Source organism: Talpa europaea, assembly GCF_964194135.1.
Source record: "Talpa europaea genome assembly, chromosome: 4".
Lineage (NCBI taxonomy): Eukaryota > Metazoa > Chordata > Mammalia > Eulipotyphla > Talpidae > Talpa > Talpa europaea.
The window spans coordinates 22,448,809-22,509,756 of record NC_140070.1 but is presented as its reverse complement, the minus strand read 5'-3'; the positions used below and the strand labels follow the sequence as shown (position 1 = coordinate 22,509,756).

Here is a 60,948-nt window from a genome sequence, read left to right as displayed (position 1 = left end):
GAAGGCAGGAGGTAAAACCCAGGGGGCATCATTGAATCCTAATCTGGAGCACCCTTGAAGACCTTACTGGGAAACCTCTGTTTTTATTGGTTTTCTGGCAAATGGTTATAAAGGCATAACAGAGGCATAAAGCTAGAGCATAATATTTGTTCCACTTATGAGACCTGGATTTGCCCAAAGTTCCTAGCCCAGGGCATCAAAGAGTTAGAGGCCAGGTCAGTGCATGGGAAATAAGGTGCAGAGAGATGTAGTAACATGGCCAAGGTCGAGGGCTAAGGAACTGAGTGTTCAAGGGCAGAAAGCCGGGAAAGGAAGGGAAGCTGCTCCAGACTGAAGGAGCAACAGGCTGTCTCTCTCTAGTCCCTGAGGCAGCCCCCCAACATGTCCACCTCACATCTGTTTCCATCCCTGTTACCTGTGTGGACATCGAGGCACATTCACACATTCATACACACAGCACGAAGAAAGATAAAGAAAGCCCTAAAATCTATCCTGGATGAATCCTGGCTCAGCCTCTTACTAAATATGTGATCTGAGCTCTGACCCTCAATTTACTTGTCTGTCAAATGGAGTTGCTTGATGCCTGCCTTGCCTCTCTTCAGGAGTGAAATACACAAACCCATAGTCTGCATTGATCAAGCCAGCAGAAAAATCTGGGAGGTCAGGCACATGATCCTGTGGAGAATACACCAGTCCCTGCATGCAGCCCTGGGCAGGGTCCATTTCTCTTTCAGTTTGGTGAATGATGGAAGCTCATGGAAAACAGCAGACAAAGTAACCCCAGGGGTAGGGAAGTTTCCCTGTGACCAGCCATGCCAATGCTGGAAACCAAAACCCACTGGAGTCTAAACCTCATAGGCACAGCCGAGGCAGAAGGGGTGATGAGCACAAGGCGAGCGGTGGTGGACATGCCCTCCAGGGCCACTTCCAACATGTCCCTCCAGCGGCACAGGGCATCCTACAGTGGAACACAGCCATCATCCTCCTTGGGTAGCCCCTCAGCCTCTGGGACCAATGTCGTGTGTAGCCTTGTCTGAGCACTCAGGGTCTATGTAGGGGTGGCACTGAGTGGGTGCACAAGTAGCCTGGGCACCCGCTTGACCCTCCAGGCCTGGGCATCAGCAGTGTCTTCCTGCATGGCCGTGGAGCTCAGACCTGGCCACTGCTCCTATTCCAGGTCTGGAGAAAGGCCTCCTTGCTGTTGCAGACCTTGGGGCTTGCCTGGTGGAATACATAGCCAGAGAGCACGCCCTCGAGCAAGTCAGCCAACTGGAGGCTCAGCTGCGGATGCACCTCAGAACTGGAGGCTCAGCTGCGGATGCACCTGGAGAGCAAGGGGTGCCCTCAGCCTCCTGGCCAGCAGCTGCCAGCAGGTGAGTGCCTAAGACGTCCTGAAGGCTGTGCGAAGGCCAGGCCAGGAGTGGTGGGGGGGTCATCAGCAAGTAATCCTGCTGAGGCAGGGCAGGGGAGGGAGTGGTGTGAGGCCAAAAACCTCTTCACTTTCATGCTAAAAATCCTAATGACAACAATCACAACTATGACCACCAGCTGCCTTCACAGGGTTAATAGGCGCCAGGCCCTTGCTAATCGCTCCACATGCACTTTCCTCTCTAACATTGAAAACAATGTTATGAGACAGCCCATTCGTTGATGGAACTTTTTCAGATAAATACAGATGAGAAAACTAAGGCATACCCATGTTAATTTGCCCAAGATCACTCAGTAAAGGGAGGGAACTGAGATTTAAATCTGAATTCTTCTGACTTTATTTGTAATTTTCAAAAGCTTGTGTTTGTTCCACTCCCCCAGACTGCCTCTGGAGCCTTTGTGTTAAGAAAGGGTTTTTATAGCCATCACAAATTGATTACCATGCTGCATAAGGTGCTGCATAAGAAGCAATGAATAAATGGAGGTATGTCCCTGTATCCATCCCCAGCAGCACAGTCCAGTAGAAATATGAGCCACATAAGGTCATTTCCACATTTCAGTTACCCACAGTAAAAAAGCAAAAACCAAAAGAAGGAAGTAAAATTATTAGTAGTTTACCCTTTTTTTTAAGATTTATTTTTATTTACTTAGGCATATAAGAACTGGGGTATAGGCCAGAGGAATGGGTGGTGAGAGGGTTCACCAGAGACAGAACAGGCATATCCACTGAAATACACTGCTGAGGGGAGCAGCAGTCGAGACAGGAGAGATCTGCTGCACCATGTGGGTCAGCTCCCTGGCTGGTCAGGGATCGAACTCATGCTGCAGTGGCTGGCGATAGCTTGATAGTACTGAGACTTCAACCCTTGCACCACCACAGAGGTGCCCAGTGTATCTTATTTAAGTCAATATATTTTCAATGTTATTCCAACATGTCAGCAATATAAAAAATAACCATAATAGTTTACATTGAAGGAGAGCTTGCTGCAATGATGCAAATGTCCTATAGATGCATTGTCTAGTCAGGCCATCACTAGCCACATCTGGCTATTGAGCCACCTGCAATATGGCTAAGATTGAAGAATTCAAATTTTTATTTTTATTTAAAATAAAATATTTAAATAGCTGGGTGTGGTTAGTGGCTGTCTTACTGAACTGGGCAGTACATGGGTTTCATCTCTCCCTTGCTTGGTCAGGAGCTGCTCTCCAGGGTGATTTCTGTAAAGAGCCAAACTCATCCATCATGTCTGGCCTGCAGCCTGCGGTTCTAACACTGGGACGCCAGCCAGCACTGCGCATCTCATCTGGTCTCTCTGTGGGTGGCTGACTTCTCTTCTGGCCACCACACCCCACCCCACAATTGCTAGCCTCAGGATTCCTCTGAATTCAATCTACATCTAACGTAGCCTGTAACTGCCAGCTCAGAACCCTTGGTCCTTGACCTGCAGTGCCAACCAGCCAAAAGAGGTCATTCTCATTAGCAGATGGGGGCCTGGTGATACAGAGCTTCCAATTTGCCCTCTGCCTCCCGCCCCCCAACTTCACCTGAAGATGCTTCCCCTTCATTGTCAGTACCAGCTAACAGCCCAGGACACAAGACACACAACCTATCGTCTCAGCCCCTCCCACCCACTAGATGCTATTCTGCTGGCATCAGTTGGATTGCTGCATCTTCCAGCAGTCCATAGACTTTAGAGCTGGGAAAACAAAGACAATCATCCCTCCAGGATTCTTTCCAAGGTCCTGACTCCAAATAGTGTGTCCTGTGAACCACCAGAACATCCCTAGAGGCTCTAATCTGTCATCATCTGCCAGCAATTTCTTGCACTCAGGTACCACACAGACTTTTCATGAGAAGTTGGGCATGCCAATTTCTAGGTCAAAAAGTTTGATCACAAAACATAGTGCAAGCACAACAGAGGCTGACTTAGCCTGGCTCCAGCTCACTGCAAAGACTCAGTCACCTTACCCAACTTCATCGAGCTTCAGCTTCCTTATCTGAAAAATGGGAGTAATAATCTGTGGATTCTCCAGCAGATCCATAGATAAATCAGCTGTATGGTTCCTGCCAGCAGGTAAACTAGAGCTGAGCACATCACACACACAGCTGCAAAGATCAGAATCCCAAAGGGGGTCATTCCTCTTAAGTGACTATAAGTGAGTCCCAGGTATGAACAGAGTTGTCTTTTTCTTCTTTTCAAAATATGCATATGAAGATGCAGTTAAACCAACCTCTAAAATGGAGTTATTTCCACATCACAGACCAGCCTGGCTGTATTTTTTTTTTTAGATTTATTTCTTTATACAAGAATTGGGATACAGGTCAGAGGCATGGGAAGGTGAGAGAATTCACCAGAGATAGAGCGGGGAGCAGAACAGGCAGATGGACCAAAGACACTGCTGAGGGGAGCAGCGAGCAAGGCAGGAGAGGTCTGCTGCGCCATGAGGGTCACCTCCCTGGCCAGCGGGGAACTGAACCTGTGCTGCAGAGGCTGCGGACATCTCCACAGAGTGGCGCTCAACCCACTGCGCCACTGGGGAGGCCACCAGCCTGACTGTATTAATCTCCGTGCATTAAATATGACAAAATACGTGTGATTTGAGAAATCTCATGATTTTTCAAAACGCACATGATTTTTCTTTTACTGCTATTGCAAAAGCGACCCACATCCCCCATACCCCCCTCCCAGTCTCAACATTGGCTATGGGGTGACTTCAGATACCTGCTCTCATTTCTGGTTTCCTCCACCCCTCCACTAGAATGATCTTTTGGACATGGGGGATCCATATTATGCTCGTGAGCCCTGGAAGAACTGGTGTCACAGCAGCCTCAATTTCATGGGCATTTGACTCTCAGTCCCACAGGGTCCCCTGCTCGGGAGCCACGGTGGGGGTTTAAAACTCTGCAGCCACCATCTTGAAATTCTTAATACACTTATGTTTGAATTTGGGTTTTGTTAAGTGCGGTCCAGTGGGACAATGGCCCATGTATCAGGGACATGGAGCCCTGGATCCATGGGAGGGGTGGTTAGTGCTCCGCCCACAGGAGCCAGGTGCCTCCCGGCCTCTCCCCCAGCAGGGCCTGGTCACATGGATAGGGAGGGTTGGGTGCCAGTTGACCCTACCCAGAGCAGGCAGTACCATGATGCATTGAGGGGAAAGCAGGGCAAGGATAGAGGACTTCTGCAGGGCAGAGTGGAGTTAGGAGCCTCTTGCCTATCCTCGATCCAGGACAGAATGGCACTGAGGTTTCGATAATCTTGGGGTGGGCTGTCCTCCAAGGGATAGGGTGGCCAGTCTGTGAGAAAAGGAAAGAGTTGACTTGACTTCCCCTTCCCTGGACAAAACATGGCACATCAGTCCAGGGACTGCTGGGAAAGGTAGCCTAGTTGCTGATGGACCACACAACACCCCAAACCATGGGGTGGGGCTCCTGGTACCTGATGGTCTACCTTGCTCCTTGAGTATTCCTGTGCCCAAAGCCAACAAGATTAAATAACAAAAATTACCAAGACAGGTCAAGAGCAAAGCCATGGAAGAAAGGATAAAGTTTTATGTCAGTACCTCTAAAGGCAAGTCTCCCCCTTACTTTTTGAACAAGGAGCTCCACAGTTTCATTTCACACTGGGACCCACAAATTACATAATAGTGCTGCTTGGGGTTAACAGACATGAAGTTCCTTTTTTCAGCTGCAAACCTCTCTCCCCGCTTCTCACTCCTTAGTTGTGTGAGAACCTCTCAGCCACTTCTGCTAAGCTGTAAAAACAGAGCAGAAAACTCCCAGTGGGTGGCCACAGAGACCAAGGGGGACTGGGGCACCTACCCATGGCTCGGGCAGAAGGTGGTCCTTCCCTCTGAGGCTTTGCTGACTTTTCTTGCCAAGTGAGTGATGCTGATAATAAGCTCTGGCAGCAACATCGGGCCCTTTCATCCTCAAATAGGCCAAATGCAAGCTTGGAATTAGGCAGCCTCCCTGCCTGGCAGCTGCAGATAAAAAGACCGTGGGGCCAGAGGAGGTGCAGCCACAGAGGCCGAGTCTCAAAGCAACAGGGGCAAAGGGAGGCCAGGGCCAGGGAGATGCTGCCTGGGGAAGAAAGAGGAACGTGGAGGTTTAAGCTTCCACCAAAATTAACCGTCTCCATGGGGGAAACAGCAGTTTACACACCTCTAACAGCAAGGGCTGCCGGCTGGAGGAAAGGAGAAATCAAAATTACTGAAAGGCAAAGGGATTAGAATTTAAAATGGACCGGATTTGAATATTTTTCCTGCTGCTCACAGTCCCTCTTTCTGTAGCTTGCAGGGACAGAACCAATACTCTGGGGATCTGCCTATTTAGGGAAACCGCTGGGAACTGGGCAATCTAGAGCAAGGCCAGTTTTCTCTCCCCACAGAAACTGTGGTCCTCGAAGGCTCTGGAAAACAGAAACAAGAACTAATCCCACCTCCACTAAATGAAAAGAAAATCAGCCAGGTCACTGTTCATGATTCCCAACCCGGTGCCCCTGAAAGAAGGGAGAAAACCAAGCACTATTCTAGAATCTGCCAAAGCCTGAATACATTTACCCGAGACAAACCACTCAATCTACTTAATAAATGCAGTTTGTTTCATCAGAGCAGGCCAGTTAAGAGTTACTCTGCAAGGAACACTATCATTAAACATGTAACTACACAAAGAATATATATCTAGGAGAATTCCTCTTAGAAAGATTGATGTAGAAGATTGGAAAAAATATTTTGATTGGAGGTACGAAGTTGGAAGCAAGGGTCTTGGTTAAGTAACATAGGCGCTCATAAAACTGCTTTCTGAGAATGATGGTTTTTGATTTCCTGGGGATTCTTGTTTTGCCAAGAGAGTATATCTGGAAGGAAGCAAAAGAAGAGAGGAGAGAATCTGAGTCCATCACCCTGCCCAAAAATTGTGATCACACACACTTAAGTCCTTAAACAGTGATGTCCTCATTGAGGAAGGGGAGGTGGGGAGTGGAGGAAAGTAGGGGACTCCAGACAATGAAAGCTCAGGAAGTGTGCTGCAGGGACTAGGGAATTTGAGCCAGACTCGTGCCAAGGTCAAATTCAGACTGTACATGACCTTGAGGCAAGTTCTTCATTGAGCTCTCTACATCTCGATTTCTCAAGATAATGAGTATGTCTAGAGATTTTTTTAAATTGTATTGCTTTTTATTGTGGTGACATTGGTTTACAACATTGTATGTTTTAGGCAAGTGGGTTGACACCTCTGCAGAAGTAAGTTACCAGCCAATGCCTACCAGCAAAGCACCCCTAATCCTCCACGAGAGTCCACTGGGCCCCTCCCACCTTTTCTTCCCACTCCTCACCCTCCCCTCTGGTTGCAGCATCTGTAATCAGATTTCTAGGGTTTGTTTTAGTTTAGTTTTGTCTTTATATTGGTTCATTACATTCCACATATGAGAGAAATCATCCAGTATTTTTCTTTTCTTTTTTTTTCATCCAGTGTTTTTCATTCTTTTTCTGACTTACTTTGCTTAACCAAATACTCTCTAGGTCATTGGGGACTTGGGTTTTTTCCTATAACGTGTTTATTGTAAGTAATCCACAATGAACACAGGAATGCATACATCCCTTCAGATTAGACTTTTTGCATTTTCAGGTAGATACCTAAGAGTGGAATTCCTGGATTACATATCATTAAAACGGGGTGATGTGTATATGGGGATCTATTATACAGTTCTCTTTTTATATTTGTTTGAAACCATGGTAATGAAAATGAAGATAAACTATCTGCTTCATAAGATCAGTCCATTGATATTAAATGATAACACTGTATGGAAATTGCTGGGGGTATTATCACCCAACTAAATTTGAGGAATTGTATAAATAGATACAGATAATGAGACTGAACATAAACAATTGTTTTTACATCTATGTATCCAAGAGTAGTTCGGCCCCCCGTATGCTCTAAGAGTTTAGAGGAGCAGGGTATTAACTGGTTTTGAGCAAGGACCAGGAAATGGAGACTAAGTCTGGGACCCAAAGAACATGCCAGAAAATGGTTCTTCAGACCAGGATCCAGCATAGACAAAGGTTGAGAGTCAGGCTGACGCATGACTGTCTGCAGGGCAGCATGTGTGAGCCGGGTTTCCCAGCTGCCAAAGAGAAATTTTGCTTTTGTGAAAATCAGCAAAATAGATTTTACCTATACTACTTGCTACAGTAGGGGAAAGAGACTTCTGTAGAGAACTGAGCTCAACTCCACTGAAACAAAGGCCTGTCTTAATGCCGGGTGTGCTACAGGGAAAGTACTGATGGAGGTTGGAGAGGGGGTAGTCTATCTGACTACACCATCTGTGTTTGCTAGTTGGCACATTTCCAGAGGAGAAACACACTTTTCAGATCTTTATGACAGGAGCAAATTGGAGCAAGGCCTCCACCAAAGTCAGCATCATACCCTCCCACGGGATCTGGGAGACAGGGACTCTCTCCCTAGATATTTGTATTTCATAGAGATGGTTCCCAGGTCTTTGAGGAAGCATTCAGAGTTATAAGATATTTTCATCTCTGAGGGGAAGAGAAAAGAGTTACACTACGTTTCCTAAAGTAACTGCCTAAGAGAAGGAAGGTCAGGATCTTTTTGTGAGGTTTGACTGGAACAAACAGTAAATTCTATGGGCAGCATTGAGCTTTCTCTGGTGAGCATTTTTTTTTTATAGTATTTAATTTTTTTAAAGATTTATTTATTTATGCATACAAGAGCTGGGGTACAGGCCAGAGGTGAAGGTGGTGAGAGGATTCACCAGAGACAGAGTGGGGAACAGAACAGGCAGATTGACTGAAATGCACTGCTGAGGGGAGCAGCGGGCGAGTCAGGAGATGTCTGCTGCGCCATGTGGGTTGCTCCCTGGGAGGGAATCGAACGCATGGCTGCAGGTATATCCATAGGTTGCATCTTACCCCTTGCACCACCAGGCCCTCTGGTCAGCATTTTAAGGAAGATGGAGTCATCCTAGGGACAGAGTCGGGGGTTAAAAGAAGCCATGCTACAGTTTGGTCAGCTCTCAGTGTGGGGGCTGATGATGTCACACCCGCTGGGAGTTTTATAGTCCTTACCCCCAAGTGGCAAACGCTTTTAGCGGCACTGCCTTGACTCTCTCACCTCAATATATCAGGTCCCTGGCATGGACTGAGTATGCCACGGCACACAAACAGCAGCCAGGGCTGAACACAGAACCAGAAAGGTTCAAGATCGTGTTACCAGAGTCTGTGTCTGGCTCCTCACTGTTTGAAAGCCAAAACTCAAGAGTCAAGAATGGGTGGGATTTTGGAGCCAGGACACCTAGATTTGAGTTCTGACCCTGCCACTTAATCACTATGGAATCTTGAGCAAATTCCTTCTCATTAGGGAAATGTTGACTATTTCATTTTTTTACAGAATGTTTTCTTCCCCACTGTGGAATATTCTCTGTGATTAAAGCTAATAACCTCTCAAAAAAATAAAAGTGGGTGGGAGGAGGTCAGGTTTAGTCAGGAGCCAGCAGCCTGAGGAGAGGGTGGACTACGGTCTCAAAGACCATCTCTCCAAACTGGAGAAAAGCAGGGGGAGCTCTAAGGAGAGGGAGAGGGTCTGTGTCAGCAGAATTTTAGAGAAATAGGCAGAGGTTTAAAAAACTGCATTCATGTCCCTCTTCCAAGTCTGGTCGTAACCGGATTTGTGATGGCACTGGTGGGTGTGCTTTTTACTATGGTAACAAGGCCTCAGCTTAAGCCTTGTCTTCTACCTCCATCCTGGTTTCAGCCCATCTCGACTGAATTTCTGGTTTTGTCTGCGAAATGATAACAGGAGCAGAGCAAGGATGGATGACAGGGCGAGGACCAGAAACTTATGGGTACCAGGTGACAATTCCCTCCCCTGTCTATGTCCTGCTCCTCATTCTTGAGAGGCAATAGTCTGGCTCTGGAATTGCTTCTGACTGAACAGGGGCCCACAGAGGACCAGAATTTTCCTTTTTTTTTTTTTAATTTTTTTAAAGATTTATTTATTTACACAAGAACTGGGGTACAGTCAGAGGCATGGGAGGGTGAGAGAATTCACCAGAGACAGAGCGGGTTGCAGAACAGGCAGATAGACCGAAGACACTGCTGAGGAGAGCGGCGGGCAAGGCAGGAGAGGTCTGCGCACCATGTGGGTCTCTACCCGGCCAGCCGGGAATCGAACCTGCACTGCAGAGGCTGCAGACATCCCCACAGCGTGGCGCTCAACCCACTGTGCCACTGGGGAGGCCCTGGACCAGATTTTTTTCCCTGACTAATTTGAGCTATGACTATTTGTCACGGGGTTGTAATCCCAATTGTTTATACCCTTGAGTTACAATTTGGAAGTTTTAATGTCTCCAGTCTTTTGGCGACTAAGGGAACGAAGAATTCAGGAAAGAAAAGCCAAAGATCAAAAGTAAACCAAGCAAATGACCTTGGGACTAAATGTCCCTCCATCCAAACCAATTCAAAAAGACTGTTTATAATAGGAGCCCGGAGCCAGGATTCTTTTTTTTTTCCAAGGTGCCCCACCTCTGGGGAACCTCTTCCTTCTCTGTGTTCTCAGTTCCCCATGAGCCTTGGAGCTCAACTCATCACTGCGGCTATTGCTGCATCTGTAAGCACAAACCTCAAAGAGAAAGATCTTTTTTTTTTTTTTCATTTTATTTTATTTTGCATTCTTTAGGTCTGAATGCAATTTAACCACTTAGCCTTGGTTTCAGTTTCAAATTGGAACCTGAAGATGGGGACAGAGCACTTCTTTAAAAATCCCAGACCAGGGGCCTTCCTGCTGGTGCAAGGGGTTAAGTCTCAATGCTATCAAGCTGTCCCAGTCACAGCAACATGAGTTCGATCCCCCACCAGCCAGGAGCGGCCCACATGGTGCAGCAGACCTCTCCTGTCTTGCATGATGTTCCCCTCAGCAGTGTGTTTCACTCAGTCTGTCTGTTGTGCTCCCTGCTCTGTCTTTGGTGAATCCTCTCACCCCCCCACCCATACCTCTGGTCTGCACCCTAGTTCTCGTATACATAAATAAATCTTTTTTAAAAAATGGCTGAACAGCACCTATGGCATAGAGACAAGTACCCCAGCCTTCCCCAAAGGGTTTATGCTGATTCACCAAAGTTCAGGACTCAATTTAGGAAAATAAAACCTAGTTTGGGTTGTGAAAATGCACATTTATCCGGTTGTTAGTGAGGTAGCAGAGCTGATGGCCGTGAATGCATTATTCCGCAGAAATGATGAGTTACTTCAGCTGTTATCAGTAATGATGAAAGCAGTGTACGGGGTAAGGAAAACTGCATCACAAAACTGACCTGCTACTGGGAAACAGTTTGTAACTTTTATTTATTTATTTCAAGGATCAATGAATAACCATCTAAATAAGTCTTAGTGGAAACACCACATTATGGAGAGAGAAATAAAGGTAGAAAGCCACTCCTTTTAGCAGACTCCAGGCCAAGTTATTCAGAAGGCTAAGGACTCTAACTGCCCACACCTGCCCTGCCCGCCCCAATACCCTGCCCTCTCTGCTCCTCCCTACCCCTCCCCAGCCATCCTTCCAGACATCATTCCCAGCCTTTAATTGTGCTACATCCATTATCTTCATCCCCACTCCACCCTCCAGCCCAGGTAAGCTCCCATTCCTCAGGCCTGCTCCCAGTCAACTCTAAGGAGGATTACCTGATAATTGAGGTAAGGAAACCGGAAATGTCCTTTGACTTCCTAGAACTTCCGGAGGTTTATCTGCATTTTAAAGATGACAATGTCTCAGTCATGGGTTGTTGTGAGGAGTGTTTGAGACAAGGAGGTGAAGCTCCTGGGTAATCTTGGGAGTTCACTTTTGGGGGGGGGGGGTGCTGCTGGCCCTGTCCCTCAGCAGCAGACAGGGCTCAGAAAGTGACATATTCCTGGGGGTCTTTCAGATCACCTGCCTGCAGGTGCCTGGAGGCCAGCCCCTGGGGGCCTAGTGCAAAGTCCCAACCCCCAAGGCCAGCCCAAAGTCCCATGGGCAGCCCAGCAGGCCCCTGAATTCCTGGGGTCAGTTTGCACAGACCACAGCCACCTCTGGAGCAGGCACAGGCTTCCTTAGTGCCCACAGGTCCCCCTGCAAGCATCCCCTAACGAAACCATGTGCTTCGATAAACTCACAAAGATAAAGCCATCTGCACACTCACTGGGAACTGCTGGCCTCAGATACAACCCTCATGTTTGCATGACACGTTTTCCCAAAGACCTTTGTTTACTCTTATTTGATTTCTCCACAATGTGTCACCGGGGAAGACAGGATTCTGCCTTATGTCAGTCAGGTGGGCTGCCATAGTAAGTTCCACAGACTGGTAATTAATCAGCAGAAAATTATGTTTTCACAGTCCTGAAGGCTGGGAGTCCGAGGTCAAGGTGTCAGCCAGGTGGCTCCTTCTGAGGCCCCTCTCCTTAGCTTACAGCCGACCATCTCCTCCCTGTGTCTTCACATCCTCTTTCTTTATGTTCTTTGTCCGAATTTGCTCATTTTATAAGGACACCAATCAGGTTAGATTAGGCCCACCCTCATGACCTCATTTTCATGGAAACCTTTTTAAAGGCTCTCTCTCCAAAGGAGAGAGGTCTCCAAAGGTCTCCAAAGGACCTATCACATCCGAGGTCCTAGGTGTTGGGACTTCAACATATGAATTTGAGGACACACCGTTCAGTCCATAACACCCTTTTTATAGATAAAGAACTGAGGCCCGCAGAGTTGGTTTCCCATTGAGTCTGTGTCTCAGGCAGGACCAATTCAGTGCCGTTGATCCCCAATACATTATAAAAACATTTTATCAGGTCATCGTTAGCCAGTCTCAGATCCCAGGACCCCACAAGGCAGCTGGGTCTGTGGGGTACTTTGATGCCCACTGTTTGATGAGAGAGTCACAGTCAGCAAGGCCTGTTCTCTGGGAAGACTTTAAACTGTGGGATATGCCTCGCTCTCCTCCTCTTCCCTGCCTCTTTTAATTTGGAAGAAACTGTCAGAAACAGTGATTGATCCTTCCTGGAGCTCAGCTCTAACTGGAACTCGCTGCGGAACTAGGACGCAGGGCTGGCCGGCTTCCAGCTTGTCAGGCAGCTCAGTACTGGGACTTGAGAGTTTAATGGCTTTGCTGCCAGGGAATGGCGTGGCACCCCCGCTCCCCCCCAGAGGGATTTCTATTTTTCTTTTTCAGTGATTCTTAACCGCTCAGAAAAACGCGCCTACTTCGTCGGTTCCCACTGGCATTTGCTCTGGGGTCTGGCCCACTGCAGGGGGATGACCTGCCACCTGCTAGCTCCACAGCCTACCTGGCAGCAGGAAGTCCATTATCGGAGGTGAGAGGCCACAGCCAGTGAGAAGGGCCCCCTGTGCCTACCCCGTGGGTCATGGTCTGGGAGTGGGTGTTGCTGTCTGAGCCAGGCAAAGACCTCAGAGGACGCACTTACCAGTAGGCAAAGCTAGCTTGCTCCAAAGGGAGCACTGGGCAACGTAGGGAGGAACCTGGAGAGGCTTGTTAGGAGGTTTTGGGGTTGTGCCAGGTGGTTTGAGAAAAGAGCAAGGACTTGCTCTGTCTTTAATGCTCTCAAGAATTGGGCGTATTTTGATGCCTGGGTCTCCTAAAGTTGTTATCCTGGAGAGTGAGGAATGAAGCAAGAAGCTGGCATCCATGAGCAGCAGTCGTGCGCCACCCATGCTAGCTGGAAGAGGATGTTGCGTTTCTGTGGTTGCAAAGCGTCCTTGCCTCTGTTCAGACCCCAGCATGGTGTGCTTTGGGCTGTCTTTTTCCACTGGGATCACAGAGTGGCCCTGTCTGGTTAGCGCTGACAGGCTGTGGGTATGTGCGTGCGGGTGTGAGTGCTGCAGCCAGCCACTGCTAGCCACTAACCATAATTTGACTTTCTCACCTAAACTGGGCTTCCTCAGCCTGAGCAGCTGCAGCGGTGGGGGGACGAACGTGGAGACTGTGGCATGTGAGCAGCTCCCTCTGGCACACAGCCATGGAGGCCCTCCATGCCAGCTTCTCGGGCTGCTCCGTGTCTCTAGGGGCAGGGCCCACTGTGCCCAGGAATGCTGAGCAGGATGTGTTCGTGGGGCCCACACTCCTGCCCCTCTCACCCTCCCCTCCCTGGAGTCTGTCTTGACCCTACACCTCTAAGCCATAAAAGCAGCCGAACAGAATGATGCATAAGAGCAGGCTGGTGACCTCAGAGCAAACTGCAGGCCCCCCTTCATCCTTACCAGCAGCAAGGCCCCCTAAGAACCAGTGTCCTTCTCTAAATTGAGGAAGAATGATCCCTATTTCATAGGGTCATTGTAAGTCTACCACAGTGACTAATGGTAGAAGCTAGAGATGAGGCCAGAAGAACAGAATTCAAATTCTGACTGCCATTGACCCAGCCTTTACCCTAAAACAAATTTCTTAATCTCTCTGAATTTTGATGTTATCATCTGTAAATTAAAGATGATAATTACTCCACAGGATGGTCATGGGAATTAAATCAAATAATTCACTTAGAGCACTTAGCGAAACGTCTGGTCGTGGTAAGCACTCAGTAGTAACTGCTGGAGTGATGAGAATGTAATCCAAGCATCTCCTGCCACGATCTGCCAGCCAAATCTGCAGAATCCCAGGGAGAAGAGATCAGGGACAAGGACCATCAGAGATGGGCCCTGAGTGTCTCCAAAGCATCCTACTTTGTGGCAGAAATCCAAGAGTGGTCTCAGGCCAAATCAGACTGCCAGGGGAGTCCCCCGAACATGGGGAAGCCCCAGGCTGCGGTCTCTGACCTGGTTCCTCTGGCCAGTGGTGCCACCTCCTGCCTGCTTGGGGAACTGTCTTGGAGGCCTAGTCACCCAGCTGCAAAATGTTACTTGTGTCAAGTTCTAGAATTTTATAATCATCCTTTCACTGCAGAAGCCACCCTGATCCCAGAGGCCAACTACACAGTTCGTGTCACCCTGCAGTCACCCTATTTATGTCAGAATTTCCACAACAGCTCCCAATTTCCTAAGGATTATAAATCAACCATAAAATTTCACTTTGCTCTGAGTCCTAGCATGTATTAGCCTGCAAATCTGTTCTTTTTCTCTTCTGCTTCCGTTTGTGATGGAGGAACACCACCCACTTCCACCCCCACCCCCCAAATTTCTCTTTCAATTTAATTTTTTGTGACTTTGTGTTTTAAGTCAGACCTTAAATTTGGAGTCAGGGGTCCAGTGCCTCAATTTCTGCTCATCAAACACTTCATCAGGTCCTTATCTCTCCCACCTTCAGCTTCCTTATCTGTAAAAGGAAGAAAATACTTACACCTGCCATCGTGGCCCTGGCCCTTTTGAAATTTAAGGAGAATAACATGAATGGAAAAAGGGTTTGTCAGTGTCAGACATTAGGCTGCAGCTCCTCAGTCTGTGGGTATAATTAGTGTCGCATGTGAGTCCAGTAGCTTAGTATTATTGCCACGTCTTGATCCTGCCTCCTTCCTCACCAGCAGCCTCAACAGTATGACATTTGTCATGGTGGCTGCTTTGGGGCTGGCACAAAATTCGGTTTTATTATGTTCATTCATCAGGCACAGAATGTGGGTCTACTGTGCACCAGGCACTATGGGAATTCAAATATTAAAGAGTCTAAATTCTCGGACTGTGGGGCCTAGACGTCTAAGAGGGATGCTGTGTAAATAAAGCCATACATTGTTGACTGGCTGCTGTGTGCCAAACGCAGTGTTGGGGGCTGAAGGATGTCCACTGTCTGTTGAACAGAAGGGCCCTTGAGGTAGAGTTTAAAAGCAGCTTTGGTTTGAAAGGAGCCTCTTCCAGGGTCCCTTTCAACCTGCCCAGTGGGAGGTGAATAGTCTCCTACCCCTGAATGAAAACATGGACAGTCACGTGATTTTTCTGATCACTTGTAGGTAACAAAAAACTATCATGTTCCCTTCAAGTCACAAAGCACAGTCTCAATTCAGTAAGGGGAATGGCCCCAGGAAGGGCCGCCGTCTTGGGCGGGGAGGCGGTCAGCTTCAGCTCTCTCTAGAGCTTTCCATCCCATTCCCTGCTGCTGTCAGCAGGAAGAAATGACAGGAAAGGGGCCAGGCAAGTTATTGTTATAAGTTGACTTCACAGTGTCTTGGTCTGGCTGGATTTAAACCAGTCTCTTAGGGACACTTTTCTGGGTTCTCCTGAGACACTCTAGCTTGGCCAACTGCAGGGAGAAAGTCTCCTTCAGTGGATGCCCTACTGCCATCCCTCACCCTCTCAAGTGGGCCCAGACTAAGGCGCCCCTCCTGGCCCCACTCTGGTCGCTCCTGTAAGAGTACAGAGTCTTCCGGTATCTCCACAGGCAATTTAATGCCTTCTTTTAATCATCCTACAAACCTGAATGTCCTCACGTCCAATCTACAAATAGGGAGACTTTTAGAGCGCCGCGTTCCTCCAGTGACCAACCGCAGTTGGGGATGTGAGGCCTCATCTCTCTAGTGGGAGCTCCCAACCCTCCCTGAGTCCTCCCTGCTGGGCAGTAACAGTCCAAGGGTCTGCTCTGTGTCCTGCTTGGTTCTTCATTTCTCATGATCTCTAAGAGCAAAGGTTTCATTTAAGACCTCATAATGCAATTCATGAGGCGCTTTCTTCTTAATTATGAAATGTTTCTAACATATAAGGAGGGTACCCAACATCTAGAATTGTTTAATGCTATTTGCTGTAGACCTTTTTTAAACTATGAGAGCAAAGATTTGAGACACTTGAGAACCCTTTGTGCTCCAACCTGATTCCATTCCCCTTGCCAGAGGCCACCATGGCTTGAAATCTGGCATTTATCTCTCCACCAATATTGTTTATAGATGTATGTAAGCCATTCATAGAACTGTTTTGCATGAGTTTGTAGTTTAAACCTCACATTCAGTTGTATTACACTGTGTATTAGTCAGGGTTCTCCAAAGAAACAGAACCAACAGGATATTTCTGTAGAGAAAGATTTATGTTATGCAATTGTCTCACACAACAATGGAGGTTAAAAATGCAAATTCAAGGCGACAGCAGATTGGAGACTTACAGAAAAGCTGATGTTCTAGTTCAGGTCCAAAGGCCACCTGCTGTCAGAATTCCTTCTTCCTTGGGGAACTTCAGTCTTTGCTCTCTTAAGCCCTTCATCTGTTTGGTCGAGGCCCACCAATATTATGGCAGGCAGTCCCCTTTACTCAGTCTACCAATTTACATGTTTGTCTCATCAAAGAACACCCTCACAGAATATCCAGAATAATGTTCAACAAAATACTATCTGGGCACTATGGTCCAGCTAGTGACATATAAAATTAACTATCACATACTATTCCTTGCAACTTGCTTTTTTCACTCATTTTATTCTTTATATTTACCCACATCAATGTACTAATAGAGATTTCACTGTATATATCCATAACTTATGAGCTTTTCTTTTGATGGATAGAGGTTGCTTCGTTTTCACTTTCACAAACAGAAGAGGGCATAACCCTTCCCATGCACCCATGGAAGTTTCTCTAGGTCAGAGAAGCTATAGGGAGGCCTCATCTAGCCAAGCTTCTGTTTCTGTAAGTAAAGATTTATTGGAACACAGCCACGCCCATTCATGTACAAATCATCTACAGCTGCTTCCATCCCACAAGGGCAGGGGTATGTAGCTGCAACAAAGACTACATGATCCCCAAAGCCTGAACTATTTCCAATCTAGCTCTTGGCAGAAAAAGGTTATAAGCCTCTCTAGGTTATTACCTAGAGTCAAATGTGCTTGCCCATCATGAGCTTTTAGGTGATATAGTGCCAGCTAGCACAGGCAGATTCACTATCCATCCAGGCAGACAAAGGTTTTTCCACCCTCAGTGGATTTTTTTCAGGCTTTAATGATCTCTCAGGGAACCAGGTACACAGGCAGGGAGGCAGGCATTCAAGAAAGCAGGCAGAAGCCATGCAGGGGGCGCTGGGAGGCTGGCAGGCAACCAAGCCTCCCAGCCCCCCAACAAATCTTCAGCTGTCTCTGGACTCTCTGGAGTTCTCTTTTGCGCATTTATCACTTCATGGTCTCACCTCTGTAATAACGCCCTCATCATCTCACTGCCGCAGCTTTTAGCCCAGCCTTTAGGCTCAGGTATGCACACTTACACATGCACATGCACCCATGCTCCAAGTGTCCACAGTCAGGCACACGTGCCCCACGCCCATGCTCCCAAGCACCCTCTGTATCAGCACGATCAAGGCTGCAGGTGATAGCCACAGAGGCTAATGGCGCAAAAAGCCTAATTAATTTACAGGTGACATTTTCAAATCGCTCCCCAAAATGACTACTACAAACACTTCCCCAGAAACAATGTGGGAGGACTCCACTGTCTTCATAACTTCACTTCTCAAAAGTATGCCAATCTGATGCATGTGTATTATTCTCTCGTTATTTCACCTTTGGCTTTTTTTTTTAAGATTTATTTATTTATGCATGTAAGAACTGGGGTACAGGCCAGAGGTACAGGGGGTGAGAGGATTCACCAGAGATAGAGTGGGGAACAGATCAGGCAAACTGACTGAAATAAACTACTAAGGGGAGCAGCAGGTGAGTTAGGAGAGGTCTGCTGCGCCATGTGGGTAGCTCCCTGGCCAGGGAGCAAACTCGTGCTGCAGTGGCTGTGGATAGCTTCATAGGTTGTGTCTTAACCCCTTGCGCCACCAGGGAGTCCCACCTTTGGCTTTTTAAATGTGTCTCACTTATTCACTCATTTAGCAAACACCTGTTGAGGCATTACTGTGTACCTGCACTTTCAAGATAAAGTTGTTCCATTTTACGAGAGAAGAAACTGAGCTACTTAATGCTAGAATCACGATTTGGACACTACAGTAAGGCAGGATGGTTGCATGTGGGTTTGGTGGGATGCCCAGCAAGGGTACCACAGTAAAAATAATAGCTGACATTATTCTGCAGGCCTGAGGGTGCTCAATTGAGAACTAAAATAATAATTTGGCAATCTGCCCCTAACTTCTGACAGTCAGGGCACCTCTATCATAATTCTTTGGAGAAAGGAACTGTATCTCTCAGAGGCATCAGAGTTGTTTAGTAATTAAACTGGCTTCTGCCTTCCCTTCTGACCTTTGCTAATAAAACATCTGTGATTATAAGACAGCATGAGAAAGAAGCTGTCCATAATTGATACAGCAAGAAATATAGCTTTATTGTTTAAAGTTGCCAGGATAGCCAATAAATAAAGAAAAGGGAACTGTAGTGGAAGTGAGCTAGATCTTCATTTGTTGGCCAGAAAGTCAATAAACAATGTCAGTGGCTGATAATCAGGAAACTTGTAGAAAAATGGGCAGGTTTTTTTTGGTTTTGTTTTGTTTTTTTACATCATTCTTCATTTTAGTACAATATATGCTTTCTCCTCTCAGGTATAGTCCCTGTGAAATTCCCACCACCAATTCTCCTGTGTCCCATCGCCATAGCCCCCTGTGCTCTTCCCTTCCCTGTTTTAATCCTTCTCCCTCCTCCTCCCCTGCAGAATGTCTCAGATTTATAGTTGCCTGTTGATTTTTATTTTTAATTTATTATAATTCCTTCCCCCATCCCTTATTTGTTTCCTCTAGATTCCTCCTATAAGTGAAGCCATCCACTATTTTTTTTCCTTCTGACTTATTTCATTGAGCATAATCCCACCCAGCTCCATCCATGTTGCTGTTAATGGCATGAGTTTATCTTTTTGGTTGCTGTGTAATATTCCATTATATATATATATATATATATATATATCATATCATATTCTCTTGATCCAATCATGTATTTTGGGGCATTTGGGTTATTTCCACAGCTTACCTATTGTAAAAAGTGCTGCAATAAACATAGGGGTGCAGGTGTCCTTTTGAAGTAATGTTTTGTGTCCTTTAGGTAGATTCCTAGGAGTGGAATTGCTGGATTGTATAGAAGCTCCAAAAAATGGGCAGGTTTTGGACAAAAAAAACAACTGAAACTGCTGAGGATTAAGTCTCCAGGAGTGGAAGGTGGGGCAGGGACAAGCTTTCTTTACAAGCCTGTCTTTCTTTTTTTTTTTAGAGGCATGTTTTATTTATTTATTTGTTTGTTTATTTTGTTTATACATGCACTGGGTACAGTCAGAAGCGTGGGAGGGTGAGAGAATTCACCAGAGCCAGAGCGGGGAGCAGAGCAGGCAGAAGGAGTGAAGTACACTGCTAAGGGGCGCAGCGGGCGGCAGGAGAGGTCTGCACGCCATGTGGGACCCTCCTCCAGTGGCCGGGGAGCAGTCAGGGATCGAACCGGCGCCGCAGAGGTCGCCGGCAGTTTCACAACCCAGCGCTCAACCGCTGCGCCACCGGGGAGGCCCTACAAGCCTGTCTTTCCAGTATTGTTTAATTTTTTTAAATCTGATGTATGTATTCTTTTGATAATTTTTAAATACTAAGAGTACTGAAGAGAGCATAGACTGTTATATGATGAAATGCTATGTACATAATAGTCTCAGAGGTAGGAGTAGAGGTTGGTGGGAGTAGAGAATTTTAGTCATGAGACTTTAAATGTTGAAGTGGGGGAAAAGAGGACTCATTATTCTCTACCTCTATACATAATTTTATGACCCTCACCAGTGGCCAGGGATCGAACTGGCGCTGCAGAGGCTGCGGGCAGCCTCGCAACCCAGCGCTCAACCGCTGCGCCACCAGGGGAGGCCCAACAAAAAGCTTTTTTTAAAAGAACCTGGGCTGTGGAATCAAACAAAGATGATTTAATTCAGCTGGACCACTTGCCACTGTGGGCAAGTTCCCTGTACTCTGTAGATCTCTCTAGGCCTCATCTGTATAATGGAATCACCTATGAGCGTCGGTACTGTATGGTCATTCACTCTGGGTGTAAGGACTAAACGAGACTATGTCTGTGAAAGTCTTACCATGAATAATACCTAGTAAGTACATTAAAATGTTGAGGCTTGTTTGGTTGCTTCTGTTTGGCTTTTATAAAGAAAGTTTGACTCTAAATTTTGAGTTCTGCTTCTCAGGCATCTTCTACACATCTGATTGTGTTCTGCTTATAAATTTATGTTAATTTGCTCTCCTCAGTGAGGCTGCTGTGGGGATATCCACTGCTGTCCAACCAGAGCCTACCTGAAACATTAGATCCTGATGTGCCTGGCATGCACACTCAGATTTTGCTAGGGCCTCTTAGAAAATTAGGCCTTGAAGGACTTGCTCATGATAAACAACCCCATCTGCCATATGCCCCCAGTTCTACGTACTATACATAGTGGTGGCTAAACTATGCAGTGCCCAGCTCTAGTGCCTGCTATCCAGGGAAAGCCCTTCTGTGTCCAAGCTGGAAGCAGGGTGTTAGGTGAGCCCTAAGCAAGCACTGGGAGGGTGGAGAGGTTCTGGGAAAGGTGAGACCAGAGGAGAGAGAGCTGTGAAGACTCTGTGGTTCTTTGAGTAGATGTTGCTCTGTACAGACATGGAAAAGATTAAGGAAGGTAGGAAAAGGAGATATTTGAAGGCAAAAAAATCTAAAATTCCATTTTGGGACAAGTTAAGTTTGAATGCCTGAGAATCAGCCAAGTAGGGGCGGTATCAGGGAGAGAGTGGTATGCAAGTCTGGAGTTGAGAGGAAAGTTCTCAGCTGGTGTTACAAAGGTCGAAGTCATTAGCACATATGCTTGGTGTTTAAATCCATATGAATAGATCAGATCGTTAAGGATGAACAGAACAAGCCCCCAAAACCTAATCCTGAGAAACTAGCATTTAGAAGTCAGATAAGAAAAGAAAACCTAATTAGGAAACAGAACTAGTGATTGAAGAACTAGGAGGAAGTACAGAGAATGTGTGTCATGGAAGTCAAGAAGAAAGGACATCTTCTGTGACCAATGCAGCTGGCAGTTCAGTTGCGTGCAGAGAACATGGGTTTGACTTGGTAGTGTGGTGCTCTCCGCCATCTTGGTAAGAGCATTATCTATGCGGTATAGCAAAAAGATAATGGCTTCTTGTTCATTCATTTGCTAGAAGTAAGTCATGCTGAGCATTCAACCTAAACTTGCAAGTCAAATAAATGTAAGGTTTCCAGGGACTCTGTGCTGTGCCTCTGCTCAAGCTGAGTCTAATTTCCCAGGAGCCCAGTCTAACCCACCTCCTCCCTACACCTGCAGCTCTAGCTGCTGGGATGCCAATATCCTTAGCTCCACATAAAGCATTAACTGTACCCTTGGGCCCAAATGATAACCCTTTTAAAAATGCAACTTGTCCTTGTCCTTTGTAAAAACAATGATGGTCAAACCCCATACTCACCGCCGCCAGCACCACATATTTTAATAGCTAGCTCCACAGTGAGGCAGGCAGTAGGAAGGATCAAATCTCTCTCATGGTAGTACCAGTTGAGCAGGCCTTTTCAAATGACTATTGGCAGAAAAAAACTGAAAGAAAAGCATATCAAGTCAAGAGGTAGAAGTCTTCATTCCACTGCCTATGTGCTCAGGCTCAGTGGCAAACCTCATATCCCTGGCAGGTTCACAGTCACTGGACAAATGCTTGTGCCCATTGCAGTTGGCAGTTCAGTTGAGTGCACAGAAGACAAATACTGTGACAACCACGGCCACCTGCCTGCCTGCCCCCCACAGCGGCCCAGTGCTTTTCATGCTGCGTTCATTTTGATTCTCACAACTACCCCAGGAGGCAGGGAACTGTATTCTCCTCACTGAAAGAATGCAGAAACGGAATCTCAGAATTACTTAGTAACTGGCCCAAGCTGATGAGTGGAGGAGCTTGACTCAAGCATGAGACAACACTGTCTCCAAGGTGTTTTTACTAATTGGTGAAAGACACTGTTGCCCCGGGGGCCGGGTGTGACTGAGGAATGAACTCAAGGGAGGAAGAAGTCATCAGAGTCCCTCAAATGTATCCAGTTGACCCTAAAAACCTAGCATTGGCCTTGATTTCTTCACCCATTCTCCCCATGACTACTCCATCACCAAAAATTGTTTCTTTCCCCAAACATGTCTTAAACCTGTCTGCTTCTCCCCACTATTCCCGCAAGCCCTCGTCACAGCCACCATCTTCTCCCCAGGCCGTTGCAAGCGCCTCCTGGCTGGGCTGGGCCTGGCCTCCTGCATCCCACAAACCTCCCTTCTGGAAGGAGTCAGGAGCCTCTTCCCACACAGTTGACACTTGCACCCTGCTCAAGCCTTCCCAGCACACTCCATTTCCTCCCCACTGTTCCCAAGGCCTTCCCTCAAGGATACTCCTTTGATCTGGTCTTGGCCTTCCCCTGCTGATTCCCCTCCAGTCAGCACAGAACCTGGCACAGAGGAAACAATAACCATGACAGAGTGAAGGCAAAGATATGAGTGAATAAAAAGCATCATATAGGAAGCCATGTTTGAGATGAGCATTAAAAGGGGGTAGGGTTACTATGACTAGCAGTGTAAGGTGGTTCCAGATAGCAGCATTGTCAAAGGCAAGCACAAGGTGGAATTCCAGGAGCAGCCAGGGAGGCAGCCTGAGTGGGGCTGGAGGCAGGTCTATGTGAAGCGAGGGTCTCACAGTCGAGTGTGCACATAGAAAACTTGTTCAAACACAGATGGCTGGGAACCTCCTCCTGAGATTCTGACATCTGAGGCAGTGTGAGCATTTGCATTTGCCACCAGTTTCAGGCAGGACTGATGCTGCCAGTCCAGGGACCACCCTTTGAGAGGCACTGATGTGAAGTATGCTAAGAAGGCCTCCACCAGAGGCACAGGGGACAATGCTGCAAGCAGCAAGATGAGCTGACACTGAGCAGTAGTCAGCACGCCCTTCCCCCTTCCACCCCATCCCTCTCAGAACATTCCCAGGTGTGACAGCGCATCCTCCCCCAACCCAGGCTTGACCCCCACAGTTCTCCACCACTGCATTTAATGTTTTGAAGGTGACTCTTGTTCCTCTCTCCTCAAAACGTACTAAGCTTGAGTCCTATTCCCTCAAAACTGCCTGATCTCATGCAGCAATGAATGCTGATGCTGCCATGACAGTGTCTCCTCTTAACTGGAGACCTGGTGTTCAGTCCTGTAAACTTAATGATCAGAGTTCTTTTTTTTTTAATATTTATTTATTTATGCATACAAGAACTGGGGTACAGGTGAGAGGCGCGGGGTGTGAGAATGATCAGAGTTCTGACCCAGTTGGAACAGAAGGAAAGAGGAGACCCTCCCCATCTTCCTAGCACCCCTTGGGCAAACTGCCAGCTGCCCCACCTCAACATTTACCCTTAGGACAACTGTTTGAGTCATTTCTACTTTGTTCCTACTTAAAAAGAGGGCGGGAGTGGTTCTGGGATAAGGAGCAATCACTCTTGTATTCACAGCATCGGCCCCATGACTATTTGTTTTTACATTTAGGAGGTCTTTTGTTTTCTGTTTTCTTAACAAAAGCAACAGAAAAGTTTATTTAGAGACAGGAGAAAAGGGCACTCAGGGAGCGTCCCAGGGTGGGCAGGGTCATGTGGGAGAGCAACTGCTCCATTTGGTATTTTTATTGCCTTCTCCCCTGGAAAGATAAGCTCACCAGAGAGGTGGCTTGCTGGCATCCACTTCAGCCATAAATCCAAGAGGACCAGAAGCTAATGCACATGTCTCACCATTTTAAATACTACAGATACTGTTCTAGAATCTACAGCTAAGTGTTTAGCAGCATGGGTCTTCCAGGCTTCAGCCTGGACCCACGGACCTGCTGCAGCTCCAGGGTTTGGGGCTCTGAGACAGGAAATCTGGGGTCTGCTGTGGGAGCTGGTCTGGGCAGGTTGGCCCAGGTGAGCATCCCCCCACACAGCAGGGAAGTCCGCTGCATCTCCATGATGCAGCCCAAAGAGGAGCCAGGGGTCCTATCTGCTCTATGTTACAGGGAAAAGGCAGAAAACAGCCCTCCAAGAGTCTCTCCTATTTTTTTCTTTTCCAAAACTGATGGCAAAATATACACACTTTTTGGAGTCATATTTGATCCAGTTTATCATTCTGGCTCTGCCACTTTTCCAGCTGTGTGATTTTGGGTAATTTACTTAAGCTCTCTGAGCCTCAGCAGCCTCATCTGTAAAATGGGTGTGTGGATATCAGCATTAGATATCAGAGCAAGAAGTCATGACTGAGAATTTAGTGCAGGCAGTGGGCCGGTATCTGTTTAACTGGCTCTCCATGGAGAAAAGCCTGGTATAGAGTGTTTGCCAACAGCCCTGGTGAAAATACTCTCCCCATGGCCAACATGAAGTCACCAACGTGCTGTTGCTGGAGGCAGAGTTGGGAGAGACGGCAGTGGCCTCATGCATTGGGGTTTCTACCCCACAGAGACAGGGGAAGCACATGGCTCAGCACAGAGATGACTGTCACACAGAGTAAAACAATTAGGAAATAGTGAGTCTTTACGACCTTCATTTTTAATGAGACTTTAAATACAATTTCACATAATTAAAATTTTCACGTTGACTGTGTTTAACCAACTCATAAAACTCCCGAAATATTTAAGTCTGCTGTGGCAACCTGGTCCCAGCCAGCTCCAGCACATCAGCAGAGCACATCAATAGGGGTCAGTAATACTGTCCCCCCTGTCTTCTTCCTTTCCTTGATCCGGGGCTATTTTGTGAAGTCTTCCCAGGTAGAGACAAAAATGTTCGCTGTTCCACTGCAGGCTCCAAGTTTTCCTTTAGGCCTTGGCCACCATCCCAGGCCTCAGCCTTTGCTAAACCTAAGCCAAGGTCCTACCCTCAGCAGTTCAGCTGACTGACCCTTCAGCTTGAGGAAGCACCAGCAGCAGAGAGGACATTACTTCCGCCAGGTGGAGGTGCCTGCAGAACAGGACAGGCTTGCTAAAGCTGATGGTGGAAACTGTGGGTTATTTAGGATCCCAGTCGTGAGGGAAATGGAGAAGCAGGCCCAGCTCTGCACTTTGGCAAGTCTGTGCCTATAATTAGCCTCTGCTTGAGGCTCAAATAAACCCCTAGTTGTTACTAAACAACAGCAAACACAGAAAGAGCTCCAGCTTCCCTGAGCCTAAACCACACAGCCTCCTAGGACAGACATTTGGACAACACTACCCTAACTGCTGGCAGCATCCAAATTATCCCCAAAAATACTTCTGTCAAGCTGCAGTGAGACCAGAAGAGGAAAGACATTGAGCAGCCGGCCCCTTCCCTCCAAGCAGTCTGCAATTTCTACTTGACTCCTTCAGTAATTGCTCTAGGAGCCCTTATTTATAATGAGTTTGTAATCAACTGGGGAAATGTTACAAATCCACACACTCAGCAAAGCCAAGCAAATGCTGAAAGGATATAGATCGAAATGTGAGCAGTGTTTAAAGGCAGGACTTGGGTGACTGCCTTTTCAGCCATCTTTCTGCTCTCTCAGAACTGTACAACTCTATATATGGCATCCCTATTTCCCCCGCCACCACAAGGTTTGGCTTCGTCTTTTACTCTTTCTGTCCACCTCCTAGGTCCTAAGTTTGTAAAGCAGAAGCAAACATAAAACTCAGCTCTACTGAGTGAAGAATCCAAGCTCAGTGTCCCTCGTCATACACACCCCTTAATATTAGTCATTTTAAAACTTTGCTAAGGGCCTCCCTGGTGGCACAGGCAGTTGAGCGCCTCACTGTAAAGCTGTCTGCAGCCTCTGTAGCACCGGTTCGATCCCAGTCAGCCGGCGAGGGCCCCACATGGCGCAGCAGACCTCTCCTGTCCCACCCGCTGCTCCCCTCAGCAGTGTATTTCAGTAGATCTGCCTGTTCTATTCCCTGTTCTGTCTCTGGTGAATCCTCTCACCCTCCCATGCATCTGGCCTGTACCTCATTCTTGTATAAATAAATAAATCTTTAAAAAAAAAACAAAACATTGCTAAGAGAGTTCCAAAGACAGCACTAAGGGACGGTTCCAGGTGGGGGACAGGTTGCTCTCCATGGGTTCTTACCAATGTGCTGACAATTGCAAGACTGCTCCGGCCCAGAGTGCTACTGCAATTGGGTTTATCTAACAAGCAGATTAGGGAAACAAACGAGTTTCTAAAGCCATAACTGGCTCACCCCAAACCATTTCCACAGTGTCCAGTAGTCCTAAGCAAAGACCACTTTCCTTGCAAGATGGAGCCATCCTGCCAAAGAGGCTAGTCCCTAGCAGCTAGTCCAAGGTGCTGCAGGTCAGTGGGGGGCAGGAAACATGTTTCCTTCCCTAACAATAATAGCTTAAAACAGCAATTTGCATTCTTCCTTTAAAGTAACTGTCATTTTATACCTCCAAACTGAAAAGCCATACACACACACACACACACACACACACACAGAGAGAGAGAGAGAGAGAGAGAGAGAGAGAGAGATACAGATATATATATATATATGAAGTTTCTCAGGTTGAGAAAACCACCCCCTAACCCCCCACCTATAAGGGACACTGAGGGAGTTTGGGAACCAAATTTGAAAAAATCACTCTTCAAGGCTCTGTGAAATCCTGAACTGCAAGCACAATGTGTATGTGCATATGTAAGTTTTGAGGGTGGATGAAATTCTAGAGCTACACTGTCAATACTGCATCATTGGCTACTTTTAAAATTTAAATTAAACAAAAGTAAACATTTGGTCCTCCTGGCCACATTTTGAGTATTAAGTAACCACGTGTAGCTACCATGTTGGACTATGGGGCAGTGGAGGTATGGAGCAGTCCCATCATCACAGAAAGTTCTATGGAATAGCACAGATGTAGAGATTTCATCAGCTTTTCAAAGGCATCCATGAGCAGAAAATATTAAGAGCCATTAAGTCAAACTGATGAGACTTCATTTAAATAGCCAGAAAATTCGCTGAAGTTTTGAAAACTCACCTATGTGGCAGAGGATATAAGCAATATCGCTCCAGAAATCCAACTCTGCAAGCTCTTACAAGATACCATATTTTATGTTTTATTGCTTCTGTCCTCCACGCACACACACTTTTTAGAGAAGGACACTTGACTTCTAAGAATATTTGCTACAAGAAATGTGCTCAGTGTTTCCCAAGGGCTTTCCAGCCATGTAGGCATTGAGGGGAGATGTGTAGTAACCCCATCTTCTCTGGTGTGCAATCCTTCTAGGTGGGTAAAGCCATTTTGGAAAATGCTCGGCTGGCGCTGCAGACAGAGAATACCCAGGCTGGGGCAGATGACTTTAAAGAGAGGTAACAGCCTACAGCAGAGGGGCAGCAGACCCTCTAATGCCACTTGTGGGCAACACGGGTAAAGCTATTGTCTCTGCAACTTCACCTCAACCTCATGGAAATATGTGGGAGATGCCAGGGATGCCTGGAGCACCCAGAACCAAGAGGGTCAGGCTCAAATCCCCCTTGTGGGTAAAAACTAGACCACAAGGACTGAGAGATTTTACCAGGTGTCACTTGGGTTTAGAGCAGGGTTCTCAACATCTAATGTGCCTCAGACTCACCTGGCGGGCTTGTAGAAAACACAGACAACAGAGCCACCCTCAGTTCCTGATGCAATACGTCTGGGGTGGGACCCAAAATGTGCATTGCTCACAAGCTCCCGATGCTGCTGCTGCTGCTGTCCTCAGACCATGCTTTCAGAATGTTGTAGAGCAAGGACTCTCAATCCAGCTGTATATTAGAATTAACCTGGGCACTTAAAAATACCACGAAGGTGAGTGAGGTTTGGGGAAATGAGGGCTAGTGGAGGAGCAAAATGAAGAAGACTTTTTGATGGATGAACCCAGTATTTTGTGGCTATTTGAGGAAGATGTCCTGGAAGTTGGGCCAATGGCCAGACATTGAGATTGTTATTCCCTAAACTGGTAAAGACAGAGAGGAAAGGTAGGTGGAGTTGAGAGTCTCTGGGCAACGCTGCACCCTGGGGCCATTCTTACCTTAGGATGAGAAGGGGTTTGTGCTGAGAGGAGAATTTCTATCTCAGACCCTATGCCAGTACCTTTCTCTGAGAACAAGCTTCTCTACTTGCTGAAAGGATATCCATTCGTGGGCACTCTGGAGTCCTGGAGATTCAACCAGCCAGAGCTGCTGTTTTGCCTAGCTCCATGCAAGCCAGCATCACAGGAGCACAAAGAAGTGAAGCCATTGTCCAGCCATTGACACTTTACTGCACAACGAAAGACAGATGCCAGGAGACATGAAATGATTTGCACTAATGTAAGGTAGAATTTAATTAAGTGTGAAATTAGGTAGGACCAGACTGAAATGTCTTCAAACATTCATTCATTTATTTCATAATACATTCTTCAGTCGTTCATTCAGATATGCCTTTGACCAGCCACTCAGCAGAGTAAAACGTTAACTCGCTGAAAGCAGGGACTTGGTCTTTTTGTTCTCCATTGTATCACCAGCATCTGTAACAGTGCCAGCAAGAGATACTCAATAAATATTTGGTGAATGAATGAATAAATAAATGAATGCAACAGATGTTGAAATATCTGCCAGGCCCTTTGCCAAGTGTGGGGAATGGTCCCTGACCTCAAAGAGCTCACAGTTTAGTGGCAAGGGCAGAGAGGTGAGCAGACAAGGCATCCCAGAGCACATGAGCCATCACTGAGATGAGCAGAGAGCGTCAGCCTGGGGACGCAGGGGTGGTGACAAAAGAGGTGATGCCTGATGTGAATCCTAAACTCATGGAGGAATTGACCAGGCAAATATTTCAATAAGAGACGTGAATTCCTGGGCAGAGGAATAGTGCACACAAAGGCAGGAAGACAAGAGAAAGCGTGGTGTGTTAGTGGAATTGCAAGCAGTTTTTCTATAAGAGGCATCTGGAGGGAATGAAGGAGAAACAGACCCAGCTTGAAAATCAGGGAGAAAGACCAAATCCTGGAGGATCACTTCAGCCATACCAATAAGTCTGGCAATTAATCTGAACAGAGGAAGGGAATTGAGCAGTGGCTCATCATGACCAGAGTTTAGCTTTAAAAAAAAGCTTTTTGGGCCTCCCTGGTGGCGCAAGGGGTTAAGCACTGCACTATGAAGCAATCCGCAGCCTCTGCAGCACGAGTTCAATCACCCACCCTCCAGGGAGCAACCCATATGGAGCAGCAGACTCTCCTGACTCACCCGCTGCTCCCCTCAGCAGTGTATTTCAGTCAGTCTGCCTGTTCTGCTCCCCACTCTGTCTCTGGTGAATCCTCTCACTCCCCACATCGCTGGCCTATACCCCAGCGTAAATAAATAAATAAATCTTTTAAAAAAATAAAATAAGCTTTGTGTTAGTGGAAAAGAGGGGCAGGGCACATGAGCAAGAAACAATGGGAATGAAGGACAGACCAGTGGAGGGGCAGGTCTGGGTTGGGAGCAGTGGTTGGAAGCAGGATGAGATGCGAGTATTGAGGAGACAGAGGATCACACTTAAGGCCTCTAAGGAAGGAGGTGACTTGATGTGCTTAAGGACAGTGACTCTGGAGCCAATACGGTAGGCTGAGAAGAGTGGGAGGCTGGTAGAGCTCAGGGCCTGGCCAGGATGAGAGCAATGGTGGGAACAGGTGGAAGGGGCACACGTCACTGGAAGGATTTGCATAGACAGCCTGAGAAAGGAAGACAAAGGTCACGTTTCAGGTTTTGAACTTGGGTGATTTAGAAAACTTGCAGTTCTATCCACTGAAATAGAAAGTTGGGGGGGGGGGCAGGGAAAGGGGAAGTTGGTCTAAAACACAGGGGTAAATAATGGGTTTGGTTTTGAAGTGATGGTAGAGCAAGCAAGAGGAAATTGTGGGGTGTCACTAATAATGTTGGGGAAATTCTGGGTGTTATGAGCACAAAGGTACTCACTGAAGACTTCAGAATCTAGGGAGAAGGGAAAGAATATAGCAAGAGGGTTAAAAAGCTTAACAGCAGCCTTGGAGATTATCACAAAGACATCTCAAATCTTTAGTGAACTTCTTAAACAATGGTCTATAGGGGACTTAAGACCTCCCTAATCCTGCATGGAGCATGTCCCAAAAGGGACCAGGCTCCCAGGAGAGGTGAGCAAAACAGGACTGCAGAGGGCATGACCCTCCTGCAGTGCTACAGTGTGGGTCAGCAGCCCAATCCCAGGGATGGAGGTGGGTTTTCACTTCAACTGGAAGGGTAGGACATGCTTCTAAAAGAAGTAGGTGTTAATAAGAATACAGTCAACATAAAGAATATACCTAGGTAGAAAATTTATTCCTAAATATAATGTATGGAAAAATGCCCAAGTGTTAACTCAAAGGTGCAGGCCCAACTTGAGGAAGGCTCCGGTAGCATGCCACAGCACTCTGCCCTCTGTCCCTTCACTTATTATCTTCAGGTGCAAGGCACATGAAAGCAGGTATGTCAAAATGGCAGGAGATGCAAAGCGAGGGAATTGCTGGTGAGTAGAATGTCAGAATCAGGATTCAAAAAGATCCCATTGGAACAATGGGCTAATGAAATTGAAAGAGGGTAAGCCCCGACTGTAGGGTTCAAGTACCAGGTGCCCCTAGAAAGGACCAAGAAACTGGGCTTCAAGCCACTCTTGCAAAAATGCTCGGGGGGTGGGGGAGCCTCCCTGATGGTGCAAGAGGTTAAGCACTGCACTGTGAAGCAATCCAGAGGCTCTGCATCATGAATTTGATCCCCAGCCTGCCAGGGAGCAACCCACATGGCAAAGCAGACCTCTCCTGCCTCGCCCGCTGCTCCCCTCAGCAGGGTATTTCAGTCAGTCTGCCTGTTCTGTTCCCCACTCTGTCTCTGGTGAATCCTCTCACCCACCCCCAGATCTCTTGCCTATACCCCAGCTCTTGTATGCATAAATAAATAAATCTTAAAAAAAATACTCAGGGGTTCCAGTTGACAAGAATATTAGTCAGCAGCAAAAACAGCTGGTCAAAATCAAATGACCAAACATACAATCAAGCAAAAACCAACAAAGTGAATCTTAGGGCCCACAATAAATAAAATTAAAAGAGCAAACTGTACCATAAGACTCTAAACTGATCAGGCAACATCTGGAGTTTTGCATTCTGCTCTCTGTGCCACATTTGAAGGAACTGGAGCATTTCTACTCATTCTGCAAATATATCTTAAGCAAGGAGCGAGATGCTAAAAATACAAAGATAGAAAGGTCACAGTCCCTGCTCTCAATGATGAAGGAAATGGAAACTAATTTACATGAAGAAAGGAGGAACGAACTGGGGATGTTTAACCTAAGGAAGAAAAGGCTTGAAGCAGGATTGGTGGGAAGGATGAAGAAGGGAGACTGGAAAGCAGCATAGGGAACAGTCTCTAAATATTTGCAGGGCTGTCAGCAGAAGGGATTAGGACTGACTTTGGGTGGAACTCTCAGATTCTCACAGACAGCTATGGAGAAATGAAAGAAATTTGCAATAGCTAGAGCTGACCAAAAGCAGAATGTGGCCTTGGGAGGTGATGAGTTCCCCATCACTGGAAGTGTTTAAGCAGAAGCTACACACCAAGAATTCTACCAAGGAATTATTACAAAGTAGGTGTTACAATAGTTGAATGTTAAAATCCCTTAAAATCCTAAGGCCCTAAAGATGCCCTGTGGAATGGTGCTGTGAGATTTCTCACCTTCTGTGGATGGCAGTGTAGTCACAGTCCCAAATTTCACAAGGGCTCTTTGGAGACAGAACCATATCTTTCGCTAGTACCTAGTCTGATACTTTGCAGGTTCTCAACTTTGTTAAAGCATCCTCAGGTTAATGGGATAACAAATCAGAATGATGATGATCAGACCCCCTACCTGGATCTGAACTCCTGGGGGAGCTCTCCCTAGAGGTCTATGCTTCCCATGTCCCATGAGGTTGGCACCCATGAAGCCAGGTCATCAGAAGTTGGCTGCCATCTCTTTCACTTTCATAAATCAACATGCACTAATAGGGCCCTCAAAGCTGTTGAAACAGTGACTTTCAGCATTCATTGTCTATCACATAATTGGTCTTTTGGTAACATTTATCTATCATCTGATTTCTTTTTCTTTGGGGTTACCCAGCTATGCTGATTAAGTTCCTTTCTCTGCAGATATGAAAATGAGCAGCCATTTCAAAAAGCAGCAGAAGAGAGGAAATGAACTCCCTGTACGAATTCATTGATGAAGCTAACTTGACAAAAACGGATCTGGAGAATCAAATAGAAAGCCTGAAAGAAGAACTTGGCTTCCTGTCTAGGAGCTATGAAGAGGTAGGCGGGATGTGCAGTGGGGCTGGTTGGCTACGAGACCAGAGACTGTCATTTGCCTGACTGAGCTTTACCACATGGGTGAGCTCATCTTGGTCTCAGCACTTTGCTTGCCCAGGGCTGCACGAAAAATGCCAGAGAAATACTTCCAAACCCTTGTAGTCTATCAGATTACCCTGGGAGTCCCAAACTCAACTGACTTCAGGACCCAACTCCTACGTAAGTGGGGAGGCAGCAGGTCCAAAATGGTGAGCGATGGAGCCCAAGTGGAATTGGAGGGAACATTCGCTATCTCAAGGCCTTGTATTTCAGGTTTTGTTGCTGTTGCTTCAACACAATATAAGACAAAGAAATAACTCTGAGGTTAAGCCAGGTTATGGTTTACATACACTTGTCAGTAAAATTAGTCAAAGCATCTAGTGACGGGATTGAACAGGATTTTAACTGCAACGTGACCCAGTTCTGCAGAATTGCACTCATTCTAAACCACCTCGCATGTGTCAGCATCTGAGCTGACAGCTTAGTCTTTCAGTTGAAAAAGTCAAAACCATGCCTCACTGGTGGCATAGGAGCTAAAGAAAGCGCTATCAAGCTATCACCAGCCACTGAAGCATGAGTTCGATCCCTGGCCAGGGAAATACCCACATGGTGCAGCAGACCTCTCCTGGCTCACCCACTGCTCCCCCCAGCAGTGTATTTTAGTCAATCTGCCTGTTCTGTTCCCCACTCTGTCTCTGGTGAATCCTCTCACCCCACACCTCTGGCTTACACCGCATTTCTTGTATGCATAAATAAATAAATCTTGAAAAGAAAAAGTCAAAACCTACTTAGCGATGCTCACGTCTGGAAGTCCCTCCTTTGTCCAACCTTATGCTAACCAAGAACCAATAAGCCCACTTCCTCCTCTTCTTACCTCAGTCACCAGTTTCCAAAAGGCAAAGTTATCTTTAAATCTCTCTCAGTCTATTCTGACTTTATGAAATTCATAAATTTCATCTTGCTGTTGTTGCTTGCTCTGTTGTTGTTGTTTCATTATTTATTTATTTTGATTTTTGCTTTGGGAGGGCCAACGCTGGTGAAAACCTGCTTAAGAATGTATCCTTGGGAAAAGAAAATATGGCATCTCTGCTGAGAAGAGGCTTGGGGACATTTCTATTTTCTCTGAAGCCCCATGTCTGGAAGTAGCAGAATGAGAAGTAGAGGTATCACCCGCAGAATGGGGCTTAGAACCTGCCTTTTCTTTCTCCTTTGGGACTCACCTGAGGTGTACATTGTCATTTCCAGGATGTGAAAATGCTGTGTAAACAGCTGACAGGATCTGAGCTGCAGCAAATGGATGCTCCCATTAGCGCTAGTCTGGATGACATCCTAGAGACCAACAGAATTCACTGGGAGAGAGACATTGAAAAGAAGCGGGCAGAGACAGGAGGCTTCCTCCAAACCAAGGTGAGAGGCAGGCCCTGCACCCTCCACTCTGCCCTTGCAGAAGGAGGCCAAACAAAGAGAAATTAGCACACAAAGAAATGCAATCATTTCAATCTCACGGCACATAAAAGAAATACAAATTAAAATAAGGATTTTCATTTACCTGTCTAGAAGCAGAAAATGTTTTAAATGACAGTACTCAACAGTGGTGTGTATGTGGCAAAGCAGATTCTCTACCGTATTCTTGGGGAGTACAAAATAATACAATGTCTTGAGTCAGGGGTTGGGGAGTAGGTATTGAGAGTCTTAAATTGCTCCAATCTTCCATTTAAATAATCTGGACTCTACCCCTCAAGAAATAACTGAGAACACAGCTAAACTTTACAATCAAATATGCTCATTGAGCATTTGCTATAAGAGCGAAAAAAATAGGAGAAAGACGAAACTACAATCTAACCGTGTAATGATGTATCAGGCAGTTATTAGAACTGACAAGTGTGAAGCATTTCTAGCAAGGGGAAATGCTCACATTATAAGGTAACATGAGGGTAGGGAGAGAGTCAGAATGGCATAGTGCAGGAGCTAACAAACTTTTTCTGTGAAGGACCAGATAGTAAATTGTTAGGTTCCCTGGCCAGATGGTTTCTCTTGTAGCTGCTCAGCTCTGCCACTATAGTGCAAAAGCAACACAGACAATGGGGTAAATGAGCATGGCTGTGGTCCAATAAATCTTTATTTAAGAAACAAAATGTGGGCTGGATTTGGTCTGCCAGCTGCATTCTGCCGAACCCTGGGATAGACAGTAGGGTAAAATCTTCAAATAAAGAAAGTAGGCATCAAGAAAGGATAGGTAAGAAAACACTAAATATTAATGGTGTTAATGTTACAGGGCAGGGAAAGGGGCACTTCAGACCCCGCAAACCTGCCTGCTCTAAATAGGTTCTGCCATCCACCGCATCAGCACAAAACATATGAGACTTTAAAGAAAAGGAACTTTAAGACAATTAGTAAACAATACAGGAAAGACAAAGAATCTAGTTTCTAAATCAAGCACCCAGTTACCCGTCCCCTCGTGCGTAAAAGTCCACCAAAGCAGGATTGGCCCAGAGCAAGTCCCCAAAGCCTGCCACAAGTCTAAAGCATCTTCCAGTGGGGACCCACAGAAAAGGATCAGAAACAACCAGACAAGCCCAGAAGGAAAAGAGCAAAATCAAAATCAAGACAAAAACCACCATTGTCGCCTCCCCACGAGTCTCACCCGCATCTGTTTCACTCAGTCCACGACCAAAAGGCAAGCGCAGTTTCTTCATGTGTCTCTCGGCTCCTTACGCCTCCTCCAGGTCTCCTTCTGGCTCCATCCTGCTTCCTTCCTTCCTCTGTCTCTTCTCCAGCTTCTTCCCTGCTCAGCTCCATGCACTTTGGATGGCGCAGGGAACCTGGAACCTCCCCCTTTCCTGGGGACCACCCTGTTACATTAGCAGTGGTGGTCTTCAGTGACAGATAGCTGACACTTGGAGATTTTTTTCTTGTTTCTCAAGTTTTCCTTAAGTAGTGTAAATTATATTCATGAAGGAAAATCTTTTATTAAACCTCATAAATAGTAAAGGAATTAGCCAGAAAATAGGATGCATGGGGCTGGTTCCTCGCGTCTTCATTTCCCAGCCAATCATGACTTCGAAATTTTTGAGGTAGAGGGAGAAGGAAAGCATGAAGTAAGTGGGGAGATATGTCTAAAAGTTCAGAAGCCTGTTCCTTGGTTACTATTTAGTAGCTGCACCGCAGAATAATTTCAGCAAATTTTCTTTAAAAAAAAAAAAAAAGATTTATTTATTTGTGCATATAAGAACTGGAGTGTTAGCCAGAGGTACGGGGGGTGAGAGAATTCACCAGAGAGATTGGGGAGCAAAACAGGCAGATCCACTGAAATACACTGCTGAGGGGAGCAGCAGGTGAGATAGGAGAGGTCTGCTGCGCCATGTGGGTAGTTCCCTGGCCCGCAGGGGATCGAACTCATGGTGCAGTGGCTGGCGATAGCTTGAGAGTGCTGTCTAACCTCTGCGCCACCAGGGAGGCCCCAATTTCAGTACATTTTCAAAAATGCCCAGATACAGACCCCACACAAGATCAGTGAAATTAGAAGGAGGAGAGGGACTTGGTGTTTTGCTTTGTTTGTAAGTTCTGTGGATGGTTCCAATTCACAGCTAGGGTTAAGATCCACATGAGTTTATAAAAGCTACCAGAAGGAAAACAGAAGGGCCTTTTATGTTCTTTCTTCTACAAAAGCCTCCACCTTCTGCCCCCCAAGTATAAACAGGAATCTTCCCAGCAGGGCCTTTTACCAATTCTGGATTTCCCAGTGTTCTCCAGCCCAGGAGAACATCTTTCACCCCCCCCCCATTTCTCCACCCTCTACTCCCTTCAAAGACCTCTAACCTTCAATTCCTTGGAGCATGTCATTAATCAGCACTTTTTATGGGCAAATCATAGCTAGTAACTTCACAAAATGCAGCTACACCCAACCCCGACCTGCTGAGAAATGAAACAACACAAAAAGAAAAGGAGGCCAAATCATAGATCTGATTTTTGGTTCATTGCATCTTTTTAGGAGACTCATGAATATTTCCAAGAAATGAGCCCAGAGACCATCCAGCCCGGTTCCCTCACTTTAGAGGTGAGGACACTGAGCCCCAGAGAGCAGCTGACTTCCTGAGGTCACGAGCTGGTTGTGCTATTGCTCAGCTCTCGGGCTTAGTCCAGGGACCTTTTCTTCACTCTGGACTGTCATTCCTCCTGGGCTCTGTTCCCAAAGCTCAATCTCAGGAGCCCAACAGTTTGCAACTTTGCTTCTGTTCCAACGCTCTTGAGGTGTACACTACATTATAGAGATTATTTCCTTGGAAAAGGGCTGGACCAATATAATTAACAGAACTAAATTGTGCAGAATGTGAAAAAGAAAAAAAAAACCTAGTTATTATGATTCATCCCCTCCCCTCTTGAGAATCATCACCAGTCCAACTGTAATTCTGAACAGATTCATTAGTGTTTGTTTTTTTTAATAGAGTGATCTGAAAGCTACATCTCAGTGAAAACAGACAGCACTTGTTTTAGTTTGGCCAGTGTTGCCTGGGCCTCATGCAGAGAGGAGGAGCTCAGAAAATATTTGCAGAGTGAGTGAATTCCTCTGATCATCAGCAGGAATCAAAACTGACAGCCAGAAGTCCTCCAATAAATAGTTTTGTCAGTTGCAGTCATGCCCTTAGGGGCTGACATTTGCCCATCCCAAGCATCTGAGCATCTCCTTCTGCATCTTTCTGTGGCCACAGCACACAATGCTTTCGAAACCTTTTGCAGAGAGAATACAAACATGCATTTAATTACCTTTCAGACCAGGGAGGCTGGAAATTAATTGACATGATTCATTTATGTCTTTGTTTAGGTTTTCCCCAGAAACAGATCCTGATACAAATATTGAAGTAGAAATATTGATTTAGATTTGTGGGGGGAAAACAAAATAGTGGTAAATGGATAAGCAGAGAAGCGAACCAAGAAAGAACGCAATATCCATGCAGCTACCACTGTGGGAAACTAAAGGGTACACCCGCAAGGGTTCTGGACAATGATTCAGGACATGGGGAAAGGGCAGGAAGCCAGGATAGTAAGACCATCTCCCATTAATCCTCTGCCATCTGCTAGCAGAGTGGCTTTCAAAGACTTCAGAGAAAGCTCTCAGGCAAGAAGGTGTAGAATCTCCCCTATGTGTATAGCAGCACTATTTACAACAGCTAAGCTATGGAAACAACTCAAATGCCCAAAAATAGATGACTGGATCAAGAAGATGTGGTACATATACACCATGGAATATTACTCAGCAATCAAAAAAGATAAACACATGCAATTTGCAGCAACATGGATGGAGCTGGAAGGGATCATGCTCAGCGAAATAAGCCAGAAAGAAAAAGAAAAATACCGGATGGTCTCACTCATAGCAGGAATTTAGAAAACCTAAATAAGAGACCAGGAGAAAGACTAATTATAATAAAGTAAAAATCAAAATCAACAAGCAACTATAAACCAGAGACACACTATGGGGGAGGGGGGAGTAGGATCAAAACAAGGGGGTGGGAATTGTATGGGAGTTATAACCAAGATGAAAATGCATACATCATGCAAAAATGAAAAATGATGTGAAAAATGTATAAAATAAAAAATTAGATACTTTAAAAAAAAAAAAGAAGGTGCAGAATCTTGCAGTGGGGAGAAAACTGGGGAGAAATAATGTGCTGTGGCCTAAGGGATGAAGGTGGAAACCATCAGCACCTGCACCTACCTGCCAATTCTTATTTGTTCATCATTAAAAGCTTATAAAGAGGTTCAGGATGGATGCAGTAACCACAATCTTTCCAGCCTTGGAGAACCTGAGGTCCACTTTTTGGACCTTCTCAAGTTGCATGATTCAGTGATGGGAGATCAGGTTGGTCCAGAGAATTTTGGAGCATCTAAAAGTCTGGCCCACCTTTTTCTATTTTGTTGGGGTTAACCCAACTCAAGTATGTGGAGATGTTTTGGGAACCTCAGACAGTACGCCATGTCACACTCCCGACCTGGCTAACCGTGGAACACAGTCCCCAAGTCACAATCAATAGGACTTTGAAAAAGTCACCCCAGGGGATGCTGCAGGGCTGCTGTCATTGGCCTGTTCCCTAGAGTCATGTGAGGAGACATTTCCATTCTGTCAAGTGACAAACAGAAAACAGAGTCCCAAGGGCAGGTGTGCTCCATTCTGACCTTGGCTGGAACAAGACCTCTCAGTGCCCTTCTTACCTAAAACTTTTGGGAATGTGCACCCCATCAGCCACTGTTTAAAGACCTAAAATTCAAAAGTAAAATTGATAACCCACTGAGGGCCTTTGTGCTGGCCAGAAGTTTGATATCCTTTCTACTCCTTCAATTCTCATCATAGTCTCAAAATAGAACTATTGTGGACCTCCCCAGTGGCTCAGCGGGTTGAATGCAGTGGTGTGAAGCTGTCCGCAGCCTCTGCAGCATGGCTTCACGATTCCCAGCCAGCCAGAGAGATACCCACATGGCGCAGCAGACCTCTCCTGTCTCGCCCACTGCTCCCCTCAGCAGTGTCCTCGGTCGTCTGACTGTCTTGCTCTCTGCTCTGTCTCTGGTGAATTTTCTCACCCTCCCACACATCTGGCTTGTACCCTGGTTCTTATATAAATAGATAAATCTTTTTTTTTAAAGCTATTTAATATATATATATATATATATATATAACTATTGTTAGACACATTTTACAGATGCATTTATTGTTGCCAGGGAGGGAGCAGGGGAGACAAGGAGTTGAGATTTCTAGCTTCCCTGCAACCAAGCTCTTCCCCTAAGTTTTGCTTTCATAGAACACCCATATCTTTCATTTCAAATATCTTTTACCAACCAACAGGAAATGATGTTCTGGGTAGCCAAAAATACACTTTCAAGAATATTATATAGTTATTGTGCTTTAAGTTGGTGACAATCCATTCCGGTAAATATAAGCATATGTTCCTGACCTCTTCCTGGAAACAGACCTCTGACAGGCGAAGGGCTTCCAGAATTTCTGACGGAAGCTACTTGGGACTCAAAAAGTTGATCTTTCCCACTTTAGTTTTGTCCATTGTTGGGATTGGAGCCCCCCAGGTAGCGAGGCATATTTGTTTTCTGTTGCTTTGTAACCTGTTATTGCAAACTTAGTGGCTTAAAGGAGTATGCACTGATTACCTCCATTTCCATGGTCAGTATTCCAGGCCAGGTTTCAGGTGGCTCCTCCTCTGAAGGTCTCGGGAGGCTGCAGCGGACCAGCCTGGCTGGTCCATTCAGGATGTGACAGGATTCCGTTCCTTACAGTTGCAGGACCCAGGCCCTCACCTCTCAGTCTCCCTCCTCCCCACCACAGGCAGTTCTCAGCAGGGCTGTCTGCATCTCCAAGACCAGGGAAGACCTCTTTTTATCTTTTTTAAATTATTTTATTGCGGTAATGTTGACTTACACACTTATGTTTTAAGAGTACTGGTCCAGGGGGCCTCCCCGGTGGCGCAGCGGTTGAACACTGGGTTGTGAAGCTGCCCGCAGCTTCTGTGGTGCTGGTTCGATTCCCGACCACCCGGGTGAGGGTCCCACATGGCGCGCAGACTTCCCCTGCTGCCCACTGCTCCCCTCAGCAGTGTACTTCGGTCCTTCTGCCTATTCTGCCCACCCCCCCCCCACCCTGCTCTGGCTCTGGTGAATTCTCCCACCCTCCTGTGCTTGTAACTGTGCCCAGTGCTTGTATAAACAAACAAACAAATAAATAAATAAAAGAAAATCACTAAAGAGCTCTGTTCCATTAGCGCAAAGATCACATTAAAAAAAAAAAAAAAGAGTACAGGTCTCTACCTTTTCAACGGAATGTAGGTCTTCTAGGAGTTTAAGTTTCTTTCAAAGTTCCAGCCTGATTTAGTCAGGCCCACCCAGTGTGCTCTGCCTTTCCATCAACTCAAAATTAGCTGATTTGACATCTTCATTACATTGGCAAAAATCCACCAACTTTACATAGTATGCAACCCAATCACTGCAGACTCCTGGGGCAAGGAACCTCCCTGGGAGCACAGGGGTTGAAGACAGTGCTATGAAGCTATCTGCAGCCACTGCAGCAGTTCGATCCCTGGCCGGCCAGGGAGCAACCTATATGGCACAGCAGACCTCTTCTGTCTCTCCTGCTGCTCCCCTGAGCAGTGTATTTCAGACAGTCTGCCTATTTTGCGACCCACTCTGTCTCTGGTGAATCCTCTCACCCCCCCACCCCCATACCTCTGGCCTGCACCCTAGTTCTTGTATGCATAAATAAATCTTTTAAAAAGAGAGAGATTGTGGAGCTCCTCTTAGATTCCTGGGCCGCACACTGGGCACCCAGTATTGAAGCAGATTGCTGCCTGAGTGGTCTCCTCTGCCAGGCGGATAGAGGCTTCAGCTCACCTCCCCAGAGGAGAACCCAGATCCTCTCTCCTTGTCTAGAGCCTCAGCCTGGGCGCTCAGAGGCTTGGCTCCCTCCCCTCAACCTGGCCAGTAGTCTGCTCCCAGCCAGGCAAGCTATTTTACCTGCTATGTCCCCTCCCACAAAGGCTCCTCACCTTTGTTCCCAGAAGCTTTCTGTCTGTTGCTTGTTCACTGCACTGGATGGTAAGTAACATAGCCGAAGGCTGTTTGATCACTAGCACAAGCTGGTGGGGTGGAGTGGCTTGGGGGACACAAATGAGAGACAACTCAGTCCCCTCTTATAGTCCCTAGAGGCCAGCAACTACATAACAAATAGATTGCTCCCATGCTCCCTGCTGACAGCTGCCCTGCCCTTGTCTTGGGTCAGTGCAGGCATTTGTGGTGAAGAAGTTTAACTGAGCCGTAACCATCATGATTACTTAAACAAGAAGACCAATTGTGGAGACTTAAGAATGAAGACAGGTGAACAGATGGAGATGAATTGTGAGGTTTCCATTTATTGATATTCTTAGAATATCAATAAATTTCTAATGAAAGAAACATTAGAGACTGTCTAGAGCAGTGTCCACTAGTGGAAGTTTCTGCAGTGATGGAAGTGTTTTAATCTGTGCAGCAATCCAGTATGGCAGCCCCTGACCACATGTGGTAACTGAGCCCTTCAGATGTGAATAAGACAACTGAACAAGTGGATTTTAAATTTTATTTAATTTTTTAAATGTTTTAAAAATCATTACATGTAACTAGTGGCTACAATCTTGGACAGCATAGGTCTTGATGTAACTGTGAGGAGACTAGAAAGCTTCGACAGCATGACTCTGTGACTCCATTTTTGCAAAAAATAATTTGCCCTGCAAGGATAAATATTTTATACAGCCTGCTATGCTACACTAAAAAGAGTCAATATTTTCTAGGAGATATGAAATTGGATTAAGATGGGACTGAGGTGAACTGGCTCTAGCCTGCAAGAGTCCCTAATGTGCTTTTGTCTTCATAGCCAATAGGATAATTAATTTTAAGGAGATAGAACCCCTGAGAGCATTCAGTAATCTAGGGGTTCCCCTGTGTTGAGGATTGGTTATAATCTCTGATGGGCGGTAAAGGGAAGGGGGGGTCACCCAATATTTCTATACCTTAATGGATGTCACAGAGTCAGCTTTGCAAAAGGGTCTCCTCTTTTGTACTTTCATCTATGCAGATGGCCATGTAGATCTAAGTAGATGATACCTTCACTTGATTCAAAATGCAAAAGATACAAAACAATGCACCATTTATAAGGAGAAATGTCACCCAACCCATCCCAGCCACCTTGTCCTTTTCTATGAGATTAATTTGGGTGACTGCAGCCTCCCACTCACACCTTCTATCCAAGGATCATCTCTCCATCTGCCCAGCACAAAGCAGGTGGCAGGCCCTGCACTGGAGGCTGAAGACACAAAGCCCATTGCTCTAGTAAATGCCCATCCCTGGCCACCTGAATCTGTTGATCTCAAGGCTATCTTAGATCATTTTTAATAATAGTCCTTTTCCATAGAAAATAAAAGTGCTTTCTCAATTTCCAAAATAAGAGATTTGCACGGATAAAACAAACCTTGAAAAAGTAAAGTGGTGAGATTTGTATTTAATACTTTCTAGTCTGCTAACAGGGACACAGCAGAGGAGATCCTGCTTCTTAGGAATGAGGTGATCTCAATGAGCCAGAGTTAATACTACCATTTAGAGTTCCCCCATAGTTACCTTCAGTAAGAAGAAGAATGTATTATTCTCTTGCAAGTTACTCTCATTGCAGCACCTCATCTGCTGATTTCATCAGTGAGGTGTGCTTACTTCTGACCAAGAGGGCAGGGGAGGTCAAGACCTCAAAGCCATTTGTTCCTCTGTGTTTCTTTTGGCAGCTTTAACTGAGGCTGGGACTTGGTCCTAAATTCCAAATAGAGCAGCTTCAACAGCCAGGAGGTTCTTGTATAAATTCAAGAAGAAACTTGGCTTAGCCTAGCTAGGGCCAGGCCAACTCTCCTGCCAATGTTGAAGTTTCCTCCAGTGAGACATGCACTTTTTTTTCATTCCTATTAGGAACCAGTCAGGCATCCAGCCTCCACCCAAATCAATCCTACCTCTGGCTGGAGTGGGTCAGGGTTGTGTGTGCTGCTATCGAAAATCATCTTTAGTTTAATAACATTCAGCTGATGGCACATGACTGTGAAGTAACTTATAATCATTGTAGTATTGCAGCTAATCCTCCTAATGAAAAGGAGGTTTGATTTAATTCCATTATTGGTAGATCCTCCTCTTCTGTAGTCCCCAGTCACTACAAAGTGCCTGGTACATTTTGTAAACCTTCAATAACTGTTATTAAGCCATCCTAGGAGTAAAAAGCCCTGGTCCCCATGGGGGATAGAGGGGTAAGTAAGTCGTCCCTGCAAGCCAGATACCTACAGTCTAGTGTGGCGTTGACTTGCACGAATAGCACAAACTGAGACAAGAGGATTTACCCCTCCAGAGACAAGTATGTAGCACTACATACAAGTCACTCATGGTCTGGGTTGAAAGGAAGGACAGAGCATGTGAGGGACCGTGGCATAGCCTTCTCCAGCAGCTTCACCCACACTCCCCACCAAGGCTTTGATATCTGCTGTCCTGGGAATTTGGCTTCATTTCATGCCCGGTGCTTGAAATGTCAGCATCTGTATATATGTGCCAGTCAGATTCACAACACTGCTTAAAGGTAACTAGAAGATTCTGTTGATGTTTTATTTTTTCATAATTTTAGAAATAACATACATTTTAGGGTAAATTTTTTTTTCATTTGCACCTACAACTTCAGTGTGATTTGCTATTACTTGCAAAATCTGACAATCATTTTTATAATATCAACCATAGTGTCACAAAAATCAAACTACAAAGAAAATTTCATTAATACCTGATTAAACAAAGTTACTCACATTGATGATTAATGCAGCTAATATGAATTTTGACTTATATTTTCATTGACCTTACTGAATTCACTCACCAATGATAAAACTTCTATCAAATCAGATAATAGTTTTGAAATATTGGAAGAATATTCCCTTTAATTTTTGTGCTATTCACAATGTCACAGCTACTGACATAACTCACTTTTAAGTTTAATCTGCATTGACATTTTCTGCATCCCTGTCTTGACAATCAACAAAACAGTAACTCAATCCCTGACTTGTAGCACTTGCCAATTTTCATAGGGTAAATACTCTCCCTAGGATTGATTTTTAAAATACTAACTTGCTGTAAATGAGCACAGAATTGTAAGGAGGTGCACTGAACACACCATTATATGTTATTTCCACCACACAGGTATCATCAATGTAAATAACCTCAATGACATAGATAGTGATAAAATGTAAAATAATTAGCAAATGATTGTTTTAATACTTATTGCCTTTTTTTTAAATTTTGGGGGTTACAATTTTGCTGTTCCATATGTGCACATGACCCACTCACCCTCCACCAACCACCTGTGCCAATACCCCACCTGCCTCCCTCCCTCCCCTTCCCTCTAGTACCCATTATATTCTTTCAACAAGATTTATTCCTGCTGTATATGAATCTTATAGCTCACAGAAAAGTTAAACCATCCAATATCTTTCACTTTTTGACTTAATGCAATTAACAAAATCACCTTGAGATTTATCCATTTTGCCCCAAATTTCATCTTTTTGCACAACTGTGTAGTATGCCATTGAGTATATATTCCACAATTTTTAATCCATTTGTCTGCTGAATTACCATTTTAGCATAACTTATTTAATTGTAAGTTGAGGTCATTTATTTGTTAATGGTGGCCATGTTTAACAACCAGTTTAAAAAATTTCTGAAAATTTGAAGATTAACTCATTTGAACCCTTAAGAGCCGGCTCCAGTTCATAGGGAACGCCCTGGTCATTCTGTGTAGCTACATTGCCTGGCTCCACTTGCCGGCCAGGATGCCCCGTCTCCTGCCTCCCACCCACACAGCCCCTGGGACCAGGTCCCAGCCAGAAAGAGAGGAAGAAAACCAGGGCTACTGATCACAGGAAAACTTGGCATTGAGGACATTTTAGAATGATCACCATCACTTTGCCAAAGGGAACTTCAATTTGGGGAATCTTAAGTTGATGAATTGGTGGAAGCAGCAGCAGTAATTACCAGTCAGGAGCTCTGCTCTGTGTCTGCTACTTGACTTGAGTCTCAGCTCTGCCCTTATGGCCCTTACAATTTTGAGTAAAAACTCAGTTTTTTCTGCACCTCAGTTTCCTCATGTAAAATAGGAATAAAAGGACTCCTGCTTCATTGGATGTCAAAATTCAATGGAATAATGGACATAAAGTTGTTAACAGTCACCAACACAGAATAGTAGCGGACAACTCATAGTGGTTTTTACAAAGTCATTTTTTAGCTATTATTAATTTTTGCATGCAGAAAATATAGTCAATATATGCATGCATCCACACGCATAACCTCATGGGAGACTCACAGTGACTCCAGGAGAGAATCCTCATGGGGTCATTCTCCACTCATAGTCATCTGTGTTCTGTGAGCAGGGCCAGGCTCTGCAAGGCTGTAGGGTAAATGGAATTAATCAGGCTTTTTATACCACTAACCTCTGTGGCTATCACCTGAGGCCTTGAATGCAGAAGGGGTTTGGGATTGCGGGCACAGGGCACGCATGCCTGATTGTGGACACCTGGAGCATGGTGTGGGCATGAATAAGTGGGCACACCTGAGCCTGGAGGCTGAGGCTCTAAGGGCAGCATCACTCAGGGACAGCTTCGGGAGGATGGCTACAGAGGCGTGACAATAGAAGAGGCGACACCACGGGAGAACACTAGAGAAAGCCTAGAGGAAAGAGCATAAAATATTCATGGGGGGCTGGGAAGCTTGCCTGCCTGCCTACCACCCACCCCCTCCCCGCCCCCTGCCTTGCCAGCCTGCAGGCTTGCCGCTAAAAAGGCCCAAGGCTGGCCCAGAGTCTCATGCCAATGGCCCACAAGTCAGAACAAGACCATGGCCTCTTTTCTCCCTCAGCTGCTCCCGAGCCTTTGTGACATTTTTGCTGAACTCTTCACAGCCCTCAAACAGCAAGAATTGAGCAAATTACTGAGATACGAGCCTTCTGACTAGGGATTTCTTAGCCCATTAATTAGATGGCACTATTTTTGCACAATTTATAAATAAGTATTCATGTGTGGGACACATGGTAATTCCAGAAAACCAGTAACCTAGAAGAGAAAGTAGGTTTTTTCTCCTACATCACCAGTCAGGAGACATTTCCTCAGACGGCATTGAAGACTGAGGGTGAACTCCCATTTTTTCCCTTTTCCCCAGCAAAGAGGAATAACAAACACCTGCTCCCCAGAATATAAGGGGAGGAATCAGAATATATACACTTGCTCAGGGAGAAGACCTTCCCCTTGTATTCCCAATAGTGGCCAGGCTGGTTTTTACAAGGAAACAGGGACTATCAGATCCAGCTGGCCAACTGCTTACTTGGGCAAGAGGTGGGGGTTGGCACCAATTCAGTGCCAGGAGGGGTTACAGGTTCTCTGAACATCAACCTGGCAACATTCATCAAAATTGCGAACATGTGCCCTTCTCACTTAGCAGTTCCAGTCAGGAAGTTTCCCCTCAAAGACATTTGCGTGTGTAGTGAGGGGTGCAGATTATGCTTTTCACGATTGTGAGAGGCAAAGAGTGACACAACCGAAGTTGTTTCACCAGTGGGGAATTTGTAAATAATAATAGGATTTCCAAACAAGGAAATATTATGCAGCTCTGAAAATAATGCAATTGATTTACACATTGATATAAAATGATGCCTAAGCTATATTAAGTACCAAAGCAAGAGGGGGGTGGTTATACATATTTATACATTTATGAAAATTTCTGGCTGGAAGTATAAGAAAATGGAAACAGGAGACCTGAGTAATTAAGACCCAGGGAGAAAGGAAGACCTTTTACTATGGATCCCTTAGACAAATCTTTTGCATTGTATTCTATTTTCATGCATTATATGTTCAAACTAAGTGAATGTATACAAGTTGGTGAGGGTGCCTGGAAAAGGGAATTTCAACGTGACAGATGCTTCCGCTGAGTTAGAGGCTGTGGAAGAGACCCTGGAAAGGGCAAGCGAGAGAAGGGCCAAGTTCTCCCCTCCTCCTGGCTCACAAGAGACCTGACTCTCTACAACAAGAGGCGGAAGTCGCCCACGGTAAGGGGAGGAAGGGCCATTGAGCAAAATGTCTATGATCTGAGCAGAGCAGACCGGGTAAAGGAGAGTCCTGGAGCACTCTGTGGCTTTCTAAGGCTTTTATTGAGCTTTACATGCATTGCAGCAACCAGGTACATGGCAGGCAGGGGTGCCAGGGGGCCAGTAGGCCTCCAAGCCCCCAGCAAGTCTTCACTCGGGGCTTCTCTCTCTCTCTCTCTCTCTTCTGGCTTTCTTTCTCCCCTTCTCTCTCCTGCCTCTCTCCAGCTTCTGCTTCTCTTGGTGACCATCTCAAAACCCCTCCCACTGCCCACAGAAGTGAACAACACAACAATGGAACAACAGCAGGTGCCCCATCAGGCAGGGCAATCCTAATGGTGGGAGGGCAGAAAAGCCTGAAAACCTTTTACCCTACACCCACAGACCAGACCCAGGAGCACACGCTGACTGCTGTCCTCTGGTACACAGTACCTGGTGCCAAGTCCAGAGCCTTGGAGCTGAGACGGAATCCTGGCAGGCTCTGGTGAGTGGGCCAGGAAGACCCCTGGCATTTCTTACATTTTTGTTAACTCTCAATGGTCAAACTGTCATCTTCTGAGGTATAGTTTGCAAGAGATTCCCATTTCACAGCATGTGGTTTTTGAGGCCTGAAAGGGTCACTAATACCAAATCACAAGTATAGTGGAGGCATTAATGCCCCCATCAAAATCCCCTTCCCAGGCTGCTGCTGCTGTGAATGTAGCAGCTAGGGCCTACAGGCACCCCTTTTCAGCTCCTATCCAGACTTTCCCTCAGCTAAACAGAGGACACCTGGCCTACAAGGTAGGCCTGCCAGCTCTCAGCCAATGACTACAGGTGGGTGTAAAAGTCCAGCCCACTTGCTTCCTGGTGAAACAGGTCTTATGATGTAACTCACACTTGGGAGCTCTTGGTGGAATAAAGGGCAACCAGACTCTAGGGGAGAACACCTCTGGGCCTAGTTCCTTCCTCTGCCCCATCCTGAGAGCAATTATCTGTAATAGGTTCCCTGTCTGCATCTCTGCTTCATGTTCAACCAAACAAAGTTCATCTGAAAAATTCAGGTCATTAAAAAGGTAAAGTTGGGTTATGTGGAAATAGCAGAGAACTGGTTGGAAGATCACAAGCTCAGGTTAGATCCCCAATATGTGGGCCCAGGATGCATAAAGGTCAGAGGGTCCTTACAGAGAGAAAAACAAGGGTGAGGCTATAGAGGATGAGCATATGATCAGGTGGAGGGATCACAAGGTGAAAGTAGGTAAAAGTTCACTTTCAAACAGGGTGCTCTTGTACTTGCTGGCTTCTCGGAATGTTGGCAGTGGCCCAGTTTGTATGAGACAATTCTTTTGATATGGTTTGCCCCTGCTTCAATCACAATCACCCTAGTGATGTCAACACCTAGTAAACTCAGACTCACTGCAGTTTGCAGGTTGATCTTTGCATTATAAATTATCATTATTTCTTAAAATATTTTTTAACAATACAGAAATCAACACCCTCTGCTCTCTGGAATGGACTAAAAGTTCTATTAGGGTGTCATGTTTAGCTCTTCCTAGAAGCTTCCCTTGTCAGAGTCTGAGGTGGGGAAGCTGGACTTGGGCTCCAAGAATGGGATTGAAGGGTCATAGGACCTCTGATGGAAGTTCCTGTAAACACCCTGGGCAGTGCTCCTGAGTTATCAGAGAAAAACTCCACCACACATGTAGGAGTCATCGCTGAACATGGAACAAAAACTGTAGACAGAGGATGCAAACATGACTCTGTGAATTGTTTTTCCAAATCACAGGTACTATGGGTTCAATGTCCGTAACAACCACTCACAAACCAGGCAATTTCCTGACAAAGGGAATTTGAACAAATGGAAGTCCAGGTAGCCAATTCCATATCCTCACTGCCATAAACAGTAACTCTGAACCAGATTCAGTTTCTAGTGATCATCTTAGGATGAGAACCTGACTCAACATCCTCATAGTTTATAGAATTAAGAAGCTCTAAATAAGATAATATAGTGACCCCTGCTTAACGACAGCCATGATTCAAGATGGCATCTTGGTCAAGAATCTTCCATTTCAGCCACAGTGTTCTAAAGGGGGTGAAAGTCTCCTCATGAGAGACAGGGTCCAGAAACCTATTTCATCATGATTTGGCTCAATTCAATGTAAAAATATTTGTTTCTTATATACTTTATAAAAAGTCAGATGCTGGGGCCTCCCTGGTGGCCTGAGGGTTAAGTCTCAGCACTATTAAGCTATCGCCAGCCACTGCAACATGAGTTCAATCCCTGGCCAGATTGCTGACCCACATGGCACAGCAGACCTCTCCTGTCTGGCCTGCTGCTCCCCTCAGCAGTGTATTTCAGTCAATCTGCCTGTTCTGCTCCCCTGTCTCTGGTGAATCCTCTCAGTCCCCGCACCTCTGGCCCACACCCCAGTTCTTCTATGCAAAAAATAAATTTGAGGGCCTCCCCCATGGCGCAGCGGTTGAGCGCTGGGCTGCGAAGCTACCTGCAGCCTCTGCAGCGCCAGTTCAATCCCCAGCCATCGGCGAGGGTCCCACATGGCGCGCAGACCTCTCCTGCCATGCCCGCTGCTCCCCTCAGCAGTGTGTTTCATCAGTTTGCCTGTTCTGTTCCACTCTCTGTCTCTGGTGAATTCTCTCACCCTCCCATGCTTCTGACTGTACCCAGTGCTTGTATAAATAAATAAATAAATCTTTAAAAAAAAATAAATTTTAAAAAATTATCAGATACTAAATTATAGGTGTACCATAATGACATCTATTAAAATATGTTAAGGACAGAGAGACACAATTTTTAAAGGTGTTTATTGGTCAGTCCTATACTGCAGGGAGTGGTATATGGGAAAAGGAGAAGGAAGTTTCAAGGGCACGTAGGTGTTTGGGTCACAGTGGAAACCCAGAGGCCAACCCTGACAGAGCCTGGTGATCGTAGTGCTAGAGAATGTCAAGGGGGATGAGTAACAGTGAGCCAGGTAAGGGTGATGGATGGCATGGAGAAGGATGGTGAGGGTGTAGAAACATCATGAGAGCTCAGTGAGTGCAAAGACTAGAGACACTGACTGCTGTGTGCGTGGTGGCAGGAGCGGGTGGGTCAAGAAGGAAACATGCTGGGCCAGTCATGTGTAGCATGCTAGGGGCCCTGGGGGGCTGTGGATGGTGTCGAAGCAGAGGGGATACAATCCCAGATTTGTGTTTAGACAGCACACAGGTTGCTATGTGGGGACAGCACAAGGAGGAGGAACTAGAGACAAGAATACAAGCTAAATGTTCCTCAGGGAGAGGCACAAGCACCCAGTCCTGGGCACTGGTGACTGGGGGAGAGAGAGACACACATGTGAAAACTTCTCAGAATGTATGAGAGGAGTATTCAGTGATGACTGAATTCTGGAGGAAGGAGAACAGGGGCAGATCTTTCCCCAGTTTCTAGCTCGCATGAGTTCACCAGCTGAAGCCCAGAATAAGAAGGATCAGCAGGTTCAGAAGGAAGGCAGTGGCTCCATTTGGGGCACTTGATTTGAGGTGCCCAGGGACTATATATTTCCAATAAGAGGTCCATAGTGGGTCTGTGACTTGGGGAAGAGGTTCAGGTGTCAATGCAGAGGTCATGGCAGAGACGACTAAAAGCCTAAGTGTCCTAGAGACCAACCAGCGGGGAGGCCCAGGAGACAAACTCAGAGAACAGCAGGCTGAGGATGGGGCGGTGGGAACCCGCAGTGGAGGCGCAGCAGGGAAGAAGAGGACTTAGCCAAGATCCGTTACTAAAACACTAAAGGAAAAACTGCTGAGTATATAAAGGCCAGAGACATTCATTCTGACTATGTAATCTGGGAAGGCGTTCTAGGGAAGGCAGGACTTGAGCTGAATGATGGATGGGGTTTCAGCAGTGGAGGTGGACGGTGCCCCCCAGGGAGTGAGAAATCGTCAGTATAAAGACCCCCAGGCAGTTCCGAGATCAAGATTGCTTTGAAGAAACACCTGCAAACTGCCTCTCCGCTCTCTCTCACTTTATCTCATCTCTCTCCTGCCCCTCCTCCTGTCTCTGCCTTTCTCCCCCACCCCACCCTCTCCACCCCGACCCCATGCCCACCCCACCCCATCCCACCAGCAGAAGAATCAACGAATTAGACTAAACAAGAGAATGGCTGCTGAAGCATTCATGATTTCCCCTCAGAGCCCGTAAGCCTGGCAAGGTAAGTGTCCTTGGAGAAATGGACAGGACAGGCCAATGCCAGCCCCTCCAGCTGCTCTGTACCTCCCCCTCAAGGGTCCTGCCTGTCGGCCTTGGGTTTGGAGAGCATGTGCTCTTTTGCAGAAATAAGGTCTGGAGAACACTTTGCACGATGCCAAGCACTGGCATGACCTCGAGCTGCAGAGCCTGGGCGCGGTGGTGGGCAGGCTGGAGGCGGAGCTCAGGGACGCGCAGAGGCGGGGCAGCATCGGCGCACAGGTGCCAGCTGCAGAGGACCGAGGCGTCCTACCATGCCCTGCTGGACAGGGAGGAGAGCCAGTGCGTCTCTTTTCCTATTCAATTATGAAAGGAATATGTACTCACAGGCTTCAGAGTTGTTTTTTTCAAATACTGTAAAAGATAAAAAGAAGAAATCACCCCTCCCAAATTTCCCAACATAGCCTCATCCTTGCCCACAGCCTAGCTGTGTCCTCCCGGGGGGTTTCTGTTCATATATTCATATATACATCCGTGTACATACAAGCACACACAATGATGTAGGTAAATATGCATTAGTGTGTGTGCATGTGATTGTGCCTGTGTGTCATCACGTGCACACATGCACGCACAGAGAACCATATCCTCCTACATACCCAGTACTTACACCTTATCCACTAGGAATGCTTTCAGCTGCATGTAACAGACCCTAATGAAGAGGGCTATAGACCCATGTCCCTGAAATTTCAATGTGTACCCCAAACTTCCAAAACTGGACATCATTTTAAAATGCGGAGTCCATTTCTGGGGTGGGGCCTGGGATTCTTCTTTTGTAACAAAACTGGTGACGCCTGTGCTGCTGGTCACAGACCACACTTGGAGCAGCAAGGGCATCAGCTTTGTTTATTCAAGAAACGAGGTCGTCTGGGCAGCTCCGTGACTTCATGAAGCCCCCAAGCACCTTGTATCTTTCTATTATCTCTGATAGTCTGCCTCTTCATCTCCATCTTTGTCATGCATGGTTGTCACATGTCCACTGCAGCTCCAGACATCATAGCCCTGGGTAGCAAGAAGGGAAAGGAAGAAGGAACAGCAAAAGGCCGTTCCTTGCGGGCCTCTTTTTTTGTCAGTGAAGAAAAATGTCTTGAGAACTTCTCTAATGGACATCCCCTTGTATCTCAGTCACCAGAGCCTGCTCACAGGGCCATACCTGCCTGCAAGGGGTGTTGGGAAAGCTCTATTTCATAGGCAAGAGGCTAGGCACATGTGTATGTGTGTGTACATTTGTGCATACATGTACACCTACATGGACATATACAGTCTTTTTTTAGTGGGCAAGAATTCCAGGAGCATATACATGAGTCCAGGAGCATATACATGAGCTCATACTCATATACATGAGTCCATATACATATACATGAGTCCAGGAGCATATACATGAGCTTCCTCCTTGCCAGCTCTTTACAGAAATCCAGTCCTTTACTTTTCTATCAAAGTTCTATACCTTCATATCTCCAAGTTCCCTTCTATAGCACACATTGAATAAGAGCAGCTCTAAGAAACCACTTAGTGAGTATATAATCTGACTTCTCCTAATTCCAAAGAGAACACGCAGGCACAGAGCAGGAAGGATTTGTCCTTGACCTGACAGGGAGGTGAGGCAGGCCTGGGATGGAAGCCCAGGTCTCGTGGCTCTGTCCAGTGAACTCTGTAACACCTCTTTCCTCAGAAAGCAGAGTCACATGGGTGTGACCTAACCCTCACTCCTTCAAATGGAAAACTGTGTCACCCAGCACCTTTCCAACTGCCTTTTCATTGGATTGATTTCTATGTTGGTTATAAAAGCTAGATGCTCTTAACAAAGTTAATTTTTCCAGATGCCTATGAACACCTGAATAAATACACAAAACCTTTTTAAACAAATGCAAAAGCACCAAGTTAGGCTGAATTTACTTCAAGGATAGAAGTCCATTGACAAATGCCTGTTTTGTGGCTACACAGTTGTAAGCTGTTTCTTATCTTCATTTCTCCCAAAAACCCTAGCAGGATTACCTCATTACCCCCACTTTGCAGACAGAAAACAAAGCCTCACTGAGCTTAATTCCTTTACCCAAGGTTGCACAGCTGATAGCCATAGAGCAGAGATTGAAACCCAAACTTTGTTTAAAAGGCAAAATTCTTTCCAGGAAAGACTATGTTTTTCCTATAATCCTACTGTGTATATTTACCAAGTGATCACCCAGGACTTCTCTCACTAATTTTTTTTTATTTGTTTGGTTTTTTATTTACATTTTTTGTTTGTCAGTTAATAGCAACTTCCTCTTTTCATGAGGATAATGCTGTCTTCCTTACCAAGTGGCCTGCAAAATTTCCTTGAGAAGTTTTGTCCTGGCCTGGATTTCCTTTTGAATTCTCTGGTTGCTTGAGCTTGAGCTGAAAAGCTACCTGGAAGTGGAGAGAGACCTTCTGCCTTAAGTGAAGTAGTCTGTGGCCTGAGCAACCTTCCTTGTCCCTCTCCAAATAAATGCATTATGGCTGTCTGCCTGCCTCTCACTCTCAACTCCCTAGCAGATGGATATCACTTTACCTGCCTGACTGTGCTGGTGGATCCATTCCTGAAGGCTTCTGGAAGGGTCCTTGAGGATGACAAAGTACAGTTTGCCCTCATGACATGCAAGATTGCCATCATTTGGAGCAAAAACTCCATTCTCGATAGAGAGGCAATGGGGTGGTACTTAATGGCACGTAATCACAATCACAGGTATCACAGCACACAGACCTTGTTCATGTTTTCTGCATGCGGGTTTATGTGCAGACACCCACGCTCTGCTGCTACTGGCAGAGCGCCTCTCTGTCAGTTTAAAGGGAACTTCAATTTAACTCCGCGGGGGATTAATTAGGCTGTAGGCATCTACCGCTCTTGCCACCTCAGAATTTTCTTCCTGGTCTCTTCCTAAGCCCTCTCAGGGCCCCGGACAGCCAAATATAGTTTATGCATCTGCCACCTACCCAGGCAAGACTCCCCTGCCTTCTGATTAAAACTGAAACCACCACCTGTGTCCTACCACAGGCTCTCAGTGCCTCCAAAACCACACACGTACCAAGAAAATAGCCCAGCCTTAATTTCTTAATTCTTCACTCAAGCTTCTGTCAGTCCACCTGTCACACAGCAGTACAGACCAAAATATCCAAGCTGGGTCTTCCCCCCTCCACCCCCACCCCCAGTCAGGGGGATGTGTCCAATGTTGGCACGTTTGAAGACACACACACACACACACACACACACACACACCACCTGGGGTTCCAAATACCAGCATACCAAGGCAGATATAAACAAAAGAAACCTTATTAACCCTTTAACAGGCTTTAAAAAGAAGCTAGGCAAAAAATGGGGCCTCCTGGTTGAAATCACTCCAACTGGTTTTTCTTTTTGACTTCTGGGATCAAAGGAATTGTGTTAATAAGTCATGTGAGCAGAATAGCTCTTTACAGCTTGCACAACACCTTTACATAATTCCCTTTTATTAAGGCCCAGAAATAGAAAGGACACCACCCAATGCTGCATTTCCATAAAGCATCCATCTCCTTTTTAGCTGCGCGCTTTAGGGCTGCCCATAATTGAAACACTAGTTACAAGGGCCCCCCAGAAAGCAGAGTGTGCAGCTGGCCCAGCTATGCTGGATGCACAGTACATGAGGTATGTTTCTTTCTTGTTATTAATTTGCACAGCGCATGAGGTCTGTTTCTTTTCTTTCTTTCTTGTTATTAATTTTTTTATGATTTCCCCTCCTCCTCCCCTTCCCTCACCCCTGCCCAGACAAGACATAAATCCCTAACCTAAACACAGCTGGAGGGCCCCGAAAGGTCAGTCATCAAAAGGAAGTACTTCTGGGTCTGAATGGCCACACGTTTTCCTGGACGTAGAAACCGTCTCACTCATTGGAAGGAGGAGAGTGGATTTCTACCAGACAGCACGCTGTGCCGTCTGCGCACACGGGGTCTCCTGCATTCCCTAATCTTAAAGAGCAGCTGTCGTAAGTCATTAAGTTAATCAGCCTTTGGCAGGAAGAACCAGGGCAGACTGGTGCTTCCCATGCTCAGCACAGTTTCTTGCTGTTTCTAATGAGGCTTCATTATCAGGTAAGAAAAGGCACTGCTGGGCCCCCTGACTCCTCCAGGGCCTTATTTAACTCCAGCTTCCTCTCACAACATCCAGCACAATTACTCTCTGGCAGCCATTCGCTGACAGGTGGCAGGGGAGGCTGCTGCTTGTGTTGGTTTCAAGGACAGAACATTTGCTCTGAAGCCAACCAGAAGGGCTTTCCATGCACCTCTAAAGAACAGGCAGACCCGATTTCCTAACCAGGTAAAGCCACTGGCCCCTGGCCTAGCTCTGGAGCTCAACAAACTCCCGATGAGAGTACTAGACCATTCACTGGAGTTCAGATCCAACATGTTTTACACCAAGCTCTTTAAATCCACCATCATTATCATCTATAACACTGAGCACCTCTGGTGCACATTTTGTTGGGCTTTGGGAATACCCATGAAAAGCAGGCATGGTGTCTGCCCTGGTGGATGTTGCAATCTCTTTGGGAATTTTCAGTGTGCACATGAAAAGAAACAAAGCAAAGCAGGCAGAGCAGCACATTACAGTTTGCATGTCCCCTAGTAAGGTCAGGAATGGCCACGGAGCAGGTTTTCTATGATCCAGCAGACCGGGTGAAGGAGGAGTCAGAGCCCTCAGTGGTTTGTGCAGGTCTTTTATTGGGATTTACCTGGTACCAACAGGCAGGGGTGCTGGGTGGCTGGGAGGCTGGCAGGCCTCCCAGCCCCCAGCAAGTCTTCACTTTCTGGGCTCTCCGGCGTTCTCTGCTTCTCTCTTTGCTTCTCTTTTGGCATCTGCTGCTGCTGGCGTCCCCTTGACGCCGCCCTTAAAAGCCCAGTCTTAGCCCAGGTGAATCCCATCTACCTATGCCCACACCCTACTCCAGGTGCCCGCCATCAAGCATGCATTCAGGACCGCAGGGATCCATCATCTATCCTGATGGCGGGAGGGCAGAAAAGCCTGACAGTTTTCTTTACCCTACACCCCTTAACATAATTTATTTTCTTGTCAAAATCGTGAAAAATAGACATGCAGATCTAATCTGTTAATTTTCAGTAAGATGATTCAGCAAGAAGCATCAAGCACCACGCTCCTCTCTGATTATCTCTCACTACCCCACCAACATTCTTTCAGACCTTTCCACCTTCTTTTTTGTTTTAAGAAATGGCATAGAAAGGATGGGATGGTGCCTTTTGGGGGAAAATTCTAGCATCATTTCTAGGATTGCCAGATCTAGCAGATAAAAATTCAGGATACCCAGAATTTGGACACTTGGAATTTGGCATTTTCTGAAATTTGGATTTCAGAAAAACAATGAATAATTGTTCTGGAGAAAAGTGCTTGTCCACTCACATTCAAGAAATTAATCGGTTAGCTGAATGAAGAAATAAAGCAAACAATTGTCTCAGCTGAAGCAACTGGTTTAATTGGATTATATAGGCTGGTTATTTTGAGCAAAAGGTAAACAGGAACCAGAGTAGGTCCCAGTATAGATGTGCTATGCTACAGTCGTCAGCCAAAAAAAAAAGTTCCCTGTCATGGCCAGGAGGAACTACTCCATCTTCTGCTCTTGAGAATGAAATGTAATTCATACCATGGGGAGTCAAGCTTTCGGTGTCATTCTGGGAATGGAGATTGCCTTTTAGAAGGAACTTTGAAAGTGGAAGAACAAAAATTCTTTGGGCAAGTCATAGGTACTGAAAAGTTTTCCAGTGACATATCGAGGACCAAAACTTCTTTTCCTTGATGGTCACATCTCTATTGACAAAACTGGCTTATCTTTTTTGGAAGTGTTCATTTGACTTTGATGCAAAAACATATCAGGTTTTTTTCCTCATTTTTTTTTTATTTTCTTACATCATTGTTTATTTTTGAAACAATATTTGATTTCTCCCCTCATGTAGTCGCCATAATTCTCCCACCACCACGGCACCTGTGACCATCACCATAGTCCCTTGTGCTCTCCCCTCCCCTGTTTTGACCTCCTGCCTCATTCCCTCCCCTGCTATATGCCTCACATCTATAGTTCGCCTACAAGTTTTGTCTTTTTCCTGCTCCTTTGTTCAGTTTCCCGATATTCCCCCTATAAGTAAGAGCATCTGATATTTTGCTTTTTCCTTCTGAATTATTTCGCTTAGCATAATCCCTTCCAGCTCCATCCGTGTTGCCCAAATGGCATGAGTTTATCTTTTTTGATCACTGAGTAGTATTCCAATGTGTGTATATACCACAGCTTCTTTTTTTTCCCCTAAAGAGTGAGACCCACTGGTTTTCAGTCTCTCTCTTTTTTTTTTTTAAAGATTTATTTATGATTACAAGAACTGGGGTACAGGGCAGAGGTGTGGGAGGTGAGAGGATTCACCAGAGACAGAGCGAGGAACAAAACAGGCAGATAGTACCAAAGTACACTGCTGAGGGAAGCAGCGGGCGAGTCAGGAGAGGTCTGCTGGGCCATGTGGGTTGCTCCCTGGCCAGGATCAAACTCGCACTGCAGAAGCTGCGGACAGCTTCACAGCACTGTGCTCAACCCCTTGCACCACCAGGGAGGCCCTATACCACAACTTCTTGATCCAGTCATCTGTTTTGAGGCATTCAGTTATTTCCATAAAAGTATTTCAGTTTCGGGCCTTCCAGTGGTGCAGCAGGTTAAATGCAGTGCTGTGAAGCTATTTGCAGCCTCTGCAGTGCCAGTTTGATTCCCAGCCAGCGAGGGAGATTCCCACATGACAGACCTCTCCTGTCTGGCCCACTGCTCCCCTCAGCAGTGTACTTCGGTCTCTCTGCCTGTTCTGTTCCTCACTCTGTCTCTGGTGAATCCTCTTACCTCCCACACCTCTGGCCTGTACCCCAGTTCTTCTTTTTTTTTTTTTAAAGATTTATTTATTTATTTATTTATTTATGCAAGCTCTGGGTACAGTCAGAAGCGTGGGAGGGTGAGAGAATTCACCAGAGCCAGAGCAGGAAACAGAACAGGCAGACCGACGATATACACTGCTGAGGGGAGCAGCGGGCACAGCAGGAGAGATCTGCGCACCATGTGGGACCCTCTGTAAGGGGCCGGGGATCAAACCATTGCTGCAGAGGCTGTGGGCAGCATCGCAGCCCAGCGCTCAACCGCTGTGCCACCTGGGGAGGCCCTGTACCCCAATTCTTCTAATCATAAATAAATTGTAAAAAAAAAAAGTATACCAGTTTCAAAACCACACCTGTCTAAGTTAAGTAACTCTTCTAGCCAATTAGCATTTTAACATAATATTTAAGAAGGTATTGTAAAAGTTGAAAATCAGTTCTAAATTTATAAATATATTTTTAAAAACCACTTCAAATATTTCTTATAAGTTTTGTGGGAGAAATATTTTCTGCTGCTTCAATTTTTAAATTAAAATTTTATTTAATTAAGAATAAATAACATTTGGGCCTCCCGGGTGGCGTAGCAGTTGAGCGCTGGGTTGCGAAGCTGCCTGCAGCCTCTGCAGCGCCGGTTCAATCCCCGGCCACCGGCAAGGGTCCCACATGGCACGCAGATCTCTCCTGCCATGCCCGCTGCTCCCCTCAGCAGTGTATTTCATCAGTCTGCCTGTTCTGTTACCCACTCTGGCTCTGGTGAATTCTCTCACCCTCCCACACTTCTGACTGTACCCAGTGCTTGTATAAATAAATAAATAAATCTTAAAAATAAAAAGAATAAATAACATTTGAACTTCAGTTCCTCAGTCACACCAACCATATATTTAAGAACTCAATAGCCATAAGTGGCTAGTGGCTGCCATATTGGTTAGTGCAGATAAAAGTTGAATAATAATGAAAAAGATGCACCACTGGCCTGACCAGCTTAGGAATATAGTTGAGGTCAATTTACAGTCTTATTTGTGAGATGTCTTGCTTTCATCTCCTGAGTATATCTGAAATGCTTGGCAGGCAGGTATTCCAGAGTATCCCAGACAGGTGTAAGTAGAGTGGCTGCCATTCCAGTAGTTTCACAGATCTCCTACAGGTGCTTTTTCCTTCTGCACTGCTTTTCATAACCAACTTTTTTGTAAGGAGTTGTCCTAGCAAAGTTTTTGAGCTGCTATGACTTAGGTCTTTCTCTTAATGCCACATCTTTCTCCTTTCCTTAAGGTCGTAATTTGCACAAGTCCTGGAAGAGGTAAGCTGAATCAGCAGAGGTTACCTTGATCTCACTTCTCACCTCTACTCACTCAGCTGAACCACTCTTCCAGTTTCTTCTCTCCCTCATGGTGATTTTTCTTTCCAAAGGTCTCATAGCCTATCCATCAATCTAACTTCATCAGAACTCACTCCTGATCATTTCAGTTCCTTAGACAAATAGTAACCCCACATCTGGGCTGAATGCACATTCTTTCCTCAGCCCTATGCAAATCAAGGCATATGACCAGGCATCTGTTTCATTTCCTGAGTTTTATGAAACTTGTAAATTTTCACTAGTAGACAGGGGGCTAATCTCCCAGATTATAAGAGAGACCTCTAGGGGGCAATGTTATCTAATGTCACAAACCAGTCTAATTGTCTTAGATGGACCCAGTTCATAGTATTTATATACAATGTTCATGAAACTTAAGGTATCATTGATTATAAGATGCACCATTACTGGATATACCACTGAAAAATAAAATTAATCCAAATGCAAGTCTAATAATTAGAGATCCTAGATAAAGCTGAGACATTAAAGGCCTTAGTACAGGAAAAAATGAGATGTATATGTGGAAAAGAGAGAGCAAGAAAGACACAGAGTGGGACAGGAAGAGAAGTTGCAGGTTTCAACTTTGCCACAGGGCAAAAGGAGGAAAATACCTTCATTTGAACACCAAGTTGGTTCTTATGCAGGTTTGTGGTACTACTTGTACAGACTAGGAAAATCTCAGAAAATTTCATTTAAAATGGCCTCATATTTTTATGAGTTCCCTGGCAGGGGCAGAACCCAAAGTTTATACAATTTGGAGTCATCATGAAAAAAAATGGAAAACATCTTATTTCTACAAATTTTATAAAAATATATGATCATATGAAGCTATAACTAGATATTAGCAGAATCACATAAGGGAAGAAGCTGTAGTTTCATTGACTTCCTGTAAATCCATTTCTACCCAAAGGTAATGAGAGAACTAAATAGAAATTCTGTGAATTAACTCAATTTCAATCCATCTTTCCATATATTTTTCGTTTACCCCTATGCTGAGGCCTTTACTATCTCAACTTTATCGTAAACTTCCATTTGGAGTCATTTTATTTTTTTATGTTATTTCACTGATGGTGCATCTTATAATCAATGATGCCTTAAGCTATAACACACCATCAACTATTATCAGATTCTGATTTCAAAGTGTTTAGCATATGAAACAATGTGCTTCTTAGAATCAATGAAACAGTACTTTCCAAAAGAAAAT

At 45.7% G+C, this 60,948-nt stretch overlaps 1 protein-coding gene across 1 annotated transcript; it reads left to right on the top strand.

The window, feature by feature from the left end:
- Nucleotides 1-881: 881 nt before the first annotated feature.
- On the top strand, nt 882-51,805 carry BFSP2 (beaded filament structural protein 2; the record flags this gene model as incomplete). The annotated part of the gene is given in 15 exon segments (XM_084232573.1): nt 882-1,034; nt 1,038-1,107; nt 1,110-1,142; nt 1,145-1,320; nt 1,323-1,373; nt 27,519-27,601; nt 32,417-32,453; nt 32,456-32,575; nt 33,857-34,018; nt 36,603-36,668; nt 46,456-46,613; nt 47,658-47,757; nt 51,583-51,585; nt 51,589-51,707; nt 51,709-51,805. Coding segments are annotated over 15 exon segments (1,428 nt in total).
- Nucleotides 51,806-60,948: the final 9,143 nt, after the last annotated feature.